Source organism: Papaver somniferum, chromosome 7, assembly GCF_003573695.1.
Source record: "Papaver somniferum cultivar HN1 chromosome 7, ASM357369v1, whole genome shotgun sequence".
Lineage (NCBI taxonomy): Eukaryota > Viridiplantae > Streptophyta > Magnoliopsida > Ranunculales > Papaveraceae > Papaver > Papaver somniferum.
In genome coordinates this window covers 112854487-112926575 of record NC_039364.1, presented here as the reverse complement: position 1 = coordinate 112926575, position 72089 = coordinate 112854487, and the positions used below count along the sequence as shown (strand labels likewise).

The following is a 72089-nucleotide window of genomic DNA, read 5'->3' as shown; positions in this document are numbered from 1 at the left end:
AAAGAAAAGACAAAGGGATGCCAACTGCATCTGCAACTGCAAATGCATTCCTCCATCTCCAAATTCTCCACTGCCAATGCCAACTGCATTCCTCCTTAGTCCTCAACTTCTGCATTTTGAAAGGAAAATGAAAAGTGTTAGACAGTGATGTCAGTGAAGCAACTTAAGTTGGCAAAGTGGCAATGTCAGTGCAATAAGCCAATAAAAGTGGCAATGTCAGTGCAATAAGCCAATAAAAGTGGCAATGTCAGTGCAGTCACAACTATCAGTAAAATCTAGTAAAATATTAAGATATAAGGAAACTTACCAGTAACACAACTATTGCTCTCACTGAGAGTGAGATCTGGCAGCCAATCACCCAAACAAAGCAAAGCTTCAACAAGATCTGGAGCTAATGAACTCCTGTGAGATGTGAGAACTCTGCCACCAATACTAAACATGGATTCTGATGCTATATTTGTCACTGGAACAGCCAATACATCTCTTGCAATCCTTGAGAGAATTGGGTACTTAGCATAATGATTCTTCCACCAACTTAAGATATCAAACCTCATTTCTTCAGCAGCTGTGCCTTTAGGAAGAACTGGTTCTGCTAAGTATGTCTCCAATTCTGACTTCTCAACCTCAAACATATTGTTTTCCATAATGAAATCATCATAACCAAATCCATATGATGTTGTTGTACTTGTACCTGCACAGCTCTCAAATGCAGTTGAATGCATTGCAGTATCAAAATAATCTGGAGATGTAGTGTTTGTTTCATAAGCACAGAAAAGAGCATTGAGTGCAAGCTCAAATTTGTTATAGTGACTTTTATAGTGATCCACACCATATACTCTCTTCATAACAAACTCCACCCATTTAGCTTTGTACCTAGGATCTAAAACAACCCCAATGCCCATCAAAGTGTTACTTTCTTTCCAGTAGCTATCAAATTTCATCCTCATATTATTGGCCATGTCTCTGATGTACTCATGCTGACTTGATTCCCATATCTTAATGCATCTATTAACTTCTTGCACCCCATTATAATATAAATTTGCTGTGGGATACTTAATCCCAGCAAATTTGGTTGAAATGACATCAAACAATTCCAAACATTCACATATGTGTACTCCTTGTTCCCACTCCTTAGAGGTTGGTAGTATCTTGAAGTCATTATCTAAATCAGCTAGCCTAACAAAAGCTTGTCTTAGAAAGATTGCATCCTTTAGCATCTTATAGGTGGAGCTCCACCTGGTATCCACATCTAAACCCACAGACCTTGAAGAAGGAAGCTTAACTTGAGCAATAGAAAATTCAAATCTCTCTTTTCTAGCCTGACTTGCTTTGACATATTTTACACACTCTCTAACTGCATCTATAAATGGAGCAGTCACTCTCATTCCACACCCTACAATCAAGTGTAATACATGATTACTACACCTCATTTGGAACATATCCCCATTAAGAACTAAACAGTCTTTGCTATCAAGCCATTTCTTCAGATGGTCCATCATAACATTGTTGGAGCTAGCATTGTCAGCAACAACAGCAAAAATTTTAGTATCTATGTTCCAATATAGACATACTGATTTCACTATAGATGCTAGAACTTCTCCAGAATGTGGTGATGGCACTAAAGTATATGCAAGTGTTTTTCTTAATCAGTTTCCAATCATCATCTATGTAATGCATTGTCACACAGCAATAACCATCCTTTGTATGCTTACATGACCACATATCTGTTGTTAAACTACACTTAGATGTAATTGTCTCAAATTGGTCTTGTAATTCTTTTTTGAACTCAGTTCTTAGTTTCATGATATCTTCCCTAACTGTATTCCTAGTGTAAAGTTTAGCAGCAGGATTTAAAGACTTCAAAAACTCAACAAAATATGGATGCTCAACTATAGTGATTGGATAACCATGTTTAGCAATCATTTTGGCAACTAGTATCCTAGTAGCATCAGCATCATACTTCCAATTAGCAAGCTTAGTTTGTGCATTACCTGTTCTGACTGTAGTAATCTTTGTTTGTCCTTTCTTGTTTGCAGGCTTTTTTTGGCAAGTTTTGGCATGGTAATGCAATTTGCTGGTTCCTTGGCTACTGGGTGAAGTCATTCTCTTATTACAATGTTTGCATTTAGCTACAAGTATCCCAATCTCCTTACCTTTTACCATCTTCTTTTCAGTTAACCTTTCAAAATCATCCCAAACATCAGACCTTACTGCACGCAGTTTCTTCTTTGCTTCAGCTATAATTGGATCTTCATCTACTTCTATTTATTCTACTGCTTCTTCTGTTGCAACAGCAGCAGGTGTTGATTGAATTCTTGATTGTTGAACTTGAGATGCAGAAGGTAATTCAGATGCAACTGAAAGTGATTGAGAGGGATGACTTCTTTTTGATGAACCAACGCAATTGGATGCTCCTCTTTCGCTTTGGGTCATGATTAATTTCACGAATTGAAAACCCTTATTTCATTTTTCAGAAACCCTAAATTGAAAATTTAGTTTTTAGGATTGAAATTAAACTCGAAATAAAAAGTAAAAGATAACCCTAGTTTTCTAATCGAATGAAGATGATGATTTTGCTCGAATTGAAAGGAAGGAGATGACCCTAGTTTTCTAATCGACTGAGGGGTGAGTTTTTCTTCTCTCGTTTGTGAGTTGAAGAACAGAAGAAGATGAAAATGATGTTTATTCGAGTATAGTAACCTAGGTATAGATGAATGTTACACGTGTTAGGCACACGTTAGCGGTTAACGGAACTAAGGCTAACGGAAATAGGTCTTTCGTTGCCGTCACCGTCGGATAAAATTAACCGCTACATTATCGGTAACGGATATAATGGAACTAAACGTAACGGAAACCGGGTAATCGGATTCGGCTAACGGTTAACGGATTTCCATTGACAGGCCTAAGTGCAGGCAAAGCTATTGACGGAAAAGCCTGACAAGGGAAAGGCTTTGTCCGGTACTGTAATTGCGGTAGCTTTAGCTAACTGCAATTCACCAACCAAGACAAGGTGTTACATAGACTTGATGTGTCCAAGTTAAGGAATTGACGTACTTGCTTAGGCTATGAACGAGTGTATTGGATAGTTGAAAACCTAACTATAATGAATAAGTTGGGAAAAAATTAGTAGGAATTACCTATAGGCACTAGTTTGGTGATACTAGTTAGCGGCAGGTCCACCCATTAAAGCCCAGTAAGCATAGGTCCATAATTAAAAGAAAACATGAAACTGGACCTAATTTTTTAAGTCTAGGTCCTGTACACGTGCGGGACACATGTGACGTATTATCATAATTCCCAAAACACCCCGCACTATATAAAAACGGATAGAGACGTTTTTCTCTTTTTCATTCTCTCAATTTATGTTTTCAGAGAAGAGCTCTGCAAGTGAAGATTATTTGAGGTCCTTGTTCGATTCGTGAGTTCGATTCATGAGTTCGAGCTCTGGAAGTGTAATCGGTAGGTGGATTTTTTGTTCTTACGATATTCATGCTTGATTTTTTAATTTTTTTACTTCGATTTTGATAAAAATCCTTCAGATCTAGATAGAAAGTCATGTTTTATGTTCATTTCATTAGTAGATCTGATGTTTTAATTCCATTTTGTTGGTCTTTGGTTTGTTTTTAGTTTGCCTTTGTGTATTAATCATCAATACGTATATGATGTACTGGTGGTTTTTGATGAATATAGTCCAGATCTAATTATAAAATCATGTTTTACGTTCGTTTCGTTTGTAGATCTGGTATTTTAGTTTCATTTTGGTGGCTTTTGGTTTGGTTTCAGTTCGGTTTTGTGTATTAACCATCAGTACGTATATGACGTACTGTTAATCTGTGTTTACTATGCATCTATAGGTTTGGTTTCAGTTTTTTACAGTGTTTTTTTGGTATGAATTGACAGTACATATATGGCGTACTCTTCTGATTTTGTTTTATTCGAAGTTTTTCCAGTTTTTTTTTGTTCGATCCATGAGTATGTATGTATAATACTGAAGTGTTGTCACCTTTTTTAGTCTTATCCGTCAGTACATATACGAAATACTGTAATATTTGTTTCGATCCTCTTATTTTTCATAGATCTAATACCTATTCTTGTCATGCAGTTGATTTGTTGTTCATGAATCTTCAGTACATATGTCAGTAATTTGTTGTTCAACGCTCCACAAACAAATGAGTATAAAATGTTATAAAATCCTTTCATTATTAGCTGAAAATGATGGGTGAAATTGCATGCATGATTCAACTACCATTTACAACTGTCAACTGTCAAACAAATTTACAAGGAAGTGAATGGCCTAACAAAAATTCTTTTGTTTGTCAGCAACTCTAAGGTTACTTGAATGGGAACTCACTGATTCTTCGCCACTAAGTCATTTATACTAGAAATGTAGTCAAGTTTTATTCTTAAACGGGTTGCTAATTTTTGAAAGAACCAGCTGTGTGCATCGAGCATGTGATTAGGTTACTAAAAGTCACGCACCCCACCGACAAGAAGGTTGGACACAAAAGGAGAAACTATCTGCGCAGGGGTGATTACTCTTCTGATTTTGTTTTATTCGAAGTTTTTCCAGTTTTTTTTATTCGATCCATGAGTATGTATGTATAATACTGAAGTGTTGTCACCTTTTTTAGTCTTATCCGTCAGTACATATACGAAATACTGTAATATTTGTTTCGATCCTCTTATTTTTCATAGATCAATTACCTATTCTTGTCATGCAGTTGATTTGTTGTTCATGAATCTTCAGTACATATGTCGCATACTGATAGGAAATACTATTTGGATGTGCTTTGTCTCATTTTTTAGTCTTATCCGTCAGTACATATACAAAATACTATAATATATGTTTCGATCCTCTTATTTTTCATAGTTCTGTCACCTATTCTTGTCATGCAATTGAGTTTGGCCACTTCTTTGACATGAAGTTCAGTTTTTAGTTCATGATTCCGCAGTACGTATATGTCAAACTGATATAAACTTCTTCTAATTCTGTTTTATTCACAATTTTGCTACTTCTTTTGGTTCGTGCAGCTTCAAAAACTAAGGAGGCATTAGCACATACACAAAACAAAGGGAACCAGATCAGTGTAAAGGGGGGTTCCCCTCGAAATGGTAATACTAGTGCCTACCTAAACGGGAACGTTGAGGATTTTCAGGCTGTTGCTTCAACTGGCAATGGATCAATTAAGGTAGGTTCAACGATGCCTTTTTTGAATGCTCTCCAACATCACAGTTGTAAACGTTAATGGCAGATATTTTCCTGAACTTGCATTTTCAGTTCTGGAGCTTTGACAGTCATGATTAACACATTACATGTGATGAACAAAATTAATTGTTGGATAAATTTGCTTGTTGTTACGTCCCAACTCAGTATCATCAATTTATGTTGGCATGGGTAGAAAATTTTAACTTTCCCCTTTCTCATCAAAAACAAGATCAAGTTCCTGGAGTTCATATTGTTACTTCGTCCCTGTTTGGAATTGGTGCCTACGGTCTGCCTGGACAGGTTGCTGCGCTGCATCCCTTTGTTATGCAGCAGCAAGGTGCTCCACCCTCTGTAACATCAGCCAACACGCACATTCCTCAATCTCATGTTGGCCAACTTCAGTCAGGGCCTGAAATTTCATTCCATCCACAGTGGGAGAACCATCAGGTAAAGGATGAAGTAATTGTACAACTTGTCGTTCTATATAATGTTGCTTGTGATATCTTAAACCATTTCGTTTCCAATTAGGCTGTACCAGAGATCTCACATGTATCAAGTCAGAGTCAATATCAAATGCCCCAAACTGAGCAAGGATCTGGTGCTCGTTACGAATACGAGCTTACTGCTGATTTGTAAAAAGTGCAGCAGATATGTACTCAAATTTTAAGCATGGTGGCAGATATGTACTCAAATTTGTAACACAAATTTAGCAGATATGTACTCAAATTTGTGGTATTTTATATGTTTTAATTAAATTTGGACCTCCCGATAAATAAAATCTCGATTTGGTAGAAGTATGTTATTTCACACATATTTAACCAATAGGGTATATTAGTCATTTCCATGTTTTCAAAAAACTTTGGACCCTAGGATAAGAATAAAATCCGGTTGGACCCTCCTATAAATAACCTTATGGGCTTAGGACCAAGCAAGAAATTTTCCAAAAAACTACTGGATTTGGTACACATTACGTAGTTGCCTTTGTCTGAAACAACGATATTTGGGTGTTGGAAAAGTTACTTGAACTAGTTGGAAGATCGTTAAGCTATGTACTGGTATAGGCTCTGTAACTGGTTATGTTTTAAATGACCATACTTGAGAACTGGAAAGTGTTAGAGCATCACTTGGTCAAACTCACAAGTCTTGATTTATAGTCTATCAAAGTCAGTCCCCGAATTGAAAAAAGCATGATAGTTGTGGATCAGAATTCACGAATCGACCTTGCAGATTAATGACTGAAGACAACTGACTATCCTATTTACTCATATCATCTATCATTCCATCAACTGAGACATGTCGTATGACTTTAGTATTATGATAAAGATTGCAAAGAAGAATTCAAGAAATAAGGAGTAGTTGACTTAGTTCTTATGTTCACGAACTATTTTACTCGACTCACAAACTTGAACTTGTAAATTAAGGACTCAATCAATTCGCACAGACGAACAAAATTTGTCAATTCGTGGACCGGTCAATTTTGAGATATTTTTGGATAACTATTTCTTTCAAATAATACATGAAATGATTTATGCGGTTCACAAAGTGGTTGGTTTTGAAAGTTTCCTGGATACCTTTTTGTATTCAAGTACACAAACTATTTTGGAGAATTCACGAACTTGTCAAATACAAAAGACACATGAGTTACGAGACGACTAATTATTCATGAAATGATTTTGGTTTTGTGATATTAAACTCCAATTTATGCCAGCGGTTTCTGAACTAATTAACCGTTGTTTCTTGGAAAACTACTTCGTGCACTACGTATAACTTCTTGTTTGTGATTCAAAGAAAACTTCTCACATGATTACATGAACAATCTATGTAGAGAAGTTAAACTTACTTGGTTGCAAAGCAATCTGATAAATGGAAACTAGTTTAAGAACCTAGCTTTGTTTCTAAGCTACCAAGCCATGTTCATCAATATAAATAGAGGACTTCTTGCAAACTAGAATCTCAATCCTGACACTTCAATGTCCTAATTGCGGAAAGAGTCATCCTCTGAAAACTAAGTCTCTTTTGGTGAAACTGTATTAGGTTACGCCTTTGAAATAGTTCACTAAGGGATTCGTGAAGCCCGATCATATTATCTATTACATGATAGATATTTTTTATTTGAATCTTGTTCTTATTGATTATTGTAGTTTTTGAACTATAGAGTATAGATCAGGAAAAGGATAAATATAAATCACAAAGTACTCTTGGTCCTAGACTTTGTTATTCCACAAGATAGAAATATAAAACACTTTTTTTATTTGTTTAGGATTATTTTTGTGAGGTGGTATTGATTATACGTCTTTATAACTTTTGAAGAAAGTAAATTTTCTTAATTGTTGAGTTTTCTTGACATCTTCTTTTCCTTAAAGATCCCTCATAACCATATAGAGACGCACCGAAAGAACTATGGTTTGAAGGAAACGAAGGGAGATACTCGCTTCATTTCTCAAGAGAGAGAAATGGTATGGTTAAATGACTACTTTTCTAATTTATATGGCCCCATATAACCGCGACCTACGAATGACAACTTTTTTAGGATACATTAGGAATTTGCTAATTAGATAGTACCAGGAGCCGGTATATTTTAAAGCTCGTGGTACATTATGTAACTCCATTGAAGCCGTGGTATTGGGCATAAATTTACCCCATATGTGCCTTGTAAACATAATTTAACCCTTAGGGATTCGTGAAGCCAAATCCGACTATCTTTACCTTGATAGTTTGTGTATCCTCATTTTGTTCTTTCCGTTATCGAGGTTTTAGTAATCTCTTTCAGGAACGAGATAGATAGAAATCGCAAAGTTTTATTCGTCTCAGACTTTCTGATTCCTCAGGATAGATACCTAAAATTCTTTTTAATTGATCGGTTTAAGGTTATTCTTGAGAGGTGGTTAATAATTCAGGCTTCTGAGCTAACTGAGTGTCAGTATTCCAGATTTGTGAGGTTTGCTAGCTTTTCCTATTGCAAATAGACTTGTATCAAAAGTCTTCGCTGAGGCTGAAGTAACTCTTAGGCTGTAAAGGATGTCATCTAGGGGAATCAATTGTGCGTAGCCTTACGAGGTTCAAGAGACGTAAGGAGCACGACTGCAACTGAATTGGAGGGTAAATTTGGTCTCAACTACATTCCATTACGAAATCTAATAGTAGGATAGTGTCTATAGCGGCTTAATACAGTTCGGTGTTCAAATCTGGACAAGGTCCCGAGGTTTTTCTGCAAGTGCAGTTTTCCTCGTTAACAAAACCTCTAGTGTCTTATGTGTTTTCCTTTTCCGTATTATATTATTTTATCTTTATAATAGGAATAACACAAGTAGTACGTAATCAATTCCAGTAGATAATTCCATATTAATTGTGATCGATTACGAGACTCGTTCTTGTAAAATTCGTATCTTGAAATATAGTTAACAAGTTTTATACTTGGAAGAATTTCGATTCATTTATTTGGATACGACTAGATTGATCTTGGATATCGATTTTTGAGATTTTACAAGTACTCTTATATACAGTTAGGTTCACGTGCTTTGTTTTCTTGACTTTCTGATTGTGAAGAGATATAAATATAAACCCTATATACATATCAAGGATCATTAAGTTTGCCTACTGGCAACTGTATTAAGTTTTGTCTGTACATGTTGCCGAACGAAAAAGATAGTGGTGTACTTGGTACCCTCTCCTTTTCAGACTGTTGTAGTTTCCGAATTATAGATCAGGAAAAAGATATATTGAAATCACAAAGTACTTTTCTTCTCGGATTTGTGATTCCATAAGATAAAAATCAAAAACACTTTGGTTTTGATTTTTTTTAATGATTTTTCTTGTGAGTTAGAATCGATTAGGCATCTCTATAACTTTTGAAGAAAGTAAGTTGTCATAATTTGTTCAGTTTGCTTGACATCTTCTTTTCCTTAAAGATCCCTCATAAGCATATGGATTTTCATTAACCTTGATATAATTTATTTATGAAGGAAATAGGTTACCTGTTTGAGGAAAAATAGTTAAAAAGAATTCTTCACTTAGGTTGAAGCAACTCCTAGGCATGTAAATTACATCATTGAAGGAAATCGTGTTGCATAGGGTATTGCCAGTTCCAAGAGATATAAAGAAACACAACTGAAACTGAATTGTGTGTAAGGTCGATTCCGTTTTAACTATATTCCAGTCTGAAGTATGATATTAGGCTAGTGTCTGTAGCGGCTTAATACAATATGGTTTTCAAGTTCCAAACTAGATCCCGAGGTTTTCTGCATATTGCAGTTTTCCTCGTTATTTTTTTTGTGTGTGTCTTGTATCATTTCTCTTCCAAATATATCACAAGTAGTACACTAAACCACCTAGACTGTTTTTAAGCCTAAAAGATTGTATGGAACCTACAAGTTTTATTCTTAAGAATTCGTATCTTGAGAGAGAGATTACAAGACTTTTTCTTTTTGGAATTCAGTTTTTATAACAATTCGAGTACATTCTAGGTTGATACTTGGATATTGATTTTTGAGATCGTCCAAGTAAAACTTGTGTACATATCAGGTATTGTCCAAGTAAAACTTGGATATTTCTACTGATTGTGACAATTTTTTCCATCCAAACAAAAAAGTTGGTGGTGTACTTGGTATCCTCTTATTTTCAGAAACTAACTTAAAGTGTTTGAAAGATTCCTAAGCTACTCAAGCGACACGTAGTTGTTTAACTTTAAAACAACCATATTCTAGAGTTTCAGAATAACTCAAAATAGTTGGAAGATTGATCAACAATTAGAATAGATAGTTACTAGGCATTGGGTTTAACTTCGACCAAATACACTGGTGTTTGTGGGTGAAAACTGCTTCTGTCGATTTTGGTAATCTTGTGTGTGTGGGTGAGAAACAAATCTAAACCCAAAACAATGTACTGCACGAGAGTACTTTTGATTTAAGAGATCAATCTGTACAATCCTGGCCTAAACCAAGAAATGGTCGTTCCAGGCTTGCTTCGGTCACAAAGTGAAGGAGAAGGGTTGGTCTTAGGGAGGGAAGCGAAGAAAGTGTTGAGGCCAGAATAATTGATTCTGGAAGTGTGGGTGTTTTGCGACTTGTATCCGAAAGTTGAACTGGCGAGCTGAATGGAAAGCCACCAGGTGATTTCTGGATGTGTATTGTTCTCCTGACCAAAAACTTGTTGTTTGGTGGAAATAGGTGAAACCTATTTATACAAGTCGTAATAAAACGTTCCCTGGCCTCGTAAGAAGTGGAAGCGGTTGAGTGGTGGAAAAGTGGTAATGGCTAACGCCTGGAATTAATGTTTCCATAATGAAGATGCGTTTCACCACTTATTTCTTGCCATTACTAACTGCCCCACCCTTATGACACTTTCTTGTAACGGGCGTATTGCACGTCGCACGCTGTAAACCGCCAGAGATATGCATCCCCCAGTTTGTGATATGTTTTGATGTCTCGAGTGTTTTCATTGTAAAACGTGAAGCATGTTGCTATGTGCGGCAAGTTAAGATAGGGAGGCTTGCCGGTTCAGTGACGACCTTCGACGGACGAGATTTTGCATCTCAGGAGGAAGGGTAGTCGTTGATCGCGGCTACCTTCCGTTTGGCGGCCAGTTGCGTGGCCGTGTTGCTGGCATGGCTTGCGCATGCCTTTGTCTTTGCCAAATTAGGGTTTGACACAAACCTTGGAATTTGGCATTGCGGCCAGAAGTTGTCACAAGCTTGGTGGCGAACTTGTACAGCTGAGATCCCCACCTCAGGAGGAAGGGTAGCCATTGATTATGGCTACCTTCCGTTGGTGGCTAGAGGCGTGGTAGCGTGGCTGGCATGGCTTGCACATGATTTTTGGCTTGCGCGTGCGGCATGTGTGCCTCGTAAGTGCGTCTGGCATGCGCGTCTGGTAAGCGCGTCAGGCATGCGCGTCTGGGAAGCACGTCTGGTAAGCGCGTCTGGCATGCGCGTCTGGGAAGCGCATCTGGTAAGCGCGTCTGGCCTGCGCGTCTGGCATGCGCGTCTGGGAAGCGCGTCTGGCAAGCGCGTATGGCATGCCCGTATGGTAAGTGCGTCTGGCAAGCACGTCTGGTAAGCGCGTCTGGCATGCGCGTGCGACATGCTGGCGTTTTTTGGGAAGCTGGCGTGTTTTGGGAAGCCAACTTAGTATGGCGACCTTTTTGAGGCCGTGGCAAGTTTTGGAGAAACCCGATTGGTTGACGGGAAGTGGGGCCAGCATGCTAGGGCATGGCCATACTTCCAAGGCGCGGTGGCGGATTTGAAGCGACCTGATTGGTCGACTAGCATGCCGGCCGCACTTTTAGCGCGTTGTGGAGGATTCGGTTTCCTAGCTTGTTTAAGCATGGTTTCGACCAACGGGGTCCAGTATACTGCGCGGGGCGCGAAACCCTAATTTGCAAATTAGTTGGGTTTATGAGTTCTTTGCGAGTTATCACAATAATTAGCTGTATTTTGTATGCTGCCATACAAAATCTTTATCTACAGAATGCAGTGTGCTTTTTGTCTGAGCATTTCGTGCAATGGCCTTAACTTTGGTACTTGGAGGTTCATGCTACTCCGCTGCGAGTGAACATAAATCCGTCATGCCATACCGATTATGGGTTCTGCTGGGGAACATAGCACAGGAAAGTACTCAGTGAGTCTCGTATTGGCGAGGTGCCGAAATTTACAGAGTGTTATGGATAAAAGTGTATTTTGCGTCTCAATAAATATGTCGGTGGAGAGGTTAGTACTCGCAGCACCGCTTCCTTGCAGAGTGACGTCATATCTGATGCAATGTTTTATGATTTTAACCCTAAGCTAAAAACCACTATCAACATTAAGTCCCCTGCTTAGCACGTAACAGTGGCATTGTTACGGGATAAGCATGAGATGGTGACAGGCGAGAGCAAAATCGAGAGAGAAACATGTGAAGAGATCTCCAAGGAAATTTAACTAACCTTTAGTGGAAGGAATGAGAAATCCGTGATCCTTGTGCTGGAGGATTTTGCATAGATTCATCTTGGCCATGGGTCGTTGGTACCGCTAACTTGAAGTAGCGGATGGGCGGCTAGCTGAAGTAGCGGATGTCGTGGCTAGCTTGGACATGGCTTGGCTTGGACACGTCTCGGCTTGGCGCGGCTTGGATTGGACGCGGCTTGGCTTGGCGCTGCTTGGACGCGGCTTGGCTTGGTGCTGCTTGGACGGGGCTTAGCTTGAGCGTGGAAGGATTGGCTTGGACGGAGCAGTTGGCGCTGGCTTCAGTTCCATGGAATGATGGCAACTGGATTGAGTTCCATGGAAGGATGACGACTGGATTCAGTTCCGGGGAATGATATCAACTGGCTTCAGTTCCGTGGAATGATGGCAACTTTGTCTAAATTAGGGTTTGGCATGTCGCACGAAAAATAAAAGTTACCCACTCTTAAACTCAGCAACGGGGATGGAATTAAAACACCGCACGAAAATAAAAGCAAGAAGATGAAGAAAAGTAGACCTAGAGATGGTCGCTGCTTGTGTGTTTTGAAAAGAGATTTTCGAGTTGTATTTATAGGAAAATTAACTTGCAAATCAAGTTAGGTTTAGGTTTTTTCTTATAAAACGAGTTTTGTTTCTTGTAAAACAATTAAACACAATTATTTTTTCCATAAATAAAACTCTTAAATAAATTATTTATCAAGTTAAAAACTTGCAAAAAATAATTTTAAGTAGACACGGACTTGGTGCTTGGTACACGCGCATGGGAAACATGTATTTTTCGCGCCCAATCATATATTCCCGTTCATGGATCAAGAAGGAAACTTTATGCTGTGCAAACTCTAGAAACTCCATCCGCATGAGAAGAGGTATCGACCCTCTTATGTTTTCGGTTGCTCGTCCTGATCTGTGCTTTCGTCTGCAGTGTCTCTCCAGTGGATTCCCAAAATTTACCAAACTCCCTCGCATTCTTGGGATGGATGAAATATATGCTCGTCAACGATCATGTCAGGGCTAATCTTGGAGATTGTGAATGGTCGAATTTTTATAGTGGTAAGAAAGGTTGTCGTTCACTCGGACTTAATGAGATTGTTTTTAAGTTTTAATAAAGAGAATACTAAAAATTAAGAAAATACATATACAAATATTGTTACAGGATGAAGAGATGACCGGGACTCGGGATTCCACCAAACTTCAATTTCATGCAGTTCAAATACCAATTCTAAACAATAATAACTCATAACATAAAGTTTCATTGACTCTAATTTCATTGCCTAGAGTAGATTTCGAAACTAATGGTTGTAAATCTAAAGTATGGGATATCAAAACATTTAAGCAAGCATAACCCATCAATTGAAATGACAACTATTCAATGATAATCATAATTCAATTAAATAATTATGCAATTAGTCATAAAAAAATTAATATACTTACCGTATTCGTGAAATTTGGATTCCTCCGTTGTCCCGGTGATGGGTTTAGTTCATCATCATGTTGGAAACACGCTCAAAAGTTGATTTCATTGCTCAAAGATGGTTTACAAATGATGAAATGGGAGAAAAACTAATAAAACCGGGTTTGTAACACTTATGGTTGTTACAAACCAGCTGTTACAGAGAACGATAAACGAAAACTGTCATTGTCACTGTAGCTATACGACCCACAGCTGTTTGTCGTTGTCACTGTTGATGAACGATTGTTCTCTTGCGTCTTATGTTCTTCATGCACCAGCAGAAAAGAATTTTCCTGCAAGTGATCGTCCCGACTCTGTGATGCTCTGAACTTCTCCCTATTCCCTCCTCACTCTCCATCCCTCTCTATGACATCCAAGTAACTCTTTTATACTCGACAGGATCAAGAAATTTCGTTCATTCACTCCCAATAATCCTCCATAACTCTGCATTAAAAAGGATATTTTCTTTCCTTTCTTTTCCTTGTAGTTGTCAATCACGGGCTTACTTTCCTTCTATTGAGTTCTTCATGCTTTAACTAGAATCCCCAACTCAGCAAACGTGTGTGGTACGTCCCAGACAGAGAAATGCTCGCTGTTATGTCGTGAAAATTACCAAATATCTCGTGAATATCTCGTCCACCCTGTAAACTTCCAGTCCACATATACATCCCTATTTGATCGAAACAAAAAGGCCTACCATCCCTGTTTTTTCGTTGGTGTCAATCCAAATCCGGCAAGAAATCCGACAGAATCTCAACTGAAATCAAGTTTGAAAGTTCTTGCAGCGAAACAACCTCTGATATATCCAAAGTGGACACTAAATCCATATTTATCCGAAACCAAGTCAACTACCTTTCGTGTTTCAACCAAACAGTCCCAAACTAAACAATATCCACGAAAAGATTGCATAAATTGACGTCCCAAATCCGTCCTGAAAGTCTGCAGCTACAAACTCCATTTTCCCGCCAAAACCAGGATTCAAAAGGTAGAGGATGACCTCCCCCTAAAAGAGAAGGGGGTGCGAATAGCATCTGCGCTCTGGGGTTACCCTTAGTAATTGAGGTTCCCCTTAACCAAAAGTGAGAGTCCGAATAACACGTTCATCCGGGTGCTTTAGACAACTTTTCGAGCCTATTTTTCCACAAATCTTTATTTCCAAAAATACCTAAAAATACATAAAAAAACAATATTAGTACAAAAATCGAGTTCTAACAGTACAGAGATCGAGGACAAATCAGACACAAAAATGTGTCTATCAGCGATTGCGTTGTCGGTCTATCCTCGACTTTAGGTTGTTCAGTGCCTGGACTTTCTGATCGCGATGATGATATGTTGTGGATGCTTGTATGGTCGAAATCTTCCGGAGCCACTGGATGAAATAGATGGGTTGGGAGACATTCCGTTGCCGATGTGCTACTATCAAGTCTTCAAGGACTTTGTTCCAAGCTACATCCTTCGAATCATCTTCTGAATCTTGGACTATCATATGGAATGGGTTGCGGTGAGCAGTCCCCAGTTATACTTCTGTTGGATCCGAGGCATGGTCGAATATGTGAATGTATCTTTGTGGCGTGCTTTTGGAGTCTTCGATGCACATGTACGGCTTCATGTTGAGAAATTCCAGTGGCTCGTAAAACTTTGACAGTGATGATGTTGAAATCAGAAATAACCTGGTTGAGGGGAGTGAAAGCGTCCCATGCTGGTAGTCCCCATGTGTAGCCTACTCTCATTGCATCGCCTTGAATCCACGTCCACAGGATTTGATACAAGCTGATTGTATTCTTCTGGATGTGACGCTGGGATGCTCGGAATATCATATGGACGAAATATTCTGGATAGCGAAGAGGTAGAAATGAGAGAGTCATGTTGTTTATCGTGGCTCCCTCTGTTTCTTCAAGAAAATGTTTCAGCCACATCTCTGGAGTTATCTCATGAATCTTTGATGGTCGTCGGGATGGACTGTGATGAGCAGTCCCCAGTCGCACTTTAGTTTCTGAAGTTGTTTCCTCTGAGCAGGCTTGGGATCCATCGCGACCTCGTAAAGTGTTGCAGGCGTCTTTTAGGCAGAGAGGCGATGATATTCTTACGCTACACCCTTGAAGAGTAGATGAACTTGTCGTGGCTATGACCTTTTGGTTGACAGTGTCTTCTGAGCTTTGACAGCGGAGGGATTCCGTGTAGATCCTCAGTCTCCAAGTGTGGTTTACGGGTTTCCATCTTGTAGGGTCGGTGGGTTGACCGTGACAAAGACATCACCATCGTGCGTTCGTACTTGTGATTTTGTTACTTCTTCCATGTGAAAATATGGAGGAGTACGGGTTACCTTTGTAGTGATCGTTGCCATGGTGAAGCTCTGGCTGGTATCAACAAACGTGCGGCAACAGTTCTTGGCAGCAGATGTGGTCAGAAGAGACTACATTATCGTGGGAACAAAGTAGGTTAGATGGAATTGTATGAGCGTCCATGGAAGTAAAGGGATTGGTTGGATGCGATCATGATCTTTGACATGGGGAGTGTGGTGGAACGACCCTTGGCAGGGAGGAGCGTCGGGCGCGGGCACGAACCTTGGCAGGAAGTACGCGCTGAAGCGGCGTCGGTTCATGTTGAAACTTATAGAACAAAACGCTGAAGCTTCGTCTTTGGATCCTGGAAAAGATTATGGAGAGAACGCTGAAGTGGAGCGGCTGCTGGAGCGAACGTTGAAGTGGAGCTGCTGGAGGACATTGAAGGGGAGCGACTACTGAAGCGGGCGTTGAAGCGGAGCCGCTGCTGGAGCGAACGTTGAAGCGGAGCCGCTGCTGGAGGACGTTGAAGCGGAGCGGCTGCGTCAATCAGCGTGCTGTCAAACTGGACACCCTTCAAGCGAATGGTGGTTAGGAGTCCCCAGTTCCATCTATTAATCGTGCTTTCTAGGAGAGGTTGGGGTTTGGGAACAACTTCTCTGGCTGGAAACAACTGTTTTCCTGATGCAGTGCGGTTGAGGCTGAAAATATGTCTTGACGCTGCGCCTTGGGGAAATATAGAATCCCACATAAATGTTTCATCATAGATTGCATGATTTTGTGGGCGAAGTCCCCGGAAATCATGCATCCCCTGACAGGAAGAGAGACTTTGTGAACTCAAGAGGGTTGCTGATATCCTTTGCCTCGATTTTGGAGAAGTCGTTCCTGATCTTTACGTGTGATGAAATTGGATTGCTGATTCCCTTCTACTGGGCGTTCAAGAGCAACGCGAGCCTCTTCATCTATAAACGTACGTCCTGCTGAAGTACTTGCGTCGGATATTAAAAGTATTCCTTGTCAGCTCCCTCTTGGGTTGACGTGAATCTTACGGTGGTCGCTCCGTCAGTGTCTTGAGGAAATAGGTATCTCTTTCTGAGTTATAGACACGTCTGTCTGAGCCTTACGAGAACATTTTGTCTTTCCATCAAATCAACAGTGGTAAAAGGAGGTCGGCTTCTTCCGGCTCCTCCAGTCTCTTGCCCTGACGGTGGAGTAGCAGTAACTCTGGTGACAGTTGGAGCTGTCATACTTGAAGAAATGTTGGGGTGGCGGAAGCGGCTCTGGTTCTCGTGATCGTAGGTGTATCGTGCAGAGATGGCGCTGGACTTTGGATGGTTGTGGAGCGGTTAGATGGCGCTGGAAGGGTCCAAGCTGCTGGTGCTGGATGGACGCAAGCTGCTAGCGCTGGAAAGGATGCAAGCTGTTAGTGATTAGAGATTTTTCGTGGTTGTAGTAGTGAAGGTTCAAACTCTCGGATTTGTGAAGGATAATTTTTTTTTAGACTTAGTAAAAATAAATAAATAATTTTATATGCACAATATTAACAAAACACGGGAGAGAATTTTTACCGGGGATCAGGATTCCACCATTCACCAAAATTTATGTGATTCAATAACAATTCTTATCATGCAATTCTAGACAATATAACTCCAATCAAAGGAAATTGTGATTCTAATCATTGCCTAAATTAGATTTTGAAAACATCCACTATTAATCGCGAGCATGAAGTATCAAAAGCAATTTACTAAGCATACTCCATCAAGATAAAACACAATTTATTAATAAAAATCATTTACTCCATTTTTATTCGGTGCAATTAATCATAAAAGAGTTGCATAAATAAATTTAAATAAATTTTACCACATAACTTTTGGAAGAATGGCTTCCTCGTCACCTCTGGGATTGGGTTTAGCAACTCATGATGAAAAACCTCTCAAATTGATTCATTGATACTCAAAAGTTGTTTACAATCAAGAGAAAATGGAGAAAAACGGTTTACAACAGTGTTTGCGACACATATAGAGCGTTCAAAAAGAACGATACAACAGAGGTGATGTTGTTCCGAAGTCGGGGAAAGGAATTGAGTATTGTCGCAATTAAGCGACACTAATCAACGACTGTCCCTGAGGGTATTATGTTCTTCGTGTTCTTCCTTGCACCAGCAGCAAGCTTTTCTCCTGCGTGACTTTCTTTCGATTCTTCTCGGCTCCTAAACTCTCCCAAAGACTCTCCAACTCTTCTAAACTCTTTAGCCTTGTATTTATAGTGTTTTAGAACAAAAATATCCGACCATAACACCGTATAATCTCCCATTAATCCCGTCATTGCTCGCTGCCCATATTTAACAATAATTTCCATTTTTGGCTTCTACACACGTAAACTTTGATCCTGCACGCTCTAGTTAACCTTCCCCACGCCTCCGAAGTCATCGAACTCCTCCAAAACACTCCATGCATGGCAAACACACAATCAAACTCGTGTTACAGGACACGTTGCTCTGTTTTGAGCTCGTGACTCAAACCAGGATTTCCAGCCAATTCCGATCGAATCCGATGCCCACAATGTGTTCCCTATCCCATATCACAACTTCCCACCAAATTTCAGCGATTGAATCGCACTAAAACACCTTCATTTTCTCGATCACAAATCTGCCAGTTTTGAATATATTTTTCCCGCCAAAAAGCTGTTTTTGAATTTAAAGAGAAGATGGATGCCCCTTAACCAGAGCTTGGGTGCGAATAGCAATTGGGTGGAAATAGTATTTTTGGGTGGAAATAGTAATTTTTATGGGTTCCTCCGGGACATTTCTGGGATGCTTCCGGTGCATTTCTGGGGTGCCTACGATACATTTCTCCGGGGTGTAAAACACTGCTTTTTGAGCCCATTTCGCCGCAAGGGCTTATTTCTCTAAAAATTCCTACAAAGACATAAAAGAACACAATAAATACAAAATTGAGCACTAACAATACATACAATAGAGACATATTAGACACATAAATGCGTCTATCAACACCCCCAAACTTATTATTTGCTAGTCCTCGAGCAAATTTATTCTAGAAAGGAAAATCATTTGAACCCCTAGGTGGCCCTAGTGGCGGAGTGTTGTCTCCGGAGGGTTTACCAGAGGTGTACCCACAAAACCTTTACTCCATACCCTAGCTATCTACGCAAAACCTTGGAAAGCACTAAAGAACCTCCTTGGTTGGCATACAATTATTGACTCTAAGAGGAAGAACCCTGATGCGAAATTCCAATTGTTGTACACGAGTTTGCACTCAAGCATACTAAAATTCATATAAGTGACAGAGCTCTACTAAGATAGTTTCACGATGGACATCATACTCGGAGTCAGACTAATCACATGAAAAGATTAAGAAGATGGAAAAAGAAAAATGTAGATGGTTGAAAAGCGAACGGTGTTTCCCATATCTGTCTGAAGGCCTCTGCCAAGATGAACCTAACCTAAATGACTGAGATACCGGTCTGACTAATATTAACACACTGGCATATACAAGGGAACCAGTGGTTAATAATCCTAACTCTAGGTCAACACAACTGGCATATACAAGGGTACCAGTGGTCGACTTTATTAAACACACATTTATTTAAGAACTAACAACATGATTGGACCTTGTGGACCGAAGCGCATGTTTCTTGTCAGCAGATTACATGGTGATTCCCGTGGATCCTGCATTCCACGCTTGTTTAGGCGACGGAGACAGGGAGAAACACACATATTGCTATCCAAGTGTTAGTATTTATTCCGATTGGTCTACTGGTCTGGTCTAATTTTTTTTTTTTTTTTTGAAAAGGTAACTCAGTCACTCTATTTCACCCTAGCAAAGGTAACAACTTGAATCGTGTGCCCCACCAAATCACTTGAAATAAAAGAAAACTAAAAATAGAAAGTGAAAAGGACTCGACGAGATATGGCGAAACTATCATGTTAATTCTAACACCTGAGCTTGTGCTTTTATGAATAGACTCTATAGATGTTTCCATCTAGTCAGATTGGTTCCTCAACTCCTAAAACAAAAATGTTTCCATCCACTTAGATTGGTTAGTGCTATCCTTAATAGGCGTAAATTTCTAGGCTCTGGAGTTTATTTATTGCAACTAAAAAGTTTCTCCCATACCCCCAAACTTAAAATTAACATTGTCCTCAATGTTCTAAAGATGAAATTAAAAGCATGAACAAGGAGAGACAGTTACTATTTGAAGCAAAAGAGTGAAGGAAGGATATTACCGGGTTGCATGAGATTGGGTTACCTCCCAAGAAGTGCTAAGTTTATAGTCTTCAGCCAGACTAAGAAAGGTTTAATCACCTCGAATCATATAGCAATAGCCGAAATAATTGTGGGTTATCGAAACCAAATAGAGCTATCACAAGTAAAAGGAATCTGCAACAAGCCAAGAAAATGAACATGTACTGCATACCCTTATCTAGTTTCCTGATTAAGATACCTATGTCCCATTGTGGTTCAGGTTCAGGTTCTATGAAAGGATCTTGATAGAATATTTTCATTGGATGCACTTCCTCATAGCTAAGATCCAACAGTTCAGGTTTAAAAGTCTGGAAAAACTCAATTAAAAATAATAACAACCTGAATAACTGGGGATCCTTAAAGTCAATCAGATTTGACTTACACAGCTGACCACAAAGAGAGTGGTGGTCTTCCTTAAACAGATGTGTCGACCCTAATCTCCTAAAGTAATTAGGTTTAGTCTCAAAACTTAATAATTGACACATCTGAAATTTATATGTTCCCACAATTGGTAGAAAAGTTTTTGGTGGGAAAACAAAGTCAATCTTGGTATTATTGCCTGGGCTAACCTCATCAACCAGAGGATGGGTTTCTAACAGTTGAGACTCGTGTTGAATATTATTAAGTTCGGGAAAACGAGTACGAAGATAGTCTTGTAAGATGGTTGAGGCATTGATGTCAAGTCCCACGTGAGGGATTTTTGTAAGAGTTAAAGAACATGGAGAATGATAATCACCCCCAAACTTAGAGTTTTCGGCGTCTCTAGGTAGACTGGTCATAATCTCCCTAATTTCTAGGTCATCAGATTCCTGAAAGTGGGCGATTGATTTTTCTAAGTCAGGTTCATCCCCGCTAATCTCTACGAGTTCATCTAAGACTATTGTTTCTAAATCGTTTGACTCGAAAACAGTACTCTCAAGATAAACTGGTTCCTCTAAACCATCATCGGTTTCGTAATCATCGTCTAAAACGGGGGTATTTCTAGTCAAATCCTCGTCCTTTTGAATAGGTAAATAATTATTAAAATTATTTGGATTTGAACTAGAAATATCATTATAATCATCACCATCCTCCTCCTCATCATCACAATATAATTTTTGATATTCACGAATTCTCAAGCTTTGTTCCCAACTACATGGTCTATGTTTATAATATTTCTCATAGATCGTTAGAGGTGATTCCTCAATAAAAGTTGGAGTATCCATATATCGCTGCCCACGCATATATTCACCAAGAGTCATTTCCGAAGACGTCTCTTGATAACGAGAATTTCTAGACATATATTCTCGTAACGTCATCTCAGGTGGCGTCTCCTGAAAAGGATTCATCACCGAGGAAACACAAACTACAGAGGAATTCTACACAATCACAAACAAGGCTGACTCGACCAAATCAAACCTATAAATTCTAGCAAACAAAAAGCATGATGGCTCCACTTAGATTGTTTCTAGACCAGCTTCTATCTTTCGAAAGGGAATTCGTTGCAATTTGAGCAAACCCCTCTGGAATCAATCCGAGTCAAAGTAAGTTGAATAGAGACGAGGGAAGCTTAGTAGAGCTTTGATACCCAAGGCCTCACCGCATTAGAAGGCGGCGCAGTCACGCATTCAACTCACAGAAACCATCATGAACTTTGAAGTGTGCTTAAAGAGCAACCAATATTTTTCGAACGAGTTTCCTATTAAGCTCGTTACCCTATAGGTCTCGTTCTAGTCAAAATTTTAGGCTTAGGATCGCGTTTGGTTTCGTTTTCCTAAGGCGGGCAAGAAGAGAACGGTGATGAAATCCGAACCCTTATCTTGTATTGGCCAGGCCTTGCCCTTTACTAGGAATTTAAAACAGCCGTATTCAAGTCCTCAGCATATATTCACCTTAAGGCAAACAGTAAACCCGCTTGCAGGAGATTCGCGGGTGTTTAGAAGTTTACCCCCGTACCAGACGGGCGAAGAACCGCTGTAGTCGACTCGGGCCACTGACTCCGGTGTCAGTGTGCGAACCCGAGGGGCCGAGACGATATAGTAATCGTCGTCCTTCCCTGCAAACAGTTTGTATTTTTTTTTTTTAATTTATAACCCTTCCGTAGGGTTTTAAAAATAATGTCCAATGTTCAATGTCCGGAAAAAAAAATAATGTCCAAAAATAAAAGATTACAAAAATAAAAACTTTAATTACAGTTTCTAAAAAAAAATAATAAAAAAAATATCTAAAAATAATATAAAAAAAAGTCCTTCGTCTTCTTTCCGTTCTTTTTGCTTTAAGCTTTGCTCCTAGTCTTTATGAAATCGCCAAAAATCTTTGACAACTTCTTCTTCTTTTTCTTTTCGATCCAAGCCTCAAAACCTGTATCACATAGACAAATACCCAAAGAACGTAAAAAAGAACAAAGAAAAATAAATCAAAAAAAAAAATTCTACCTAAACACAATTCCGCGTCGGCGCCAAAATGATTTAGAGATTTTTCGTGGTGTGTAGTAGTGAAGGTTCAAACTCTCGGATTTGTGAAGGATAATTTTTTTTAGACTTAATAAAAATAAATAAATAATTTTATATGCACAATATTAACAAAATATGGGAGAGAATTTTTACCGGGATCAGGATTCCACCATTCACCAAAATTTATGTGATTCAATAACAATTCTTATCATGCAATTCTAGACAATATAACTCCAATCAAAGGAAATTATGATTCTAATCATTGCCTAAATTAGATTTTGAAAACATCCACTGTTAATCGCGAGCATGAAGTATCAAAAGCAATTTACTAAGCATACTCCATCAAGAGAAAACACAATTGATTAATAAAAATCATTTACTCCATTTTTATTCGGTGCAATTAATCATAAAAGAGTTGCATAAATAAATTTTACCACATAACTTTTGGAAGAATGGATTCCTCCGTCACCCCTGGGATTGGGTTTAGCTACTCATGATGAAAAACCTCTCAAATTGATTCATTGATACTCAAAAGTTGTTTACAATCAAGAGAAAATGGAGAAAAACGGTTTACAACAGTGTTTGCGACACATATAGAGCGTTCAAAAAGAACGATACAACAGAGGTGTTGTTGTTCCGAAGTCGGGGAAAGGAATTGAGTATTGTCGCAATTAAGCGACACTAATCAACGACTGTCCCTGAGGGCATTATGTTCTTCGTGTTCTTCCTTGCACCAGCAGCAAGCTTTTCTCCTGCGTGACTTTCTTTCGATTCTTCTCGGCTCCTAAACTCTCCCAAAGACTCTCCAACTCTTCTAAACTCTTTAGCCTTGTATTTATAGTTTTCTAGAACAAAAATATCCGACCATAACACCGTATAATCTCCCATTAATCCCGTCATTGCTCGCCGCCCATATTTAACAATAATTTCCATTTTTGGCTTCTACACACTAAACTTTGATCCTGCACGCTCTAGTTAACCTTCCCTACGCCTCCGAAGTCATCGAACTCCTCCAAAACACTCCATGCATGGCAAACACACAATCAAACTCGTGTTACAGGACACGTTGCTCTGTTTTGAGCTCGTGACTCAAACCAGGATTTCCAGCCAATTCCGATCGAATCCGATGCCCACAATGTGTTCCCTATCCCATATCACAACTTCCCACCAAATTTCAGCGATTGAATCGCACTAAAACACCTTCATTTTCTCGATCACAAATCTGCCAGTTTTGAATATATTTTTCCCGCCAAAAAGCTGTTTTTGAATTTAAAGAGAAGATGGATGCCCCTTAACCAGAGCTTGGGTGCGAATAGCAATTGGGTGGAAATAGTAATTTTTGGTGGAAATAGTAATTTTTATGGGTTCCTCCGGGACATTTATGGGATGCTTCCGGTGCATTTCTGGGGTGCCTACGATACATTTCTCCGGGGTGTAAAACACTGCTTTTTGAGCCCATTTTGCCGCAAAGGCTTATTTCTCTAAAAATTCCTACAAAGACATAAAAGAACACAATAAATACAAAATTGAGCACTAACAATACACACAATAGAGACATATTAGACACATAAATGCGTCTATCAGTTAGCGCTGGAAGGAAGTTGTTACGCTGGAAGGATGCAAGTTGTTGGCGCTGGAAAGGATGCAAGCTGTTAGCGCTGGAAAAGATGCAGAGATGGTGTCGGCTGGGGCATGGAGATGGCGCTGGCGGTCTCTTGGCGCTAGGTTGGCCACGTCCTGTTGGCGCTATGGAGTGTTGCTAGCGGTCCTGGTTGCCTCTTCCCATGTGTAACCAAAAATAGGAAACCTTCCTCCATTCGAGCTCCAAAAACATCGTGCCCATAAAAGGCGCTACCCATCTTCTTTATCCCGTATCATCAGTTTTATTCCCTCGTCTTGGAGCCAGCAAAGCAGTAGCAACACAACGAGCATATTCCAGGTATGTATTCCAGCGTTCCTCATTTAGCTTGTTCTTCCATCTTGGTGCAAACCTCAGTTCTTTCGGATCTCCTAACGAAAAAGGATCTTCCGGGTGTAAGTACGAGTTTTGTGGGAAGCGCCGCCGTGATTGTGGAAAGTCCCCAGTCGTTCCTGAGTCGTCTGATAATCGAGTCGTCGTTCCCTGAGCGGGTTATTTGCTGCTATCGTCCTGAGACCTGAGTTGAATGATGAGATCCAGGATTGAAAATTGACATTGTAACCGAAAGATTAATCTCCCACTGTGGTCGCCAATTGTTTGTGGGTGAAAACTGCTTCTGCCGATTTTGGTAATCTTGTGTGTGTGGGTGAGAAACAAATCTAAACCCAAAACAATGTACTGCACGGGAGTAATTTTGATTCGAGAGATAAATTTGTACAATCCTGGCCTAAACCAAGAAATGGTCGTTCCAGACTTGCTTCGGTCACAAAGTGAAGGAGAAGGGTTGGTCTTAGGGAGGGGAGCGAAAAAGTGTTGAGGCCAAAATAGTTGATTCTGGAAGTGTGGGTGTTTTGTGACTTGTATCCGAAAGTTAAACTGGCGAGCTAAATGGAAAGCCACCAGGTGATTTCTGGATGTGTATTGTTCTCCTGACCAAAAACTTGTTGTTTGGTGGAAATAGGTGAAACCTATTTATACAAGTCGTAATAAAACGTACCCTGGCCTCGTAAGAAGTGGAAGCGATTGAGTGGTGAAAAAGTGGTAACGGGTAACGCCTGCAATTGATGTTTCCATAATGAAGATGTGTTTCACCACTTATTTCTTGCCATTACTAACCGTCTCACCCTTATGACACTTTCTTGTAACGGGCGTATTGCACGCCGCACGTTGTAAACCGCCATACCAATACCTTGATGAGCATCCCCCAGTTTATGACATGTTTTGATGTCTCGAGTATTTTCATTGGAAAACGTGTAGCATGTTGCTATGTGCGGCAAGTTAAGATAAAGAGGCTTGTCGGTTCAGTGACGACCTTCGACGGCCAAGATTTTGCATCTCAGGAGGAAGGGTAGTCGTTGATCGCGGCTACCTTCCGTTTGGCGGCCAGTGGGGTGTCCGTGGTGCTGGCATTGCTTGCGCATGCCTTTGGCGTGGCCAAATTAGGGTTTGACACAAACCGTGGAATTTGGCATTGCGGCCAGAAGTTGTCACAGGCTTGGTGGCGAACTTGTACGGTTGAGATCCGCACCTCAGGAAGAAGGGTAGCATTGATTATGGCTACATTCCGTTGGTGGCCAGAGGCGTGGTAGCGTGGCTGGCATGGCTTGCGCATAATATTTGGCATGCGCGTGCGGCATGTGTGCCTGGTAAGTGTGTCTGGGAAGCACGTCTGGTAAGCGCGTCTGGGAAGCGCGTATGGCAAGCGCGTATGGCAAGCGCGTCTGGCATGCGCGTCTGGCAAGCGCGTCTGGCAAGCGCGCCTGGCATGTGCGGCATGCTGGCGTTTTTTGGGAAGCTGGAGTGTTTTGGGAAGCCAACTTAGTATGGCGATCTTTTGAGGCCGTGGCAAGTTTTGGAGCAACCCGATTGGTTGACGGGAAGTTGGGCCAGCATGCTAGGCAGTGGCCATACTTCCAACGCGCGGTGGCGGATTTGAAGCGACCTGATTGGTCGACGGAAAGAGGGACGACATGCTAGGGCGCGGCCGCACTTTTAGCGCGTTGTGGCGGATTCGGTTGCCTAGCTTGTTTAAGCATGGTTTCGACCAACAGGGTCCAGTATACTGCGCGGCGCGCGAAACCCTAATTTGCAAATTAGTTGGGTTTATGAGTTCTTTGCGATTTATCACAATAATTAGCTGGATTTTGTATGCTGCCATACAAAATCTTTATCTACAGAATGCAGTGTGCTTTATGTCTGAGCATTTCGTGCAATGGCCTTAACTTTGGTACTTGGAAGTTCATGCTACTCCGCTGCGAGTGAACATAAATCCGTCATGCCATACCGATTAAGGGTCCTGCTGGGGAACATGGCGCAGGAAAGTACTCAGTGAGTCTCGTATTGACGAGGTGCCGAAATTTACAGAGTGTTATGGATAAAAGTGTATTGAGCGGCTCAATAAATATGTCGGTGGAGAGGTTAGTACTCGCAGCACCGCTTTTTTGCAGAGTGACGTTACATCTGATGCAAGGTTTTACGATTTTAACCCTAAGCTAAAAACCACCATCAACAACTGGGCTATGAGTAATTTTAACCAACAGGTATGTCTATGTTATCATTTAAGTATAATGAAGATGACAGATACCTTCAAAACCCAAAAACTGAAAGGAAAACGATCTCTAAAACCTATAAGTTCGTGTTTATAAATTGCCTCATGATAACTAAATGAAGTTGTTTAAGGCAATACCATGCAATAACCGTTCCTTTAAATTTCAAGAGTCCATTTATTTGTTTGAAGATGCTTCCTCCGTGATGAAGTTCCATGTTCGTTGAAAAATTTCAAGAGTCCATTTATTCTTAATCATTTTATCATGCTTCCTCCGCGACGAAGTGTCACGCCCTAAGAAGATTTATTCCTTATAGTTTGTCATGCTTTCTCCTCGATGAAGTGTCGTGCTCGAGATATTTATCCTTAATTATTTTTTCAAATTTCCTCCGTGACAGACTACTGCGTCAGTCTGGGAAAAAGTAGTATAGTATAGCCAGTCAATAACCTAAGAATCTTTTGGAAAGACTGAACAAGTTCCCCGAAACTCACTAAGACCCCCGGTGTTGGTGGCAGAGAATTAAGAATGTACATTCTATTAATGGCTAGTAGTACGAGTATTGTAAAATTGCCTCTGCCCAGTAGTAGAAACATAAATATATATATATATATATATATAAACATGAATTCTTTATTTCTATTTCATATTACGCAAGAGAATTAAGAATGTACATTCTATTAATGGCTACGGGTACTCTATACTGAGTTTGTAGTCTTTCTGAATTTATATACGTCCGTGTAATATTACTAAAGCTTCGTCCTGCTGAACTTTCAATATATTATGTATATAATACTCGTACCGTATGACTAGTACTAACTTTATATATTAATTTCCCTCCAATTACTATAATTTAGGAAAGTTACTGAAGTATGATGCAATCCACGACTATTGGCATAAAACGATATTGAACTTGTCTTAAGTTGCAGAATTTCCATGTTAAAATTCCTTGAACTTGTTCTGTATACATATTAATGTTCAAATTCTTATTTGAACGATATCAATTTGATACTATAGTTACAGTATTACATGAATATTCAATATCTAAAATTTACTGATTACATGTCTACTGGGTTGACTCATGACTATTCTCTGTAGAATTTTATTAGTTATTTGCAATTCGGAAATAAGCGTATGTTCATTCGAGCATCAAAGTGCAAAAAAATGAGTGTTTGTTCACTCTCTTGGCGCTAGTGTTGAATAATCTTGCAGCGACGTCGGTCGACCCAAAGCCTGAGTATGTTCTAACCTCTATGTTAGCCTAAAATGCTCTTACACGGTGCTGGGATAACCCCAATGCCAACTGCCTAAATACAACCTTATGATGCTTATGACGATGGGATTACCCAATGCCAAAATTACCACAACGATGGCTTAATGCCATTGGTAGACCCTACTACGACACTGGCCTTATGCAACACCAGTCTACACCATGACACTATCCTAGTGCTAGCCCCAAGCTACTTCCAAAGACTATCAATTTTGGGCCAGCATTGTCTAAAGTTCGGCGCTTCCCTAGTGCTAGCGCCTCTATTGTCGTTAGTCCAACTTCATCTTATATCTTGGTCATATCTTAGTGCTAGCGTCTCTATTTTCGTTAGGCCAACTTCAACCTTTATCTTGGTCATAGGTTACTGCCAGCCTATGATCCATATACTAGCCTAGGACCAACAATCATTACTAACGCAAGTATTAGCTAATTTACCTTATTCTTGGCGCAATGCCAAATTCTCTCTTAGTGCTCATGTATATATCTTAAGGTTGAGCCATATCGTTGATGCCCTGAATCATAAATACTCTTCGATAAATCCTCTCAGCTGAGATCATCATTAATAATCTGCGCTCATTTCTTACTTGATGGCATCATCAAAGCTCAACGCTCAAGTCATAACAATAAAGTCTAGTACTCATAGATTTACTAAAATTTAAGTCATTACTAAACTTATTATTTTCGCTAGACTTAACATTGATCAGTCACTTAATAAAATACATTGTTGAGCATTTGGTCTCAACAAGTCATTGCCATGACTTAACCAAAAAATAGTACTAGTCTATTATTTCACTATTTTTTACGAGCCATCAAATATGTCACTTGGGGTATTCTCATTCGGATATTGTTCCGGCGGTTTACAATAATGCAGTTGAGAACAGTTAGGAGAAAACGAGGGAGTAGTAGTCATACGCAACTGATGGTATTCCCTGACATAGTGGACATGACTTCACCACTATCTCCGCGACCATCACTATCTCCGCTACCATCAATTCTCCACTTATTCACAACTTACGCAACTTATGAGAAATTAGTATGATCACTACAACTATAGATAGATGAAATCATCTATTCTGAGGATAATCGGATTTATATTCATAAATCAAGCCTTCATACAGTATTTCAACAACTTCACATTGCAAAACACATCATACTGTGATTTCTTAATCTTTTCTGCTTCTTTTTCCTAAGATCAACCCATCATCTCCACCTTTGGGACCGAAGCAAGACGTGAAAGTCCATTTCTTGGTTTAGGCTCGTCTTGTACGATTTTGATATCTCAAACCTAAAAAAGTACTTTTACAATACATTTTCGATCACAACTAGAGATCAACCTCTTACAAAATCAATTCTTCATATTAATAGGTAAGGATCAGTAACCTCTACTTAAATTCCCAATTCTGGAAATACTAGTGGTGGTGGTAGTCCTAATATTACTCTTACTACCTGGTAACATCCCCCTTATGGGCACCACATATGGTGGCAGTAATCCTCCCTTCTCTGGTATTGCTCATACCAGAAACATCCACGCTCCGCCTAACATAGATGATCTGATGCAGAGACAAGAAACCCTCTCCAAGACACAATTGGATATGGATATCATTCATAAGGAGGTGCTCACTTATCTCAATACTCTGATAAAATAACTATCTCTAGATCAACTTCAGCGTTAGAAAAAACAAACCAGGAATGCTTCCGAGTCCAATGTTGATACTAGCACTATAAATGTTCACACTCATTAAGATGGCAAAGTCCGCTCATTACTGAACGTATACTAGAATGGAGTTAAAAACCCAATTTCATCACTCCTTAAGATTTGGATATGCTCCTATGACATCGCGAAAAATAGGACTCAACTTCACTTCACCGGCACCAGCCTCCTTACCCAATAAAAATCTAGAGGATTCTTCTGCGATGGGGATATTCATGTCCTCCCTTCTCGTTGTATGATGGAACGATAAATGCTCGAGAAGATGCCTTTCGGTTCTTGGAGTCACCAGAAGAGCATGAATGCAATCAGGTATTATGCATCAAGCAATTCTCTGAGTCTCTTACTGGGAGGGCATATACATAGTATAAAATTATTGTTCCTAGTAACGTCTCCAACTGGTGTTAGACGATCAATGTTACAAAAAATATTCCCTTGTGTCCGAGAAAATCACTCTTTCATATTTAAGGAGAATATTTCATAGAAACAACTAACATTCTAACGACTACGTGAAACAGTTTAGAACTAAGGATCTCGATTGACATGATCTGAATATAACTGAATTGTAACTGGTGGAACTTTGTATCAATAGTATGATTCATGTATATCATGATTTTCTAGAGATTTTACTCTTTTAAGCCTTCTTTGAACTTTATGAGGCTGCCAAGCGATATGATGCAACTTCCCATGCCTTTTGGAAAGAGAAAGGTATGCTAGAGAAGAAGGTCATCGAGATACCCATGGGATACGACCTCTAGTCAACAAACAATACAATATCCATTTATCTATAGGTTGTCAGCAACGAATAGGTCAAGAAGAATGTTTCATCTCAGCAAGCTTCGCAAACTAAGTGCTCCACATCAGCATCAACTCTATCTCTAGCCTTAGTACCATCACCATCCCAAGGACCGGCTCCACCCAGGGTCCATCCAAGGCTCCACCACAACAACAATAACAACCAAAGACGACCCCAACATTTCAGAATTTTTATTTTTTCATGGAAGAGGTGATCAAATTATTGGAGGTATGGATACAAGATGGTGCCATCAAGATACTTCATATACGACGTTCACTAATTTTCCAAGAGATGATAGATCTCAAGTACAATCGCTTTCGTAGGTTCGTAATCATCCAACTAGTAAGTGTAATGGATTGAAACGTATCTTCAAAAATATGTCCACAAGAATCCTCTTCCTATCAGGATCTTCACTCTTTCCGAGAGTCTATCAACCGAACAATATAATCCTCGATGGTACATATGTGTGAACTTCTCTACTTATCGAAGGCACAATACAAGGACATCTTTACCGAACTCAATTGTGTTGTATCTTGTAGGTGCTTGTCTTTTGCTGGCAAAATTATAGTACATCCCAGGCCTGCTCCGAAGAACATATGCTAACAAAGGCAATGAGAAACATCACTATAGATTCCTTACCACATCTCACCTCAAAAATACTGAACATGTCATCAAAAAATTACCTTCAAATTTCATTGCCCTATGGGTTTTACAAGAAAAATGACGCTAAAATGTCAAGATAATGTCATTCTAATTATATTATTGGATCCTTCCCTTGTAAGTAATGTTTTCAATAAGCAAGAGATCCCTAACCTGATATACTATTGTTTTAGATATTTTTTTTATGTATAAAAAAAACTAACTTAATACAAGTTTTTGTTTCAAACTGAAAAGAAATCCTCAGCTTTCTTCTTATGGGTTTCCGAGCCGACTCAAAAGAGCGATGGGCTAGGCTTAAGCTTAAGATAAGAAGTTTTACTCTTTACATCGTTAGAAATCACATATATTTGGAAGGTTGTTTTGTGGTATACTCAAAACTTTTGAGGAATGCAAAATGATTACCCTAACTATTGTAGGTTGACGAGTGTCCTAAGGCAAGTTAAATTACTTAGATAACCTTGATTAATTAATTAATTAATTTTTTAAATTTATTTTTATTTTCATTGTAATTTTTAATAAAAAGCTCTTTTATTATTAGAAAATAATAAAATCATTACACATCATTGGAGATATCGGTGGGAGGTAGCCGAGCAACAAGCTGGGCCCCCACACCTTTTTGAATAATAATACCTAGCCTATGAAAGAGAGAACCATCGATAGACTAGCTAAGCAATTCCTTAATCGCTTCAGAAAAGAAATTGTGTCGACTCCGAGTTCACCTTAGGTAGAGAAAGCCAAAACACTAAAACCGTACCCATGAGCCACGCATTTGTCGAGATATTTAGTGCATTTACGAGTGACTGCCACAGAAATAGCATGCCCTGGTGTAAAATTGCGAGTTCTAGCACTTGTGAAGGGAGACGCACCTGTGACATTGAAGCACACATCCTTCCCATATTCCCAATTATACACAAGGATATCAGTAGGTTTCAAATCATTTTCAGTATCCGACAAAAAGCCCAAAGATATTTTTTTCCTCGCAGCCACACCAGCTTTGTAACGCATATCCGTTATGACATCTCTAACCAGGTCGTGCCTAAATTTGAGACCCATATCTTTAGCGCAGTGCACCGCATGATCTCCAAAGATATCCATGACACGATTACAGCTTGGATACAGACTCTCTTCAGCAAAGAATGGGATGCCAAGCCGATACTTGAGTATGGAGCTGAACTGTCTTGGCCCAACTGTCTGATTAAGCCCACTAATTGGGATGGCTTTGAGAAAGTTTATCGCATGTTCAACTCGATTGCACTTCCATAGAATGGCATCTCGCTCAGTTAAGTTGTAGCGTGTTCAACTCTAGTGCACTGCCATAAAATGGCATCTCGCTCAGTTAAGTTGTAGCAGGTAGGAATTCTTTCCTTGACAGCACCAAAGTATATAACTGCAAGGGACTTCATGTAATGGAGGGCAGAATCATTGATGTTGAAGTTGGGAAGAGATAATCCACAAGCTTGAGTGAATGAGTGCATATCATACTGAAACCTATGGCCATGATCTGTAGCTACTGGTAACTACAGAATGGTATTTTGCAGATATTGAGTATGAGCTTGTGAGGCTAAGTAGCAACACTTACTAGTGTCAACCATAATATGAACACATATACCTCCATCTTTAATTGGTAAAGTGGAAATACTCTGTTGAAACATACCAAAGCCCGCACCATCACCCACAATTAACTGCCGCAAGTACTACATAAGATTGTTATCAAAAACCGAAGTAGTTGCCTGCAAAGACGTAGGACTAGTGGTATGGAGCACAAAGTAAAGTCTGGAAACATCAGTGCAGTTAAGCAAGATAAGAAGCTCACTTTGTGGGTCTTGGAGTATCTGAACTTTCTGCATTAGTTGTATAGTTTTATCAATCCTACTCATAACTAAATCACTGCAGTATTGTATATCTAGACTGACAGGTCCTCCGAGAAGTTTGACTCCACCTGCTGGTTTACCAATATGTGCTGTAAAAACACATGCCTCATATTTTCTTGTGTCAAATGTTGGCCAAAAGATCTCAGTTTTCATGATATTAAGATATAAGCCTCTACAAGGACCTTCCTCTTGTATTATTCTCAGAGCTTTAGACACTTCCAATGTGTCACCTATAACACTTCCATCATCAAAATACCACGCATGAAAATCAAGGGCGCATTGAGACGCAATCTTTTCTGCCAAAGGATGTAAAGCTAATGAAAATAACAGGGGACCAAGTGGGTCACCTTGTTGAACACCTTGAGAGGATGAGAGCACTGAGTCATCGTAGTATAATCTGTCTGGGGTTGAGTAACAAAACTCTACCCATCTGGAGATGCTAGGGCTATGATTTCTGACTTCACTAATCATGGTAGATCTATCCACAAAATTGAAAGCATTAGAAAAGTCTATCAACAACATGGTCTTAGTGTTGTCACTACCCTTCAAGTACAATAACATGTTTGCTGAGTGCAGAATCCCGCCACCACCACAAGGTATGCCTACCCCAAATTGGTGTGTGCTTAAATATGCAGTTAAATCTTTACATGCAAATGTTGCAGCTGACTTGGAACACAATCTTCTCCAAATTGTGCCAACTGCAATGGGCCTTAAAACTCCTCCAGGTTTGAGCAATGGAGTTAGTGGAGCACTAGCAACAAATTCACCAAGAAATAAGTGGCACTTACCTGCAACCATAAGTTTATGACACCAGCTATGGACTGTAAAAGATCCTCAGTATTGTACTTTTTATTTATTTAAAAAAAAATTAGTCATTACTTACCACTGTAAAAATCATATCACCTTGCTCTACGATGTGCATCAGAAATCGAAAGACAGTCCAACATGTTGAGTGTATCTTGATCTTGGTGTGGGTGACCACCTATATAACGAGCCACTGTTTACGCTTCCGTTTCCGACAGGTCGTTATGACTAAGTAGTCAGTAAAACTCCTTGGTGTACTCATTGATAGAACGTTCTCCTTTGCATAGGTCTTGCAGCTGCTGGTACATCATGCCAACGTGGTTATATGAAAAAAATTCAGCTCTCATGTATTTCTTCATCTTCTCCCACGAGACTAACTTCTCATTTCCCTTACGAGTGTGTTGCAGTTTGTGATGTTGCCATCACAAATTAGCTCTCCTTCGGAACATAATTGCTACCAACGAAACTCGTTTGCTATTTGGTACTTTTTTAAATTCCAAGACTTCATTAACCGTATTCAACCAAGAAAGAAACTCTTCTGGTTCTGAACTACCATGAAATTTTGATATGTCTACTTTTATTCCTGCCTTCATCAACCGTATTCTCGACGGATTATTCTATTATCAAAAGGTTTTTCATTACCCCCTTCCCCTTCTTCTCCTACATCTTCTTCACGTAGAATGTTACTTCGTATCAACGTGCTTTCGACATCTGCTATTAATTGTTCTCTCAATGCATTAACATTAAAATATTCTGGAGCACCTCCTCGACCTCGACCTCGACCTCGACAACTTATACTATTAAACCCTAGAATTGTCCTAGCTCTAGATACCAAACTAGTGCAGCGGATATTATTGAAAAGAAAGAAAAGAGATAGTTTGTTCAGACCTCAAATTATTTCTAGGAATCACGACTTTGGAAAAAGATAATTATTTAGACCTGGGTTCCCCGACTATAAACTTGAAAAAGTTCAATAAAATAGTTTTACTAATCAAGTCAACTTTCTAGAATAATAATTTTGCAAACTCTTAAATAAATTTGGGAAGAAAACCTAACTTGTGCAACAAGAAAGGATGAAAACAACCCAAATCAGACTCAAATCCTAATTTTTCATTTTTGAAAATTTTTAGGTTATCTAAAATAATTAAAGTACTCTCTAAATAAAACTCTATGCCACAAACGACGATCCAAACAGACTTCTAACAGTGAAGTTATTAAGAAAACAACTTTCTCAAAACGGCTAATTGAAGCCCTAAACGATGGAATTTGGCTGAATTCTGGCGACCATGTTGATTTATAGATTACATGTCTTGATCTTTGAGCTGTTTCCCATCAAAATGCACTCCTCTTGAACTAAATTACGACACTCGGGTCCTTAACTTCCAAATAATCTAGTGCGCGTGCTATAACTTGCTCATCTGCATCAAAACGCTAACCCGACTTCAATTTTCATCGTATTCAACTAAAGATAGAGGCTTTAATCGTTTTTTAAATCTACAAATTAATGAAGAAGAAAAAGAAGGAATTGAAGCAGTAATCAAATTTAGTAAAGTCGGAGAGCGAGAACCAGATCCTTATTCCAAGAAAATGTACAATAAAAAGTATTTCCCACAAACCCATGTCTTATTTTCTTGTGTTTAATTGATAGATTAGGTTTAAACAGAAAAAATTAGGTTTTACGGCAATTACAGAGTGAAGTTCAATTCAGCCGAACTATTCATTGTTTTTCATTCAAAAAATACTTTTGAACTGTTCGGATGATAATTAAACACGACAATGATAACCGAACTTCACTTTATAAAGAACACCACTAAGTTCGACTCTCATATTTTTTTACTCGGGTCATCCGAACCTAAGCTCAGCAGTGAAGAAGTGAAGTTCAACTGATAACTTATCAACTAAATCTAAGTATGTTTACAAAACCTAGGTTCGGCTGACAAGGTATCAGTCGAACCTATGAGTATTCTTCATATACGAATAAAACCCAATGTTCGGCTAATAACTTGTTAGCCGAACCTAGATATTTTGTAAATACCAAGTAAAAAAAAAACTCAAAAGCTTTTTTCAAAAAACTTTTAGAAAAAACAATAACCTTAAATTAAATACAAAAAATTAAATGCAAAATATTTATAAAAATATAAACGATAAGGACATTCCTGTCATTATTAAAATATGGTGATAAGGGGTTATTGGTTTTACTACATATTGACTTTACTTTGTCTTTATTATATAGCCAAAATAGCTCTCCTCGGCCACTACTCGCCATATTACCGTTGTGATTTTTGATTCCAATCATTTCTTATTTTTAGCGATTAAGCGGCTGATTTTGCCGATTTGGACCTTTTCGGGCAAAACGCGTTGGCGATTTTTCCGAGCTTGCTTTGCATGCACCAAAATCAAAAATAAAAATAAAAATGCATAACCCTTCATATGGGAGTTGTCAAATGTAAAAACCTCAAAAAACATGATAAAATAGGTTCAATATAACAATATTACGCACTTAATTACATGATAGTTAATTTTTTTTTTAATTCTGATTAGGTACAAACCATGACTTGTGAGTAGCAACATATAAGTCTCTAATAAACTAGAATACCGCTGCCATGGTGGGGAGGGTCGACCGAAGAAAAACGAAATACCGCTTCAATTTTCGAAAATTGTGCTTAAACTGAAAGTATCACTTTTCCTGAAACGGATGGAGTACATCGTTTTATCAGTTGCAACGGAAAATTAGTTGATGCATCAACCAAAATATGGATGCATAATGTGTTATGCATTCTTTGGGGTGGTTTCCATAATGGCTATGCATTCAATTTTTGAAAATTGTACTTAAAAGGATAAAGACCTCCGAAATTTTCGTAAAAACTCTAAATTTGATATTGTTATTCGTACTTATTATGTAGATCTCTTTAAAATCTTTCCAACGAAATAAAATTTGTGAAATTCCAAGACACGAATTTTTAGATATGTCGTATGATAATCTAGTTTACTTGTCAATCATACCCCTGAAAAAAAAAAGGATACATAAAGAATTATATGAAAAGGCTTCACAAAACTTTACCAAATCCAATATTTTTTTTTTATCAAATTGCACATTTACGTTATGTTTCATGTTATAAAAAAAGTGGCCATAAGAGAGACTCCTTCTCTTCGAACCCTCCAGTCAATCAGTCCAATAAGGTGATTTCCAAGTACGAACTCATTGCTCCTCGATCCAAACTTCCTAACCGAGTGAGTAAGATCGAGAAACGATTTCCACTATTTTAATGTTTATCGAGTATATGCCTCAAAACATCCTTGCAGTTGCACACTAATTGGCTGAGCCAGCCATAGACGTAGCAGTAACATTATTTCTACTCGTGTCATCCGAGAATTCAAGTGCCGTGTCTGCGCGAATAGCTTTTTCTAAACACATGGCATATATCACCGGACGGTACAGATGAAACACGTTTTAAAGATGTAGGGTTTTAAGATGATGAAGTACATAACTAACATAATAAAGAGATACACTGAAACAATTTCAACAGAAGATTTGTAAGATGGAAACAGGAATAATAAAGAATTTATTTAGACATCGAAAATCGAAAAGAAGAAGAAAATACGACAGAAAGAGAAAGCTGAAGAGATTTTGATTTGTACAGAGAGATGGGAAGACCGATTGGAATCGGTTTTCTCCTTATTCTCTCTCTATTCTTCTTCACTCTATTGATTTCAACAGGAAAATCTTCTTCTCAGGTATTTTCCGAACCAAATATCACTTGTTTTGGATCTCTACAGCTTCATTTTTCTTGTTTTGACCTAGAAATTTGTAAATTATGAACCTGGCAAAGTGAATTACGGTTTGCTTAAGGTTACTGAGGATTCTGTTTCATCACCTATATTGAAATATAGATTTCTCGAACTCATGTTTAATTTTTACTGGCTTAAATTACTAGTGGGAATAACCTGAAAAACTCTATTGGCACAAGCAGTAGACAAGTAGGTAGGATACAACTAGTAACCACTGCTACTTATAAGTTTTGACCTACTTGTGAATGTGGTGAATTTGGAAGCAAATTTCAAGCGACAATGTAGTGAATTGGAAGAAATTTTGGTAAAATTGGATGAAGCTCCAGTCTTACTTGTTGCATTGGGCACACTTTTTTGTCACTGATATGAGCCACTTTTAGTCACCCCAAGAGGGCCTCCTACCTCAGCTAATTACCATTTGTGCATCATTTTTAGAAGTTTATTTTCCTTTCAACTCACAAAAATAGGATGTTGAAGAAAGCTACATAAAGAGATTATGCTTCTTTGTTAGGCTGAGGTTGTACTTGTTGTCTTCTGGACGCATGATCTTTGAAGCTCATATAAGATATTCGTCTTTTGAAACTCTCCCGTTGATATTCTCTTTTGTTTGAAAAATGTTGTGTATAGATATATGTAAGGATCAGAGTTTTGTTGTCAAAGTAGAGAACGATAGTAGATGAGAGGACCAGATGAAATATATGGTTGCAATTTTCTAGCATACAGATCTGGCAATCTTTAGAGTATCGGATTTTTTGGTTTAAGTTGCTAGAAACCGCAAATATTATAGGCAGAAAGTAGAAATGAACACACCACTATCGTTTTTCAATGAAGAGTAGTTATTGAAAACTTACCACGATTATAGGCAGAAAGTAGAAATGAGCACACCACTATCATTTTGCAATGAAGAGTAGTTATAGAAAACTTACCACGAATTAGCAATTATACTGATTATTCTTGAATCTCAAAATATTCAAAATCCTCTTAACGCCTTTCACCTTTTCGTCTGATTATTCTTGAACCAGTAGCTTTAACGATCGTTGACATGCTAACTTTACCTGTATTTGTAGTATTTTACCATGATCTAGGATATTGGATAAATATATGGCAAGCTAATTGCATGCTCTAATAGCGTGGATATGTCTATTTTGCTTAGTAAGGCTTTAATTAAGTATTTTGAGCAATCAATTGTTGGTAAAAGCTTACAATGTTGGGTATGAATTCAGATTTTATGGGTTACTGTTTGCAGATTCTAGGATCAAAAGTTGTATTACCAAAATTTACTAAGTACATACAATAGTAAATTGTGATTTCGTTTCCGGTAAGAAATTTAAGGGTGGTGAGCCACCTCATCCAATTAGAGAGAAGGAAAGTCTAAGCTGTTTAGTTATAAGTGCAACCATAGAGGAAATTGTTGTGAACTGCGGATTAGGATCCGGTATTACCTCATAGATTTTTAGAACTCATTAGGAACTTAGGATCCTTATCTAACTTTCAAAATTACTGAATATCACCGAGCTATTGAATGGTGTTGTTGATAACATTCTAGTTACGTAAACAACTTGGAGAATTAGGCAGGTAGCATATAAGATGTGGGAAAGGCTTCTTTGGTTTACCCTGTGTTATCTCTTTCTATTCGTTTGGCCTGCTTTGTTTGGGAGCTATTTGTAGGTCTGATTGTTTTTTATCTTTTCGGATGCTGTCTCTTTCTATGTTTATGGAATAAATTTGACCTATTGCACAAAAGAAAAACAAACAAATACATACTGATAATTTCGTACACCGTAGCAGTACTTTAGTATGCTGTTCCTTACTTTAGATCTTCGGTAACAGTATCTTCTGTCTTCGTTTACAGCTTCTAAATTCCGTACTCTGGTGTTAATCGTACTTTTGTCTTCGCTGTGCTTATTTCAGGAGTTTGAAGAAGCTGCTGCTGCTGCAAGGTAACTTCCTCCTTACTTGGATATGAACTTTCCTAGAAATTTCTGACATTCAGAGATAAGTTACAAAAACATTTACTGGTTTATCTAACACCACATATATAACAACTGAGAAACTTTACGGGAAACTCCATGTGAGCAGAATTTCGCCATGGGCAGCTGCATCTGTTCTGCAATAACTGTACACTGTTTTAATTTTCAGAACTCTTGCTGAAGAAGATGAGCATGCTCATAAAGTGCACTGTTCCAGAGAACGGAGTAGGGCAGCCTGGGAAATTATTGATGAGGTATCAGCAAAATATCTGATTGGAGAAACTAGCCTTTTCAAAATACTTATTTTCTGTTCTGTCGATTTCCATTAATAAATGCTCTACCTGATCGGTGTAGTATCTGATGCCGTTTGTGGAGCAAGAGCAGTATCAAATTTCAACTAGATGTAGGCTTCATCCTGATAATGACCTGTTTAGAGATCAGGAGCAGCACAAGATTCACATGGATATAAATGAATGGAAGTGCGGATATTGCAAGAAAAGTTTCCGTGCTGAGAAGTTTATTGACCAGCATTTTGAGAACAGACACTACAATTTGCTGAATATTGTATGTGCACTCGCTTCTATCTTTCACTTCCCAATGTTTTCATATTTTACGTCATCTTTGATGTCTCCATTTCGAAATAGCATTCAAAACAGTGTTCATATATGAGATATCTTAAATGGATTTACAATTAAAATAAGAGATGAAGATTGGCATCTTAGCCAAACTTGTCTGTGAGGTGAAGAACAGTTCAGTCATGCTTTAATTTACTTGTGGATTGCTAATAGTGTAGGCTAATCTTGTTTAAAAGAACAGAAAAATGGATTTGACTTGATATATTGTCATCATATAAATACTGGACATTTGAGCTTTGTTGACTAACAAGAAACTGTTGCTTGATCCAGAGCCATAGCAAGTGCTTGGCAGATTTATGCGGGGCTCTACATTGTGATCATGTAATGGAGTTCAAACAGAGTAAAAAGACTAAATGCAACCCTGCAGCTGCTTCAAGAAATCGACATCTTTGTGAGGTTGCTTCTGAATTACAATTACTAGATCCCATGTGCTATAAAGTTTTTTTTTTGGCACATATGTGCTGTAAAGTTATCTCTTATATCCTGTTGTTTTGATGCAGAGCCTTGCCAATAACTGTTTTCCCACAAATGCAGGTCCTTCAGCTAGCCGTCTTCATGGTATTGTTTTATCTAATATCCATCATTAAAACACATTTATAACAATAAAAAGTAAATTATTCTTATATATGGTAACTTTTGATGATATTGTGTTGGCAGAATTGTTTTTACGCCAATTCTGTGATGCCCATACCTGCACTGGAGGGGTGAAACCTTTTGCCAGAGGGCGCAAAGTAAGTTTCACTACATGTACTTTAATTCTTGGGTGCACCTTAACTGGTGTTGTTTGAATATGCAATTGGGTTTTGGTTTTGCCATTCTCTAGTAATATTCTCTAGCAATGTTCTTGACTTTTAAAATTGGTTCCTAGTCGTTGATTGTGCACCCCATTATACTTGATTTTTGCAGAAGAGCGCAGGCATATTTTACATAGCCCTTTCTATATTGACTTTGATGCTGCTGCCTTTGTTTTACGTTATTGTCTATCTGTATCATAGGTATCCGTCTCCACCATTTACTTTTGTCAGTCAAAATTTGGTTCATTCCGTACCTTTGGTTGGTCATTGACATTCGTGCTTGATAAAAATTACAGGGAAATGAAAACGGGTATTCAAGACCTGAAACGTATCTCAAAAATTAAGCAGAAGACAAAGCCTTCTTAGTTGGTTGGTTTTTTATCTATTTCTATTTAACTAATTTAACCTTGTAGGACAGCATTGTCCCTTCTGATTCCTCTTGTACATCTGCTTAAGACACTAACCTGGATAAATATAGATTTCAGAATTTTTAGCTGGAGATTTTTGTGCACCTTTCTTTGTTCTTTGAGTATTAAAAATTTGTAGGAAAATATGAAACTTAAAGTGCCTCTTGAAGGGAAAACGTGGTACATCATGCTCATTAACAAAGGAAGAATTTGTCTGATGCAGGTAAAATTTTGGAACCAGTGACATCTGTTAACGAGAAGAATTATGTTTTGGAGGCTATGTCTCACAAGCTAGTGTCAAGCTTGAAAATTGCTTGTTTGGGGCTGAAAAAGCATTTTAATTCTTTCTAAGCACTGGTCTTTCATTTGAAAGATATGCTTCAAAATGTATCTCTGTAAAATCAAATATCAAAATTCAGTTGAGTCGGTTCCTTGACTTTAGCAGAATCAAGAAGAATCCCGAAGATGTATACTAACACTTAACAATGATGTTTCAAATCTCCATCACTTATAATAGAGTTTACTTTTAGAAGCTTAAATGTGAAATGAAGATGCACTGAACTGTATTTGAATAAACGGTTCACGTTCCTCAATTGTATTGTCTTCTAATTACTGAAGATCTTTAAGGTCAAGTTCCTGTTAGCATTTTGGTAGAACAACTATGTGAGATTCATTTGAATAATGCCAAGCTGAGGAAAAGAAATTGGACCCGATTATGGTGCATGAAATGTACTTCAAATGTGCAACACTTTGTATGGACGATCTCTCATGGTAAGCTCTAGCTAACGCTATTATGGGAGGCCTTTACATTATTGATTTAACCTTTTATGCGAGTCTCCGCATGAAATTATAAATGATAGAAAGACTTGTTCTTTCTAATGGTCCTCTTGTTACTCCTCTGTGGGGTAAATTATCCATGGCAATCAAGGCACTGCTACAGACGACAAGCACCTATATCCATCACGAGGAAGTTCATATTACGTGGAAGCCTCCTGAGAAACATTGTTTTGAACTCGATATACATCAGCGGTTTGTAATGTAGCAGGGTGGATCTCTTGTGGCCTGTACTATACAGGTCTACAACTTAAGGGCACGAATATCCAAAAAATGTGGAAATACTGTATACATTTATGTATCCCAGTTTTACGTTAAAATCATTAATAATCCAACAGGAACTTACACAGTTTTGATTCGTACCTTCTCACAAAACTCTCACAAAACTTATCTTAAAACATTCTCTGATTTGAAAATCTTAAGGTTACAAAATTGTTATACTCTACCATATTAAGCTGTTACATGAGATACATTAAAGCTATTTCACGAGATATTTGACCATGTAAGGACCTTCAAGTTCGTAGCCCAACTTTCTGTAGTAGTGGCGGGTTCCAACACCAGAAATTACTCCCATTTTTGTTGATCTGTGCTCCCTCCGAGCAATTCGCTCAGCCTCTTCCATCAATAGAGTCCCATAACCCTAAAAAAAATGCATATTAAATTTCAAGAGTATGATTATAGAAAGGGAACATTATTCAAATACCCCTCAAAATCCACCATTTGAAATATACCTTATTCAATTTTAAAAATACCCCTCACTGGAAGCAACTAGCATAAGTTGCTTCCAAAAGTGAAAGCAACTAGCACCAGTCGCTTCCAAAAATTGAAAGCAACTTTCTCTAGTTGGCTCCAAAATTGGAAGCAAGTTCCTCAAGTTGACTCCAAAAAAATTATTTTTTACCCCTTGCGGGTATTTGTGTAAGGTTGACCAAAATGGAGGGTATTTATAACATTCCCACTTATAGAAACAATTAGCACTGAGAATCAGTATAAAGTATTAACTATATATGTCTGAATAAAAACTTTGAGGTAACAGATTCTGAGAGTAACAACTCTGGTTCTTACGCATGGTCTGTCATGTTCAATGTTCAAAGTGGATCTCAAATTACTACAAGTTTCGACATAAAAGTCTACAATACCTGGTGCTGCAGCTTATCTGAATCCCGCCCATGCACTGGAACTGCAGTTCCATACACATGAAGTTCACGGATAACTGAACACCTCCCAGTGAGTTCTGGGCATGTAACGTTCTGACCACATTTACGCAAGCGCAGCAACCCAACAAGAATGTCCTGTGTCCACAAGTACAAATTAAGTAATTAACTAATTCATTTTACTATTCAGTATTCAAAACCTGGCTCGTTCTAGATGGGTAAGACCTGAAAACAAAAAATCAGGAAAATAATGAGATTAAGAGGGCCTTTGTTATGTGAATGTATGTACCTGCCGGGTATCTTCATATGAAAGGAAGGTTTCCCAACCCCCGTTAGCAGTGTAATCCCTTCGAACGAGCTCTACTTCATCTGGCCTTATTTTGTGGTGAATGTCCTGAAAAGAATTTCCACCACGGTGTAAGATATCAAATAAGCGAAATCTTTTTAAGCTGTAAATATCTCAAAGATAGTAGCCGTATGAGCTACCTGAATTCCAGCTTCCCGTGTTCTAACATCACGGCATTTCAGGCCCAGGTCATCCATTCGAGCCAAAGCCAACTCTCGTAGGTTTCCCTTCTCGACTCCAGAAGTGACCAAAGGCATAGGGATGTCTCTCTGAACTCTATAAACACGTGTCCATGGAGGTACCATTGATAGGATTCTTGCAATTATGTCGACGAGTCTCTCTGGTGGGTAATTCCTATACCTGCAATTAAAGTGATTTTTGATAGATAAATGTTAGTCGTACAAACACTATAATTGTGTTGGTAGATCAAAATGTGGTGCGGTTTTGGCAGCTCAAGTAACATGACTTAGTCTGTGGTTATCTAAAATAAGACTTGCAAAACTGAAACTTAGGAAGGAAATTGTACCTGCCCGTTTTCCAAAGTTCATAAAGTCCAGTTCCACGGATTACAAGTGTAGGGTATATTTTAAGACCATCCGCTCTAAAAGATGGGCTCTCAAAAAATTCACGGAAACTTTCCATATCCCTTTCAACACCGACATTTGGAAGATCAGGCATCATATGAGCAACAACCTATAGCAACAATGCAGCAGCAAAATAAATTAAAAAAAAAACACAAGTAAGATTACCATACTCAAAAGGTAAGACATGATTGGCAAGTAAAGTTAGAAACCTTAAACCCAGCATCTTTTGCTAAGCAAAAACAATCGGCTACAGCGGCTACAGTGTGACCTCTATTAGTATCACGAGCGACATCCTCATAGGTGCTCTGAACTCCTATCTCGAGTCGTGTACAACCATAAATAAGCATTTGTCGCAGATGAGGTCCAAGGCAATAATCTGGCCTCCTGTTAAATAAAAGATTAAAAAAGCATAAGCTGATTGATGTTGAAGTTCGGCAGAAAATGTCCAATAGGTCATTCATGGAGTGAAAATGAAGTAGGTCAGTCCCAGCAACTGGAGAAGGGAATCCAGAATGCATGGATCGCATCCGTATGGTACAGGAGAAGGGAAGATGCAAAGTTCAAAAAATCCAAAATAGACGAGATTTGTTCAACTTCAAAAGTGACTTACGTTTCAATAGTCATGCCGATACACTTCACTGCACTATGCTCAGAGTAAGAGACAGCCTCCTCCACATTAGCAGAAGTTTGTCCTGATAGTGCATCATGAAGATTTCTTATAAAATAGTCCCGGTAATCAGCTGGCAGTGACATGAAAGTACCACCCATTAAGATGAATTCAATCTGCAAAATGTCCAATAGTTATATCAGCATTCCTTAAAAATATATTCTGCCTTCCAGACTAACTGTGAACACTCATAGGGCCAAGCATAGCCAAACCTTATCAGCACTGTGGCCAAGTCGCTTCAGCTGATCAATTCTACCCCTAGCTTGAACATATGGGTTGTATCTGAAACAGCGAAAACAAACAACAATCAGAAACTGTCAACAGAAAGGTAACCCAACATAGCACAAGGAGTCCTTTTATCTCTTTAAAAATAAATGTAACGCAGAAATATACACATTGATTCAACTCTTACAAAAAAACAGTCATCAACTGAAACTCTCCCAATCCCAATCAAGTCAAATAACTGAATAAGCCCTTTTCCGTACAACCTTAAATTACAATCATCAATATCTAACTCAAATCAACACATTCTTTTAGTGCCATACCCTAAACCAAACACAGCTTCATTTTCTCTTCTACCTAAAACACATCAAAGTACATGTAAACAGCACTGTGTACTCATAAACTAGATGGGATCTTGGTGTTATATATAGGGTTTAGGTGAGTTAATTGGGTCATGATCAGAGAATCCTATACTAAGGAGAAACCAAGTCTGAACGAGGCAGCTAATGGTGAATTTTAACTTTTCTAATCATACCAATCAAAAACCTCAAATTAATACCAACCCAACAAAAATTAACCTATAACCCATGACCAAAAATACATAAAAATCCAATCTCTTCGACTCAAAACAATCAATTCATCTAGAAAAAATGACAAAACCAACAAAATTAATCCAGAAACAATGACAAAACCAACAAAATTAATCCAGAAACAACAAAGAGGGGGTTTTGGAAATTTTACCTGGCACGAATAGCTCTCATACTCGTAGGTTCATACCCAGTATAAGACTGAGTGCTATACTCAAAATCAGAATCAGGACCACCAGGACAATAAACACAAATATTCCCAGTAGTAGCAATATGTGGACATCTATGAGGTTTAGACATAACAGCAACAACAGCAATACCAGAAGCTGTACGTACTGGTTTAGCTTTTAATCTTGGTAATAATGATTCACGTTCTGATTCTGGTAACGCTGCTATCATTTCAACAAGTTTTGGTGCTCTTGACAATCCATATTTTCTACACGCTGCTGATTTTAATGAATTTAGGTCTACATTTTCACCTCTTTTTGATTTCTCAATCATTCCATTTACAATTTCTGTTATTGCTTTAACTCTTGCTTCTTCTTCAGTTAACCCATGTCCTTCATATCCTCCTTTGCCTGGTCGCGGATTCTTCTTACCTTCCACAGTCGCCATAACTCAGAAACTAGAGACGGAGAGAGTGTTCTGCAAATTTCGAGATTCTTTGCCGACTCCTCCTTAAAGTATTGGGTATGCAGGTGATATTTCCACCCCACGGACCCACGGATTCTGCTAGACCCGCCCAAACCCGTCCATAAAAAATTAAAACCCAAGTTTGTTTTTATTTTCCGTTTCTTCTGTTTTTTGCTTGAAGATTTGTCTCAGGAGGAAAAATGGAGGATAAAACTGAAGGAAGAAGAAAAGCAGAAACTGAAATACTTGAAAAAGTTAGGGTCACGATTTCTTCCATTAATGAATCAAAGCACGTTGATGAAGTTATCGTCGCTCTTCATTCTATAGCGGTTCTTCTTTTTCCAATTGATTCATCTCTTCTTGCTGGTTAGTGATCAAATATTCTACTGCTTTGAACTTCTTTCTTCTAGTTCTAGGGTCTTAGGAAATACTGATTAAGTACTTATTTTGAATTGCAGGAAGCATTGGTAACCGTTTCAGAGATAAGGTTAGTGAATTTCTTTCTGATTCTAGTACTAGTACTGAGATTGTCATAGTTTGATGCTTAATTAAGCTTACTTATGACAAATTGCGCTTTCTCTCTAGGTTATTGAGGTTGGAGCTTTTTCTCCTACGTGGAATGATGAATTGAAGGATGCTTTTTATCATGGAGCTGCATTTCCCTCCTTATCTAGGGTTTTGATACACAGTGAGTTCCTTAATTACATTTTTAATTGCCTAATTTGGCGATTCCCATGGATGAACGGAAGAATACATTGATGCAAACAACCTTTTGATAGTATACCCTTTATTAGTAAATTTGGTGAATTCCTTTACTGGTTTAAGTTTATCTTTGAGTTTATAGTAAACTTTGCTGTATAATTCCTGAGTTCAGTTCTTATTCTGACCATTTGAGAAATTGTGAGACCAAAATGTCTGATTGGAATAAATATCGAATAGACGTAAAACTGTTCATTTACAAAACTTAAACTAGTCAAGTAATTTGAGGTCTTATTGGTCACATTGGTAGATGATATAGTGTACAAGTTCAATCAGTGAACTATTGCATCCCTCTTAGTTGTGGACGCGAGTCGGTTAGCAAGAGTTTATCACTTAAGGTTTTCCGAGAAGTGTAGAGAGAGAGAGAGAGAGAGAGAAACGGATGCACATATATGCTACACTGGAGTTTGTATTTGTTTGTGCTAAATAGTACTCCATGATGCACTAGTTTTTCGTGTAACTGTATTTTTTCACGTAACCATGGTCTTTTTTGTGTGCGTTTTGTTGCTGAGTCTAAATTTTTTAGATAAATGCAAAATTCATTAAGCAAACATGCATGGAGAAGGTGTTCTTCTGCAAATACTCCACCCGCAGACAATGCTACACTCCTCAAAGAGGACCATAAGCCACATTATCCACTAAGTACAAGCTTAGTTTCCCCTCCCATTACCACATTATCCACTAAGTTTGATTGCTACTGTTTATGCAGATCTTTCTACGAATTGGCTGGCCTGTTTCCCGATTTCCGCAAGAAACATAGTTTATGATTCCTTCTTTGTTAATGGACCTCCAGTTGAGGTTTTTCAAGCTGTGGTTCCTGGTTTATTGCAGAACCAAAATGAAGATACTGACTTCAATACCGTTTGCTCAAATGCAGAAAGGTACATACTGTAGATAACCTAACTCTTCTTGTTATGCAGATAATTGTTTGAACTCGTGATAAACTATAAATTGCTGCTCTATGTGATTTCGCGAAAGTATTATCGATATGCTACTCATGAAGATTCTTGCATCTGGTGTGCGAAGTTTGGTCTACAACATTTTATCCTGCACAAGTGAATGATTTTTAACGTTCTTTTTTTAGTATTCTGTATACTGCGTTAGAGCACCATCTATATAGAGTTGCATTTAATTACTATTTTTCTGTGTGACATGATTGCAGGATACTGGTACTGTGTTTGCTTGAAAGCCGTGGAGTACTACAAATGGCTAGAGAATTTGGCCATGCTCTCAGATCTGAAGGATTTTCCGGTGAGCGCCGTCAAGATATATGTAGAGTTGCGCAGTTAATTGCATCTATTCCTGATAAAGCACGTCTCAATGCCCGGGGTCCACTTTCTTCACAGTATCCTCAAATGCTAATCAACATAGAAAACTGCCTAAATCTTATCACATTTATGAATATAACAATCTGCTTGATGGCATATTAACCCTTCAAATTTGTTGGGTTTTGCCATTGATTGAAGGCATCTAACAATCCATCCTTTTTGATGTTATCCTTCACAGAACATTTTTAGCTTTTTCTTCAAACAGGTTACGATTCAACTTCTTGATGGAATAGAAGAGAGAGGACGTGAAATTTCTGACAAATCATATGGTTTGGGTAGCAATGTCGTCGATGGCACTTTCCTATTTGTCGGGGAAACATTTGCTCGCATTTCCCGACGTGGTTCTACAGGTACTTAACTTTTCATGTTTTCTTAGCTAGGACACGAAGGTAGTGGAGAAATTACTTCTCATTGTAGTTTTCAACATGTAGGCTAGATTTAACATTAGGTAGATAGGTTTCAGTTCGAAACTTCGGTATTGTTCTGGCCCTACCTAGAAGAAATGGTACCCCTATAACCAAAACCAGTTGGCAGTTGTAATTCATGAATATATAAGAGGTAGTGAGGTACACGAGGTTAAGCCACAAGTACCACCTCTCTCTTTGATTTGTGTGTTTCACTATTAATTTGGAAAAGGTTAGAGTTGTTAGGCGAAGAATCCCCTGGCAGTTTTCACTTTCATCTGGAAATGGTTAGGTGAAGTATAATCACGCAGTTAATGAATCATTCGATCAAAAAAGTTGATTCTTGATTGCTGTACTGACAGTGATCTTTTGGCTCATATCTCCAGATATTTTGTTGGCTGAAATGATCCCTCGAATTCTTAATCATGTCCGGAGCTGCTTACGATCCAATGACAATTTTGTTGATCTCCATTTGGTGGTGTCAAAACACAAGTTACACTTCTGGCCACAGATGATGGTGGCGATAAGAGACCCCTATGCCACTGAAAAATTGTCAGAGCAGTTATTGCGTATGCTGGCTGCTGAATGTTCAAGCGACAGTGAATCTTATTGGGTTCTCTGGATTTTGTTCCATCAAGCTTTTGAGAACCAACCATCTATAAGGTTAGTCAAGTTGTTTTCTGAGTATTCCTTCGCTTTTGAGTAGATAAATAGTTTCCATAAGAATATGTGATCATCAGTTGGCCAGCCTTTTCTCTTAGATACAGTGCGTATTCATTTCGGTGAGTTTTTTTTCATTAAGTTTTGATTTTATAATTTATATGTTTTTGTTTCGTTGATTTGTTTGACTGGGTGTTATGATTATTATTTTCTAAACTGTTTACCTTTCCTAGAAAAGATATTTTATTTGCTAGCCATGTATCCTCTCAATTTATTTTGATATTTTGTTTTGATTATGTATCTACATCCCTTCATTGTTAGATATATGATATCCGATTCAGCCTGTATGAATATCCATATTTGAAGGGTATTTTCCTGTCTTAGACCTCTCTCTGTTTTTCCTGGTAAATTTGTTTCGATGAATTTGATGTTTGTAGTGTGTCTCTGTGTGTGATGGCATCAATAAATATGAATCCTTATAGGAAAGCATAAGCATCATTCTGTGAATTTTCTGTCAGATTGCTGCATGCAATTTGGTATTTCTATTTTGTTCTCCTCTCCCTCCTGTAGCTCTTCCAATGGAGTGTTCAGCATGTACACATAGTACTTACACTGTGATTTTTCTCCCACCTCACTTGCTCAGGTCTCTGTTTATCGACAAGTTTTTACTTTGGAAAGTTTTTCCTGTCTGTTGCCTGAGATGGATTCTTCAGTTTGCCGTTCTTAAGTGCCCACCTTGTTCTGTTGGACTGACAAGGGGTGAGAATACTCGAGGACTTATAGAGCGGGTGCAGTGCCTTGTTAGAGTATGGTCCAAGCGTGAATTTGTACAAACAACTTCAGTGGAGCAGCAAGCTTGTATCCTTTTACTTGTATACATATATCCAAACATCTTCAGATTGGTAGGTGCTTTTTTTTTTTTTTAAACTTCTTTAATAAGAAGAGGCCTACTACCTACAAGCTCAGGTAGCTAGGCGAAGGAAGAAAGAAATTTCCCCCACCCGCCAGACCTCTTGATACGACCACCAAGTGTCTGTCCGACTCAACTGTTGGATACTTACTATAGGTGCTTTACTTAAACCTAGCCGCAGCATCTAAAACTGCATGACTACTGTGTCAATGCATTACGTTTCATTTTCCCATATTATGTGTCTCCTTCATGGAAGTAACAGATATAACTGCGGCAGTAGGCCTTTCCTTGGAAAAGATGTCTAGAGAAGAACTGGAATCAACGAAGGATGTGATGCAGTCAATACTTGAAGGAGTTAGCTGTAAGATTCCTTTCACTATAAAATCTGTATCGCATCTTGTTTGAGTGTATTTTATATGTTGTACCTTATTTTCTATTGGTGGCAGGTAGGTTGGAGAGTCCAGTTACTTTAATGCGAAAGATGGCTAGTTGTGTTGCTCTAGTGTTCTCCAAAGTGGTTGATCCAAAAAATCCTCTATACCTTGACGACAGTTGCAGCGGAGACACTATTGATTGGGAATTCGGGTTCGCCATAAAGGAAAAAGAATTTTCATCTTCCCTGAATAATTTGGACAAGGTCGAAGAAAAAGTAGAAATATCTTCTGTGTCTGATCCAGATAAGGCTGTCACTGATGTAGCACGTGTCAAAAGTCAAAATAGTGCAAAGACTACAAACAAGAAAATAGCGAGCATCAAGTTAATTGACCCAGATGAGATTATTGATCCAGCGGCACTAAACTTTGAACAAGCATCTGATGGAGAAGATGATGCAGATAACACAAGCGAGAATTCCGAAACTGCTAGTGACTCGTCTTTACAGCCATACGACATGTCAGATGATGATGTAGACTTGAAAAAACCCATCTCACAGCTTATTGACATAGTTGGAGCATTAAGTAAAACCGATGATCTGGATGGAGTAAGTTAATTTGGCAGTCATTGATGATCTAAACCCATAGGATGTGTTTTGTCAAGCAATCATGAGGGTTCTAACTTCGATGATATACGTATACTGGCATATTGGTTGCCACTTGCCATAGAAATTACGAGGAAATTTTATTTGGAACTCAAATGGTTGAAGAATCTTTATTTAACATTTCTCAATTGTAAATATGCTCTTCATTTCGCAGGTAGAAAGAGCTTTGGATGTTGCCGAAAAGCTAATAAGAGCATCACCTGATGAGCTTCAGCATATTTCAGGGGAGCTTGTCAGAGCATTTGTGCACGTTCGTTGCTCAGATTTAACTATTGAAGGAGAGGAAGAATCAGCAGAAGGAAAGAGACAAAAGGTGCTAGTTGCATTGCTTGTCATGAGTCCGTTAGAATCTTTGGGTGTCCTACACAAACAACTATACTCGCCTAACGTGGATGTCAGTCAACGCATTCTTATACTTGATGTCATGACAGACGCAGCAGAGGAGCTCTCAAATGCTCGAAGCATGAGAAAAAAACATCAACAGAATTCCCTAATATCAACCATATCAGATACCCAGCCGTGGTACTTACCTAGTGACAGAGGACCTTCTGGAGCTGGTCTCTGGAAGGAGGTCCCAGAAACAGAAACTCCATTAAGCTGGTCCTACCGTTATGAAAGAGAACTCCCACTGAAGCCTAGTCAGACCAAGGTTGGCAAGTCACGCAGGTGGAGCCTCCACTCAACAAGGTCACCAGAAAACCAGGTTGAGTGGTCAAAAAATAAATTTCCAGTATATGCGGCTGCTTTTATGCTCCCGGCAATGCAAGGCTTTGATAAGAGAAGGCATGGTGTTGACTTACTTGGTGGGGATTTTGTTGTCCTGGGGAAAATTATCTACATGCTTGGTGTTTGTATGAAATGCACAGCCATGCACCCCGAAGCTTCAGCGTTGGCCCCTGCCCTCTTAGACATGTTGAGCTCTAGGTACTGAAGCGCCGTGAATATGCTAGAATTTCATTGATGGATACTCAAAGTTTATTTAGATGTTTGATTTAGATTTTATGAAGTTTTTGATGTTGTTGATTGATGTCACATGCAGACAAGTGTCACACCACGCAGAAGCTTATGTCAGAAGATCTGTCCTCTTTGCAGCTTCATGCATAATGATTGCACTTCACCCCTCATCCATAGCAACAGCTTTGGTTGAAGGCAATACAGGAATTTGTCAAGGGCTTGAGTGGATACGCACGTGGTCCCTACACGTCGCAGAATCAGATACAGACACTGAGTGCTCAACTGTAAGAGTTTCTTTAATCTCAGCTCTAATTAGATACACGTTTCCTGCACAATTGCTTTTCTGTTCTATTAAATTTCTTGCAAGACCTGGCGTCATTTGCATAAGCTTTAGAAAACATAAAATTGCATTTGCATAAGCTTTAGAAAACATAAAACTGCGGGTTCCATCTTTTCATCCTTTTACCATCTGCTGCAGTATATGTTCCAAAGCACACTATGAATACTCCAGACAATATACAGTTTGCTGGCCCTTATTTGAACCTCTTACTAACCATCATATAGACGGTTTCACATTTTCAATGGGATTATTTTCCTACTAATATATGTCAATTAGATGCCTCTCTTTACATGTTTCCTTCTGAAAGTGAAAGTCTTTCTACATGTTCAGATGGCAATGGGATGTCTCAAACTTCATGCTGAAATGGCACTACAAGCCTCTCGTGCTCTCGAGTCAACCAATTATTCATTCAAGACGAGCACCAATATCTCGCCAGATATAATGAAAGGCGTCAAACTGCCCACCTCTGGAATGCAGTTCAGGTTTTGATTGGGTAAATTTGCAGCTATTGCTGATCTCACCAGATATAATGAAAGGCGTTTATCAAACTGCCCACCTCTGGAATGCAGTTCAGGTTTTGATTGGGTAAATTTGCAGCTATTGCTGATCGGTATCTATTTACAGCAAAGAAAGAAGAAAGTATGGTTACAGCCAAGCAAACAAATAATGTAGCAACCACACTTGTATATTTCCACATATATATGAATATTTGTTTGGACAGAAATTTTTGTTTGTTGGGATCATTAGCACAGTGTAGGGGTGTTGAGCTTAGAAAAAAATAATAGTTGCATTGGAAAGAATTTCTTTTTTGCATTTTTGGTATTACCACATCTATTCCTTGCTAAACTGAGGAACTTAGTTACATAAACAAGACACTATTGAACATTAATATCCAGTACTTGGTTGGCAGTACTAGCCTTAGGAATGGTTATATATAGAACTCCATCTTTCACTTCTGCCTTTATTTTCTCATATTCCACATTCTCTGGCAATGCGATTCTGCTGCTATACTTTCCATAGCCATTTGCAGGCCAAGCTTCTTCAGCATCAGCTTCTCCTTGTTCAGTGTCTTCTTTCTTTTTTTTCGACAGCTTTTCACCCTTCACTACCAGCATTTTCTCTTCCACCCAAACTTTAACATCACTCTTGGTCATACCAGGCATGTCAAATCTCAACTTATATCCGTTCTCGCCTTCTATTACATCCCAAGGTGTCCTTCCTCCTTCCTCTGCTGTAACCACTATTACCATTTCCCCTTTGCAATGGTGCAGAACTGTAAGATAGTGGGTCCTCCATGATTCTCTCCATTGTATCCATCATTTGTTGCACTGTTGGATATCTATCCCATAACCCTGCAAAGCAAACGAAAAGTTAGCTAGTTCCACTTACATATAGTCAAGCAAAACATTAACAGAACCCTTGTTGTCTGTCTCTAGAATGACTTACCTATTGGGGCAGTAACTTGTGCAATTCTTTTTGGTTGAGCAGTCTGAGGTTTGCTTTCTTTCTGCAAGTGGTCAAGGTTGCCTTGTCTTTCTCCACCTGTAATGGATCTGATCCTAACAGAATTATCCCCTCCAGCCCCAACCGGTCTAAACCTAACAGAACTTGGGGATTTAGAAAATGCAGCATTTCTCTTACATGAGAAAGGAACAGAAACACGGATGAGGTTCGGTACTGATGAAGTAGACATTGTTCTTTTTTGCGATACTTTTGAAGATTTCGCTAATGCAGATTTTGCTAATCCAAATGATGGGTTGAAGCTAGTTACTTGATTGATGGAGGCGAGACTTTACCGTGGAATTTAAATCGCTGGTTAGACATTTCTGGAAGACTGTGGCGAAGCCAGAACGGCCGGGAATCTTCGAAATATGGAAGGTAAATTACAACGAGACCAGCTGTGATTTTTTTTCTAGACACTCTGGAGAAAGAGGAAGTTCTTTATTGCCACCCAAAGTGGTGTCTAGAGAAATAAGTCTTTTCTTTCTCCCCAGGACACGTCTGGGCCCAGGGCTACGATGTGGATGGGCCGCATAGTGAGCGTATGCGGCCCCTCGTTTCTTCTTGACACGTCCGGGTTTCAACGAGATTCCCTTTTGCAGTTTTCTTAAAGTAAAAAGCCAACTGCTTATCATAACTACCTAGAACACGAAGTTTCTTCTCTTTTTTTACGTGATATATACCTTTTGGTTTTCCAAAACTCTCAAAGAAAGTTTACAAGCCTTCCCCAACCTTGGCAAATCCGCGTCTGTAACATAAACTGAAGAGATGAAAATTATGATTGATCAACTGTAACAAAGTTAAAGAAGCTGAAGAAGAACTATCGAAGTAAGCGCGAAGTAAGTCATTCTTTGTTAAACTTAGGATTGATCAAAAATTTTTTCTGATTTCTTCAAAAAAAAAAAAAAATTGGAAAAGAATTTCTTATCAAGTTTTAATTTGATTAACCAAGTAATCATGAAAGAGACCAAAATGGGTAACTTAGATTGAAATTTTAATTTGCCGTTACCTAAAGATTCTATTTTTTTTTCTTTGAGAAATTGAAATTTGAATGTGTATATTAGAAATTTGTGATTTTTATGTAATTTGGTTCCACAAGTTCCAATTTCGGTTGATTGCTGTCAACTTATGGCGATTATAATATGTTGTCGCAATTTTGATTGCTTGATATTCACTTAGTTATGTGTTTCATTGCAGACTATTAAGGGGTTCTATGGAGGAAAGAGATAATACCCCATTGTTGGATATTAATGTCAGTTTAGATGAGACAATGCTTGATATTGGTTTAGACTGTGTACCTCATTGTGATACTGAAAAAATTGATGAATATATATTGGATGGAAATGGAGATTTGGTGGAGACATCAAATGATATGACAACTGATTATATCCCAAAAGTAGGGATGGTTTTTGAGTCGCAGGACGAATTGTACCATTTCTACAATTATTATGCTAGAATAACGGGATTTAGCATCCGTAGGGGCCATTCTAAACGGTCAAGTGATGGTGAAATTAGAAAAAGAGTAATTCATTATTCAAAAGAAGGCTTCGAACAGAGACATACAAGAGGTACACCACAAAAAGAACGTTCGGTGTTGCTGACGGGATGTTTGGCTCTTATACATGTCATTGCAAAAGGTGGTGTGCTTGTTGTAACAAAATTTGTTGAAGAGCACAACCATGAACTAGTGCTTGCAGAAGAAGCACATCTGTTAAGGTCTTAAAAAAAGATATTACCTCAGCAAGCTCGGCATATAGAATCACTTCATTCCCGAGGTTGTGGGCCAAGTAAAGCATTTGCAATTTTAAGCAAGGAACATGATGGTCCACAGAATCTGAATTTTACATTAACAGATTGTAAAAAATATTTCCAGAAAAGGCGTCGAGAGATATACAAAGAAGGTGATGCTCAAGTTGCTCTGAACTACTTTAAAGCTATGAAAAAAGAGAACCCAGCATTTTCTTATCAAGTACAAGTCGCGCTGATAATAGAGCTTGTAATCTATTTTGGGCAGATGCTAGATCAAAGATAGATTATGGGTTTTTCGGTGATGTCGTTTGTTTCGACACCACATTTCGTACTAATAAGTATGATATGCCTTGTGCTCCATTTGTAGGTGTGAATTCGGGATGGCCTTACTTGTCGATGAATCTGCTGAATCATTTGTGTGGGCTTTTCAATCATTTTTAAGTGCAATGTCGGGAAAGCATCCAAAGACCATATTTACCGACCAGGCACAAGCGATTGGCAATGCTGTAAAAGAGGTAATGCCAGACACACACCATCGTTTATGCTTATGGCATATTTTTCAGAATGCGGCAAAGCATCTGCCTCATGTTTATGCAGCCAATGAAGACTTTACAAAGGATTTCGCTGAGTGTCTTTATAGTGCTGAAACTGAAGAAGAATTTGAATCCATGTGGACATCGGTGCTCACAAAATATTCTCTTACTGATAATGATTGGTTGATAAAACTGTATGCCTTACGAGAAAAATGGGCTCCTGTGTACGGAAGAGAACATTTTTGCGCTGGCATGACAACAACTCAAAAGGAGTGAAAGTTTGAACAGTTTTGTCAAGGGTTATGTAAATCGCACCCTATGCATTAATGATTTTATATTGCAATATAAGAAAGCGGTGATGGACTGGAGGGAGAAAGAGTTACAAGCTGATTACCAAAGTAAGCATTCTAAACCTGTATATATTTCTCTCTTGCGTTTTGAAAGAGAGGCAGCGAAGATGTATATTCGGAAGGTTTTCAGTATATTTCAAAAACAGATTCGGACTCTTTGAATTTAAATCTCAGATTCAGACCCGATTTCTTCCCATCAACTACTGGCTTACCACCGCAAGTCTTTCAGGATGCAACCGATAATTGATTTCTACTTAATGCCCGGACGTGTCAAGAAGAGATGAGGGGCCGCATACTCTCACTATGCGGCCCATCCACATTGTAGCGGGGGCGCACTTCTGGAGAGGAAGTTCTTTTGGATAATGCTCAAACAGATTCCGTAGAAAGTTGTCACTGGAGCTAATCTTTTCCATGTGGTTTGTTATAAGTTAATTACTTGTAGAATAATATATTGCGTTACCCTTTCACAGAAAAATAAATATTAGAGCACTGTGTGACATGAAATTACACTTAGTTTTTGTTTTTTTTGTCACTAGGGACAGGCAAATCAGATTTTTATAGATTTTCGTGGATTTCTTTTTTGAGCGACTCCGAATAGATTTCCAGTCATTCTCCGAGAGTATTTTAGAGAGTCTTCATGACTTGTAGAGACAAAAAAACAAGATTTGTAAAAAGTCTTTGTGATATATAGAGACAGAAAAATGTATAATACCTAATTAAAAATTTAAAACATCTACCGATTATTTTATTATGCATGTTATAATGTTAATAAAAGTACCATGAATACCTAGTAAAATATTTGTTCGTTGTCATAATAAATCTCAGTGTTGTCCTATGCTTAAGTATTCCGTCACCCCACATTGTGATCTCATCACTGGTTAGCATGTTTTCGTTGTCTCATCTGAGGAGATATCATTTGAAGTGGCAAAGAGAAAGCTCGGTCGGTATACATGAGGGAAAAGAAGAAGAGAGAGGAGATGTCCAATATATTCAGATGAGGTTGGTTGTATTACTGCACAAATGGCTCGTCCCTTGGTCTTCGGCTAAAAAAAAATGGTCATATTCTCAAAACAAATATTTCCTAAATTTTCAAGTCTCCCAAAATATCACCTCTTGAGAAGAGATTTTTACCGTTCCTATTTTCATTAAAAAAAAGTCTCCCAAATTTCTAAAAATTACAAATCAATGACTTTTAATTCTCCTTCGAATAACAAGGGTGTTGGAGATAACATGGAGTTCTAGATAATTTAAATGACTTAAAAAAAGTCTCTAACCAGTAACGAGAGACATTAGGAGACTCTCCAAAATTCTCTATGGACTAACAGTAGATTTGGAAACTCTCTGGAAGTCATTGAAATCTCAATTGACTACCTTACTTTCATAATACATTGAATTCTTGGTAATCCAATTTTTAGAAGAGTGTGACTAATTCCTTGAGCCAAACAACACAAATCAACTCTGAAAAAGCGAGGGTCTAACAACCACACCCAATATTTCACTTAGCAATCTGTATGGATAAACTCCAATATAACTCTGAGAGCACCAACTAATAAAGCGAGCTCAATCAAGAAATATATCTAAGAGTTATATCTCTGTTTCTTAATGTAATCAGCAAATCAAACAGATAGAAATCCGGGAGCCTGATTATTATAAGAAACAACTTGGACGGTATCAAAAACCAATATCCAAGTGTTCAATCAACAACCAAAGGTTGGATTCACAATTAATTGAACTTACGCACAACCTGTGGTGTTTCAATTATATAGAAAATATAACGCGGAAAAGAAATAACACAGACACCATAAGTTTTGTTAACGAGGAAACCACAAATGTAGAAAAACTCTGGGACCTAGTCCAGATTTGAACACCACATTGTATTAAGCCGCTACAGACACTAGCCTACTCCAAGTTAACTTCGGACTGGAATGTAGTTGAGCCCTAACCAATCTCACACTGATCAAGGTACAGTCGCATTCCTTATGCCTCTAGAACCACGCAGGATTCTGCGCACTTGATTCCCTTAGCTGATCTCACCCACAACTAAGAGTTGCTACGACCCAAAGTCGAAGACTTGATAAACCAATCTGTCTCACACAGAAAAGTCTATTGAATAGATAAATCTGTCTCCCACAGGTATACCTATGAGTTTTATTCTGTCTTTTGATAAATCAAGGTGAACAGGAACCAATTAATATATAAGACTTATATTCCCAAAGAACATCCTAGAAATATCAAATACCTCACAATAATCTTAATCGTATGGTAGCGAAACAAGATATTTTGGAATCACAAACGATGAGATGAAGATGTTTGTGACTACTTTTTATTTTGCCTATCGGATATTAAATCTCGAGGAAATCTTAGAGAAGATAGTACTCAATCACGATAGAAAACAGCAAGATCAAAACACGCAACTACAGAGAAAATAGTTGGGTTTGGCTTCACAATCCCAATGAAGTCTTCAAGTCGTTAACCTACAAGGTTTTGGGAAAACCTAAGGTTAAAGGAGAATCGACTCTAATCGAACTAGTATCACACAGGAGGTGTGGGGATTAGGTTTCCCAGTTGTTAGAGTTCTCCCTTATATAGTCTTCAAATCAGGGTTTGCAATCAATGTTACCTTGGTAACAAAGCATTCAATATTCACCGTTAGATGAAAACCTGATTAGACTCAAGCTAATATCTTTCAACCGTTAGATCGAACTTAGCTTGTTACACACAAATGAAAAGTAGATATGAGTAACCGTACCTAAATGTGTACACTTTTGTTGACTCAACAATAGTTAACCGAAGTTATCCATATGAACACTTTCATATGAACCTTATTCATCTTAACCATAACTAGTTCAAATGACTCAAACGAAACTAGTTATAGAGTTGTTCAATTGTTTATATTCTCATAGAAGTATACAAGACACAATTGGAGCAAAATCGATTTTGATTCACTCGAATCAATTCATGAACATTATAGCCACGGTTTGCAAAAAATTGCATTCCTTATTATATAAATGTATTAGTTCATGAACAAACCGATTTTAGAACATAACCTACTCAAGTATGCCAACGGGTACGCATACTTAAGTAGCCGGACTTGGACTGTGTTCGCCAGTATGCAAACGGGTACGCATACTGTCGTACACTTCCAAGCTTCAATTGAATCCAGTACGCGTACAGGTACACATATTATAGTACCTGGACTTCAATTGACTTCGCCAGTACCCGTACATGTACGCATACTCTAGATCCCGAACTTTACCTGACCTCGCCAGTACGCATACGGGTATGCATACTACATTCCGGTCTTGAATCAATACATATGCAAGTACGCATATTGTGCTCATAATCCAATTATGGTTAAGTGTTATAAACTCTCATTTAAATCATTGAAACATTCTTAGAAGACGACAATAGCTGTCTCACACAAACTATTAGCTTCAAAGCAATTTTCAAGTGATCGAATGGCCAATACGAAACATTCCGAGTCTACATCAAATGGTTGTCTCACACAAATGATGTAAGATGTTACAAGGCGATTTTCACATGATCATCTCTTGACTTTCGTTAAGAATATAAGATGAACTTGGTTAACGCGAAAGCTTACCAAAACATATTTCGAGAAATATGTAAGCGAGTTAAACTCAGCTCGAAATATCAAATGTGTATAATCGAAGTCTATATAGCTATACGACTTTTGTCTCAAATTGGAGATAGAGTAGATAGACTTTTGAGTGATAGATGAGTTCAAGTCTCCACATACCTTTTGTTGATGAAGTTCCACAAGCTCTCCTTAGTAGTTCTTCGTCTTCAATCAATTAACGCCGTGAAGCCTAATGCTCAATTACACTTTCTATCCTAATCCGAGACTTATAGTTTTGGCGACTAAACTTGACAAACAAGCTTGAGATAGCAACGCTTGCGAGTTCGACTGAGCAGTGCTCTAACAAACTCCATGTAATTTAGAATTTTGATTCCTAAAAATTCAATTCCCTCGAAAATAATAGATTTCTATTGCATTGGTGTAATAGTGCAAAGGGAATTAGATTTCAGGATAAAAATAAAAGTAATTAAATTACCTTAGCCAAATGCTAATTTTTTGGATTTGAATTCAATTCCAAGTATTAGATTTTCTCATAATTGAATTCTTAGGATTCCAATTCTTCCAACCAAACGAGGTGTAATTGCATATACGTCATAATGGCTTTAATAACCCAAATTTTTCTCGGGTTTAATCAAATTAATTAGCAAAAGTTTGCATTTCGTTAAACAAAATCCAATGTTTGAATGTCCTTGACATTGTGACCACTTCAAACTAAAACGTAAGTGTTATACAACCCTCCACGTCATTATACACATGTCAATTAATATGAAAATGACAGGGATAACATGGTTAATTTATTAACCAAATAGTTTTTTAGTGAGGGAGAAGATTTTTATTCTTCTTTCATTTTTTCCTAGATATTTAATTTTCATTCCAACTCTAACAATTGTTTTCTCGACTTAACTACATGTTAGAGCTTGAGATCATGATATTAACATTGTTGTCGAGCTCTTTTGGATGTGGATGCAATGAAGTAGGGATTTACAATGAAATAAGTGTTATGATGAATTTTTTTTGGTTCACTATGAATCTTATGCTTAAGTTAATTGAATAATTTAATATATTCTTAATGAGCACCATTAATTGTTGATTTATGTATATGAATTATGTGAAATCTTCAAACTAAGGATTAAAATTGGATTATTTTTCTTTAATATAGATATTTGATGAATTGGGTGGGTATCTTCTGATCATAACATATTGCCATAATGTTGATTTTGTTATAGTAATTCGTTTCACGATCCATTTTCGCTTGAAAATTTTGTGCACCTTTGTAAAGAACGGGCGATGCCGGTAGTGCAGTTTTGGTATCCAGGAACATTTTAGGAATTGCCGGCATTGGTTTGAGTCAGCATTCTGCGTCGGTACATGGTTACGGCATGTAGTGAATTATTAGGTGTGTGCCGGTAGTGTTCATTTTGTATCCAGGAAGAATCTAAAATACTACCGGCATTGTCGATATTTATTGTACACTGCCAGAACTGTGTTCCGGTATGCGGTATTTGCTTGATGACCATGCCGTTTCTGGTCCCGGCGTTGTTTTGTTTTAGTGATTCTATGCCGGTATTAAGAATGAAATTGTGTTGTCTTGTATTCATTTCGTGTGTCTTTTGATATAGGAAAAAAGCCAAGGAAGTTAACAAAGGAAAAACTAAAGATGTTGTCATTAAGAGTAGAAGGAAGGACGGTCTTGATACTCCTCAGTCTCTGCCTCCTCGAGGGAAAGACAACGGCCGCAAAAAGTGTTTGGGGGCTGATACAAGAGGGATAATTTGGGAGAGTGGTGGTGACCGTAGTCGACTCGTAATCCGTGAACCTACTGGAACAGTTGAAGACGATGAGCATGATGAAGAGGAAAGTTAGGAGGAAGATGATGAGGTTCATCAAGTCAATTAGCAAGCCAAAGTGAAGTTGGTGATCCAAGTCAACAACCGACGCAAGGCAAGGCCAAAGTCATAGTCAAAGTCAAAGTTAAAGGTTCGCACCTTCCTCATAAGGATGACATGATACCTGACCTTGCTCGTGGTAGAATTTGGGGTGAAGCTCCGGATTCGAAAATGTTATTTGGATACAAGGACTTGTGGGCTCGTACTATCTATCAAACCTATGTAAACATTTTTTATCTTGTGCATATGTATTGTTGTCTATTTATGTAAAATCTCTTAATTGTATTGTCTCCTAATTGTAGGATCATAAGAAGGTTGTGCGTGTTTGCCGAAACCAAGCCGCGGATGGTTGGAATTTGTCTTAGGAATGTGAAGAGGTCCAAACAATAATAAGGGATTCTGGTATATATGCTTTGGTTGTAAATTATGTGAAGCCTGATTCTGTGACTGTCAATTGCTTCGTCGAAAGGTATCATGGTGAAACTGATACCATGCACTTCCCTTTTGGGGAGATGACCTTCATCTCTGAAGATGCTCAGAACATTCTAGGCTTGAATGTTATCGACAAATCAATTGCAGAAGGAGATAAGTCTTCGGACCTAGAATGGTCGAAGTTGCACGCTCTGACTAACAAGCTGTTTGGTTGGGACTACAAAACTTCTGTGGAGAGCTTCTATGTATCTAAGGCTAGTAGGACAAAGACATTCAATCTGACGCTGCTTAAGAAGAAGTTTGAAAAAACAAAGGAAATAAGTTTGGAGGATGGATGGGACCTTGCACAAATTCGTTATACAGCCGTTGCGTACCTGTTATACATCTTGGGTACTAAGGTATTCCCTGACACTAGTGGAATCAGGGTTAGTGCAAACTACCTTCAGTACTTGGATCTGTTGGAAGATGTCTATAACTATTCTTGGGGCACCGTGGTAATGGCACATTTGATGACGGAGACGAGAAGGGCCTCTAAGGCTAAAACAAACCAATTTGTCGGGAATTTCACTCTACTGCAGGTAATTTTGTTTTTAAACTTATGTTCACATGTACCCTTATCATGAACTTAGAAACAAAATTTACTGATTCTTATATGTATCATTCCACATTGGTATATGTGTGGGCTTATGAACACTTCCCAACATTGTTCAAGGACTGCCCCTTCTTGAAGATCACACACATTGAAGATCCCGAGGAGCCTAGAGCCAAGAGATACGAGTTCAACAATATTCTGAAGCCCGGTAACAATGGTCGACTGATCAATATGAGATTGGCTCTGGACGCGATGAGTACCAAAGATGTTGTGTTCGACCCTTACAGGGAGGCTAGAGGAACCACCAACTTTTGAGGTTTGGTAGCGTTGCATTTTACCATGGGGCGTTGTTCCACCCAAAGGGATACGTTATAAGGTTCATTACAAGCAATCATTGGTAATATTCAAGATACCAGGTGAAAAGAAATCTTTGGTAACATACCGGAGGCATTTTATAGTATTCCAACGTATCCCGACCGAACGTTTTTGCATTTGTTGGATCAATATATGTCACAACCTAAGGATCGAACGAAAAGAAAATAAATTAGTTCTAGAAAAGAAAAATTTAATACTATGCCGATATGCAGTCCCGGCATGCTCGATCACAGTCCCGACATAGTCGAACTGCACCGAAACTGAAGACCAATTTTGAGACGCTTCTGGCATTCACAATATATTTGAAAGAAATGCTGGAAATACTGGCTCTGAAATGCTCGTAATCTAAGTTATCACGCCGGTAGGAGGTTCCGGCATGGCCCATACTTAATATACCATGCCGGTATTTAGCTTTGGAAAACACTCCTTCCTGTATGTTTTTTTTGTAGGCATCGGTATGGTAACGTTAAAATTGAACAACGACGGTACACAGTTCTGGCATTCGCGTTATCTATGGTTCCACGCCGGTACACAGTTCCGGCGTGGTAGTTAATTAATTTTACATGCCGGTATTTAGCTTCGGAAGACACTGCTTCTTGTATGGTTTTCATGCAGTACCGGCATGGTAACCTTAGAATTTAACCATGTCGGTAGCACATTCGATAGAATATTCCATGGTAGGTAAAAAGTAACTTCTGTACCGGCATAGTTTTTTAGTTGCAAACTATGCCGCTTTTAGTTTCAAAATGGGGGGTATCAAGGTTCCGGCATGGTCGTAGTATGAATACTATGCCGTTATTTGTGGTTCCGACATGGTATTCATACTTTGACCATGCCGGTACCGAGTGGTTACAGCAGCAGCATGGTGGATTCAAAGAAAAAAATCAATTTTTCAACCTATTCGCAGCTTTACCTGAGTATTGGGAGTGCTTATATGTTGAGCTAGTTTACTCTCTTGGGTTGGTTCTTCACGAAACACTTTATGCTCATAAAATTCATGTTCTAAAGGTGTTGGTGCCACAAAAACTTGCAATTGTAAGTTGTTGTCATTGGATGAAGATTCAAGATATGCTCCTTATTGTAGTTGAGCTAAAGATTCAGCCGCAGTAATTCTCTCTTCACAATCATCCTCCATTTTCACAATTCCCTCTCAAATTTTCTTTCCCTCCTTCTACTCTCACCTCACTCACCAAACACAAATAATAACACACATTAATCATTTATCAAAAATCTTAAGATTTTACTAATTATTATTAATCATTAAACCTGATTAGTGAGGGGTAGATTAGGAATTAATAAAATAGTTAGATAAGGGATGACCCTAATTTGATATTTGGATCCTTTTTTGTCCTTTCCTATATCTCCAATTGTTTTTTATATCCCCAATCGCGAAACCTTTGTAAACCCTAAAGTAGAGGTTTTTACTTTTCTATATTTTAATATGAAGCCATGGGAATGGTATAAAATTTTAGTATGTAGTACTTCGTTAAGTCATAAAGTTATGATACAAGCTTAAATAAGAATGGATATAATTAGGAACCAAAAACAATATACTTATTGAGGTTGCGTCATCAAAAGCAAAATCCTGAAAAATTCTCTTACCGTGGTATTTATGATTACTCACAAATTGTATGAAGCTGGAATTTTAGTATGATGTTTGTTACCATGAAGTTAACTTGCTGTAAAATTTTATAAGGATCTGAGCATTGTAGGTACCCCAATGTATATGAGAATCCTAGATGAATTCTTTATGATGGAAATGAGTCAAACCTATAATTTGTGTAATGAACCGTTAAACTTTCATGATATTTGGATATGTTGTTCTAACACGAGTAAGTCGACTAGTTTATAAATTTTTAAGATTACTATCGCAAAGTTTGGATGAATTGGATTTTATTCCGTAAACCAGAAATTCTATGCAACCCCATTCATATATCACTATCTCATTGTATGTTCATCGAATTGCTATTAGGTATTGTATTGGTGATGTGCGGTAAAATTTTCATGAGGATATGATCGCACTTGATCCTTTGGGGGTACGTTGGAAACCTCTTTGGGGTTCAACACGTCTGAGCATCAAAAAATTCTTCTAAGTTGAAAACAATTAAACTTCTTTTCTAAAGGACTTTCTTGGAAAGTCCACTACTTCAACCTTTAATAAGCCTTCAACCAGATATTTTGGAATAGTTCCTGAAGCACCGCTTGAATAAAATTATTTTAGATGTGGCATCTTAAAGTTGGTGTGTCACTCACACTAAGAGATGGTTCCTGCTCACAATGACAATTCATACCATCTTTCTAGAGATGGATATCGCCTCAACGAGGCGGTTCATATCATCTAGCTCAGTATGGTGTGAGATGATTGCAACTCTTCAAGGGAGTCCATATTATTAAACCAGAAATAAAGACCTAATTTCTTATTGCATGTTCATTTCACTTAGTGATACATGGAGATGGTTATTTTCGTTTGGGGGTAATTCATATTACCTAATGATACGTAGAGATGGTTGTTCCCCTTTTGAATGCAATTGGCATCAATTATCGACGGATGTTTTATGCTTGGAAGTTCGTACCATCTACAATGCCATAATCAGCAGACCAAGTGGAATAACCGTCTAAAATGCGAGATTTGTCAGGCCTTACCTGGGTCTCACTGTTTGGGATGATAAATTGGTTTCCCTAAATAATTATGGCATTTAATCTGGACCCTCATCCGCTTGGATGATGTGTGTTGTAAGGCCTTGATAACATCCCGTTTTTTGGACAGTGGTTAACTGTGGAACACCATTTGGGACGATGTCAGTTTCCTAAATAACAACCCTGACAAAGAGATGACCCTTAGATCAATGAGGTTTTTGTTCATCTGAGTTCCAATATCTAAAGGGTAGGGTTCGAAAAGATACGACCCTTAGATCATTAAAGTTCATTTTCAGCAGTATCTTAGTATTAAAAGTTTAGGTATTGATGGTGGATTTTCGACAAAGACTAAAATTGTAAAATTATGATACTGCATGTTCCTGATCCAACTTCAGGAATGTATGTGAAACTCATATCATATTTTATGATCCGAGAACCATTTCACGATCTCTGACTGAGCAAGCAAATATTTTCCTCGAAAAGCCTCTCAACTGAGCTTTCGACACTTTGCACATTTCATCATCACCTCTACGTAGAATCAAAATGATTGGACGGCTCCTAAACATATTGCATGCTAGTATATAGTGTTAACGTCTTCAGGACGTCACACTGTTTGTTGTTCCCTGACTATGTAGAGAGAACGTGTATAGAATCTCTTAACAATTGGACGACTCCTAGACATATTGCATGCTAGTATAGAGCGCTAATGTCTTCAGGACGTCACACTATTTGTTGTTCCCTGACTATACGCCTCCAAGATTCAGAACGAGTATGATGCTTCCATTATCTCATACCTAGATTCTCGAATAAACCCGCTCCTAGACATATCACATGCTAGTATAGAGCAATTCATAGATTAATTATAGCGTGTCATTCATCAACTGAATTCCTAGAAAATAAGTTATTTATCTCATTATTCAGTTCCATGGCTGATCCCCAGCTGGATTCCATGGATTAATAATAGATAATCATTCTATCTCGTTACTCCGTGTCATGGTTGATTCTCAGCTGGATTCCATGGATTAGTAATAGATAATCATTTTATTTTATTACTCTGTTTCACGGCTGATTCTCAGCTGAATTCCATGAATTAGTAATAAATATTCACTGATCGGGCAACTGGGCCACCACCGAGTAAGCCCCGAGAAAATGGTGTGAGTATACTTAGCAATAATGCACGAACGAACACCTGAGTGCACGAACGAGCACTCAAAAATATGGACAAACGAGGAAACCTATGCAAAATATGGAAGAAAAATAATATTAATAAAATAATAAATAGGCCCCCAGGGGGACCGGGCCCACTGGCCGGCCGGTCATGCCGTCGTGGCCGGTCACATGCCTCTTCCTTTTATTTTACCTTATTTTTATTATTTTTCCTAATCTCATGAAAACTTCTTCATTTGAGCAAACTCCCTCGTTTGAGCAAAACTCTCAGTTTCTCCATATTTCCTTCACACGATGAAAAATAATTAAAAGTAGGAAAGATGTCACGGGACCGGGCCTACTAGCCGGACGGCCATGCCCTAGACATGGCCTGTCCCACACCTTATGATCCCTTATTTTATTACAAATATTATTTCCTTCATCTAATGAAACTCTTTCGTTTGAGCAAAACCCTGGTGTTTCCATGTTTTTTTTTGAAGCATGAGACGAAATAAAAAAGCCTACAAAGCTATTACACGTGGGTATGTTATTCCCATAGAGTCATTAGCAATAATTTGGTGGAGAAAAGATGGGATTTCCTGGTCCCATATATTTGTTGAGAAATTTCCTGCTTGACTTCCGTCCGCATCATAGTTTGCTAATCCATCTGCTGCTTGGTTTGCTTCCCTGTAGTTGTGTTGAATATCGCAGTGTGGTATTTGTTGCATTCTCTTTTTTATTTCGGAGATCATATCTGCAATATACCATGGGGGTTCTGTAGCCTTTTTGATGAAGCGCATCAGATTTTTCGAGTCTGTCTCAAAAATAACTTTTGGCCATTGTCGATCCATCGCCGTCTTGGTGGCCAGAAGAGTTGCCCATGTTTCTGCCGTGAGAGCCGTAGTTATTCCCAAAGGCTGCGCAAGAGCCAAAATAACCCGGGTATTTGAGTCTCTGCAAATGAAGACCGCTCCCGCTATTCCTGGGTGACCTCGGGCAGCACCATCCGTGTTGATTTTTATCCAATCCGGAGCTGATATGGTCCATCGTACTTGTATTGTTGTTGTAGATCTAACATTTGTTGGAGTCGCCCTAACCGGTGTTTCCCCTGGGATTCTTGGGGGAAGAATATTTTTTGCCCAATCAAATTCATGTTGTTGTCTCAAAGTTTGTGCCAATATTTGGTCCGGGGGTAAGGTGTTTTTTCAAAACTAGATCATTTCTAGACGTCCATAGATTCCAGAATAGAAAACAGGATGCCGAGATATAGGTGACATTGTTGGTGCTTTGTAGAAATTGTGAAATGGTTGTTTGAGAATTTACTACTATATTGGAGTTGATGTTTTGGTTTTGGTTTGTGGATAGGTGAGATAAGAGAGTGTTCCAGGAGATTACTGTTATTGGGCAGTGGAGGAGGATATGTTCGACCGTTTCTGGTTCCAAGTTGCATCTGGGGCATAGGTTGGAGTCTGTGAGGTTTATGCGATTTAAGATAGTGAAGGTGGAGAGACCTTCATTTATAGCTTTCCACGAGAAAATCTGTATTTTTAGTCTAATGTATTAAGCAGTTGTATCCGGAAGCAGTTGGATTAAGCAGTTGTATCCGGAAGCAGTAGTGTATTTTCCGGATTTCGAGTGTGGCCAGACTAATGTATCTGGAGGCCTAGTTAGGGGAAGGTGGATATTTATGATGTGTTGGATAGTCTCGGGGAGGAGTTTACTTATCTGGTCGTGATTCCAGTTATGGGTAAATGGGTCGATGAGATCATCTACTGTTTGAATCGGGTAGCATTGGTTCGGGTCAAGGTTTGGAAAGTGAGGGATCCAATTAGCTTGGATAGGGGTGTCTGAAGCGTTTCCGATACGGTGGAAGGTGAATTTTTGTAAAATTGGTATTAGGGATGCCATTTGTTTCCATTGTGGGCTGGCGGAGGAAGGAATGGGTGTGTTATCTCGAAAGACAGGTTGGTTTTGTAGGTATTTCTCATTGTATAATCTGGAGCAAATGGTGTGTTTCTATGTTTTCTCAAATATTGGTCAAACTATCAAAAGGCCAAAAAGTCAAATGGTCACATGACCGACTAGGCTCCTCACTGAAAATATTAAAATATTACTATTTTAATATTTTCAAAATATTGGTCGCACGAGCAAAGTTCTACTTGCTCATTCGAGCAATTGAGAGTTTCAGTCAAGATCAAACTCTTCTGAAAATCCAAAATATTGCTCAAACGCATACCATAAAATACCAAAATTCTCAGAATTGAGACACGGACAATATGTGACACGGGCATGCCACCTTGACCGGGGCCAAGGTCGGCCCTTAGGCTTGCGGAAGCCGGTCCCACCTCCTATTAATGATTTTGACCTAATTAATCTTCTATGGTTCATATTGTGTTCAAACTCTTTCCAACCAACTTGGAACTTGTTCAATCGACCATTATCTGGTCCCACAACCACCAAGGGACGGTTTCATACCCCTTGGTCGGTACCTCATCTCTCCATAATTAGGTTTTATTTTTTAATGCTCAGACGAGCGTTATTTCAATAAATGATTAAACCAACATTTAATCATTCCTTCACCAACTGGTCTACAAAGGACTTTGGTGCATGCTCACTCGATCACTTGGGCGTTACATGGTCGGTCATCATCCCATGTAGTCGGTCATTCTCTCACTCAGTGAATGATTTTAAGTAAATCATCAATTGATCAACAATCGATCAAAATTAGGGTTTTGAACTGAATACTCTGCAAATCATAATTCTGAGCAAGTTCAAACACTAATAATTTTATGTTGATCCAGCAATCAACAATCTTGATTAATTATATAACATTCGGTCCAGCTGCTAATATTTTAAATTAATATTTTATTTGGTCATACTACCAATAATTGTTCAAACGAGCAATATTTCGCTCAGACGAGCAATATTTGCTCAGACTATCAATATTCATCATGTTGATTCAATTATCAACATGCATTCGAGACCTATACATATGTACCATCATGTTGATTCAACGTTCTTCGTTATGCATTCAAAACAAGAGCAAATAGTGTTAAAGTCATAAAAAAGACGTTTTGCAACAAGCTCATCTGAGGAGATTTTACATTGCCCTGTATAAGACGACAAACTGGGAGCAATTGGTAAGTGTTAGAGCACTGCTCGGTCAAACTCGCATGCGTATCTATCTCAAGCATGTTTGTCAATGTTAGTGATCAAAACTATAAGTCTTGATTTCTAGTCTCTTATAGCTAAGTCTCGGACTAGGATAGTAAGTGTAATTAAGCTCAAGGACTTCATAGCGATTCATAATACAAGTAGAAGATCTACTCAAGAAACCGGTGGAACTTCTCGACAAAAAGGTATGTGGAGACTTGAACTTATCCGTCACTCAAAAGTCTATCTATTTTATCTCCTACTCTTTGAGACAAAAGTCGTATGCTATATATATATATAGACTAGATTATACACATTTGGTATTTCGAGGCGAGTATACCTCGCCTATCTATATCTCGAAATATGTGTTGGTAAGATTTTCTCTTCGACCAAGTTTATCTTTACCTAGTGACGAAATTCATGAATGTTTCAATCACTTTGGAAATTGCTTTGACGAGAAATGGTGTAACAACTGTATAACGTCCTCTAAGAATGTTTCAATGATTGGAATGCGAGTTTAGATTACATAACCAATGGATTCCTTGAACCGAAGTTCTCGAACTTTGTTGATCAAGAGAACCGGAAGTATGGAAAGTGCCAAGTCCGCGAACTTCCGAAGTTCTCAAACCCGAGAATTTCTGCTGGAGTTGACAAACTACTTGCGTGGTGAGCCAATTCCGCGAACCCAGTCCGCGAACCGACGAAGTTCTCATCTCGAGAATTTCTGCTGGAGTTTGTAAACTTTGTCCGATGTCTTAAGTCCGCGAACCTAGTCTGCGAACTTGAGAAGGTTATATATCTAAAGATGATTTCTGAACTTAATCTTAAAAGATTAAGGAATACTTTTGCAAACCGTGGCTATTAAAGTTCATAAACATATTCGAGTGAATCAAATCATCTTTGCTTCAATTGTGTCTTATGTAGTTACATAATATTTCCTTGCAATTGAACAACTCTCTTAACTAGTTCATTTGAGTCATTTGAGCTAGTTATGGTGAAGAAGAACATGGTTGGTGTGAAACGCTCATATGGTTAACCTTTCGGTTAAACTATTGTTGAACCAACAATGCACACGTTTGGGTACGGTTAACAAACCTAGAAGCGTGTAGTTCATTTGTGTATAACAAGCTAATTTTTCGATCTTACGGTTGAGAAATTGTTAAAGTATAGCTCGGTCGACCTCGCATGCGTTGCTATATCAAGCATGTTTGTCAATGTTAGTGATCAAAACTATGAGTCTTGATTTCTAGTCTATTATAGAT

The 72089-nt window shown here is 38.4% G+C and overlaps 3 protein-coding genes, 1 long non-coding RNA gene and 1 pseudogene across 4 annotated transcripts; 3 read left to right on the top strand and 2 right to left on the bottom strand.

Annotated features, from left to right (window-relative positions):
* The first annotated feature begins 37442 nt into the window (after positions 1-37442).
* LOC113298163 lies at positions 37443-42070 on the top strand. The gene is made up of 10 exons (XM_026546853.1): positions 37443-37598; positions 39564-39592; positions 39792-39876; positions 39977-40186; positions 40528-40653; positions 40758-40815; positions 40915-40988; positions 41164-41252; positions 41348-41420; positions 41682-42070. The coding sequence occupies exons 1-9, from the start codon at positions 37509-37511 to the stop codon at positions 41415-41417; spliced, it is 831 nt and encodes a 276-aa protein (XP_026402638.1). The 5' UTR covers positions 37443-37508; the 3' UTR covers positions 41418-41420; positions 41682-42070.
* A 496-nt stretch (positions 42071-42566) lies between these two features.
* LOC113298162 (elongator complex protein 3) lies at positions 42567-46503 on the bottom strand. The gene is made up of 9 exons (XM_026546851.1): positions 46007-46503; positions 45256-45325; positions 44987-45159; positions 44586-44760; positions 44319-44485; positions 43933-44152; positions 43736-43840; positions 43432-43584; positions 42567-42932 (listed from the first exon to the last, which is right to left on the bottom strand). The coding sequence occupies exons 1-9, from the start codon at positions 46465-46467 to the stop codon at positions 42771-42773; spliced, it is 1686 nt and encodes a 561-aa protein (XP_026402636.1). The 5' UTR covers positions 46468-46503; the 3' UTR covers positions 42567-42770.
* Positions 46504-46654: 151 nt separating this feature from the next.
* On the top strand, positions 46655-53545 carry LOC113298160. Its single transcript, XM_026546850.1, has 13 exons — positions 46655-46851; positions 46944-46972; positions 47071-47173; positions 47954-48125; positions 48407-48589; positions 48762-48922; positions 49363-49639; positions 50280-50494; positions 50809-50907; positions 50993-51525; positions 51737-52506; positions 52622-52820; positions 53207-53545. The coding sequence occupies exons 1-13, from the start codon at positions 46686-46688 to the stop codon at positions 53363-53365; spliced, it is 3066 nt and encodes a 1021-aa protein (XP_026402635.1). The 5' UTR covers positions 46655-46685; the 3' UTR covers positions 53366-53545.
* On the bottom strand, positions 53373-54777 carry LOC113298161 (annotated as a pseudogene).
* Positions 54778-55073: 296 nt separating this feature from the next.
* On the top strand, positions 55074-57618 carry LOC113292905. The gene is made up of 3 exons (XR_003331942.1): positions 55074-55215; positions 55574-56277; positions 56493-57618. It is a non-coding gene; the product is annotated as an uncharacterized LOC113292905 (long non-coding RNA).
* Positions 57619-72089: the final 14471 nt, after the last annotated feature.

What these genes read in the sequence shown, in the direction of transcription:
- LOC113298163 (XM_026546853.1), top strand. Translation starts at nt 37,509, where the DNA reads ATGGGAAGACCGATTGGAATCGGTTTTCTCCTTATTCTCTCTCTATTC. An exon ending in GAAGCTGCTGCTGCTGCAAG is followed by an intron (nt 39,593 to 39,791) that starts GTAACTTCCTCC and finishes TTTAATTTTCAG; the next exon opens with AACTCTTGCTGAAGAAGATG. An exon ending in CCTGGGAAATTATTGATGAG is followed by an intron (nt 39,877 to 39,976) that starts GTATCAGCAAAA and finishes TGATCGGTGTAG; the next exon opens with TATCTGATGCCGTTTGTGGA.
- LOC113298162 (XM_026546851.1), bottom strand. Translation starts at nt 46,467, where the DNA reads ATGGCGACTGTGGAAGGTAAGAAGAATCCGCGACCAGGCAAAGGAGGA. An exon ending in CACGGGAAGCTGGAATTCAG is followed by an intron (nt 43,841 to 43,932) that starts GTAGCTCATACG and finishes AATTCTTTTCAG; the next exon opens with GACATTCACCACAAAATAAG. An exon ending in CATATGAAGATACCCGGCAG is followed by an intron (nt 43,585 to 43,735) that starts GTACATACATTC and finishes TTGTGGACACAG; the next exon opens with GACATTCTTGTTGGGTTGCT.
- LOC113298160 (XM_026546850.1), top strand. Translation starts at nt 46,686, where the DNA reads ATGGAGGATAAAACTGAAGGAAGAAGAAAAGCAGAAACTGAAATACTT. An exon ending in GTTTGCTCAAATGCAGAAAG is followed by an intron (nt 48,126 to 48,406) that starts GTACATACTGTA and finishes ACATGATTGCAG; the next exon opens with GATACTGGTACTGTGTTTGC. An exon ending in TTCAGTGGAGCAGCAAGCTT is followed by an intron (nt 50,495 to 50,808) that starts GTATCCTTTTAC and finishes TGGAAGTAACAG; the next exon opens with ATATAACTGCGGCAGTAGGC.